This window comes from Macaca nemestrina, chromosome 5 (assembly GCF_043159975.1).
Source record: "Macaca nemestrina isolate mMacNem1 chromosome 5, mMacNem.hap1, whole genome shotgun sequence".
Classification (NCBI taxonomy): Eukaryota; Metazoa; Chordata; class Mammalia; order Primates; family Cercopithecidae; genus Macaca; species Macaca nemestrina.
The window spans coordinates 154,641,393-154,711,800 of NC_092129.1; the positions used below are offsets into that span (position 1 = coordinate 154,641,393).

At 46.2% G+C, this 70,408-nt stretch overlaps 2 protein-coding genes, 1 non-coding gene and 1 pseudogene across 4 annotated transcripts; 1 reads left to right on the plus strand and 3 right to left on the minus strand.

The window, feature by feature from the left end:
• Positions 1–19,589: 19,589 nt before the first annotated feature.
• LOC105491577 (gamma-aminobutyric acid type B receptor subunit 1) lies at positions 19,590–49,496 on the plus strand. 2 transcript variants are annotated; one of them, XM_011758086.3, is made up of 23 exons: positions 19,590–19,728; positions 20,192–20,282; positions 20,989–21,192; positions 21,945–22,130; positions 23,468–23,488; positions 24,937–25,097; positions 28,545–28,679; positions 29,084–29,254; positions 30,359–30,460; positions 30,749–30,814; positions 31,274–31,465; positions 38,249–38,491; positions 39,121–39,184; positions 40,749–40,826; positions 42,368–42,518; positions 43,014–43,146; positions 44,517–44,633; positions 44,731–44,838; positions 45,270–45,363; positions 46,048–46,175; positions 46,752–46,880; positions 47,101–47,244; positions 48,013–49,496. In XM_011758086.3, the coding sequence occupies exons 2-23, from the start codon at positions 20,192–20,194 to the stop codon at positions 48,184–48,186; spliced, it is 2,892 nt and encodes a 963-aa protein (XP_011756388.1). In that variant the 5' UTR covers positions 19,590–19,728; the 3' UTR covers positions 48,187–49,496. The 2 variants fall into 2 exon arrangements, with proteins under 2 accessions (XP_011756388.1, XP_024651735.1); XM_024795967.2 differs by lacking the exon at positions 21,945–22,130.
• A 12,590-nt stretch (positions 49,497–62,086) lies between these two features.
• On the minus strand, positions 62,087–63,328 carry LOC105491576 (olfactory receptor family 2 subfamily H member 2). Its single transcript, XM_011758085.3, has one exon. It carries the CDS (start codon positions 63,051–63,053, stop codon positions 62,115–62,117), a length of 939 nt encoding a protein of 312 aa, XP_011756387.2. The 5' UTR covers positions 63,054–63,328; the 3' UTR covers positions 62,087–62,114.
• Positions 63,329–68,290: 4,962 nt separating this feature from the next.
• Positions 68,291–68,714, minus strand: LOC139363466 (large ribosomal subunit protein uL13 pseudogene; annotated as a pseudogene).
• Positions 68,715–69,000: 286 nt separating this feature from the next.
• LOC112428347 (small nucleolar RNA Z195/SNORD33/SNORD32 family) lies at positions 69,001–69,087 on the minus strand. Its single transcript, XR_003020387.2, has one exon. It is a non-coding gene; the product is annotated as a small nucleolar RNA Z195/SNORD33/SNORD32 family (small nucleolar RNA).
• Between the last annotated feature and the right edge of the window lie 1,321 nt (positions 69,088–70,408).

The window sequence follows — 70,408 nt, forward strand, 5'->3', positions numbered from 1 at the left end:
GGGTTTCACTGTGTTAGCCAGGATGGTCTCGATCTCCTGACCTCATGATCCGCCGACCTCGGACTCCCAAAGTGCTGGGATTACAGGCGTGAGCCAACGCGCGTGGCCTTTTTTTTTTTTTCTTTTTTATTTAATGTCACACTCCTTCAAGCACAGGAGTACCTAGGGGGAAGTGCAGATCTTCACAAGTGCCTATCCATTTGGCAAGGGAGGTGTGTATGCCTGACCTCCCCCATCATTTCCGCTGTGCCCAGGCCCCTGCTGGGAGCGAGCCTACACAGAAGGTGGTGGAGCCGGCAGCTGAAAACCAGTGCTGGGGAGCTTGGGAGGCATGGGGAGCAGGACCTCGTTTGGGCTAAGGCTCCATGAGTCTCTAGCCCATGTTCTGCTTTCTCATCGGACCTCATTATAAGACACAAATTGAAAGATAAAATTATTAAGAATTTCAAGACAGGAACCACAGAGCTTTAGAACCCAAACACAGTATTCCCTTCTAAGTATGGGGCCCTTGTGTGACTGCCCTGGTCACTCACCCATGAAGTTTACTCTGCTTTATACACAGAATAGTTTGTTCAGAGAGCATATTTTTTGGCAATTTCAATAAATATTGATAAATTGCCCTACACGAAGTTGTACACTTCACTGTACCCTGGCTTTCTCCTTAGTGAGTGAGGGAATAATATCATCCACCTCACCAGGGTTATCATGAGAATTCCATGAATGAGTCCCTGTTAACTGTGAATAGTACACAGTAACCACTCAGTAAATGCAGTCATTAGCTCTTACATGCAGTGATTTTTTTCCCTGGAACTCCCTCTAGTGGCATAAATATAAAGAGGAATTCATTTTTTCTTTTCTACTTTTGTGGCGGTTATTTCCCATATTTGTGTGTTTAAATTGGTCTAGATATTCCACTGAGGCTCAATGACTGATAGACTATAAAATGTCTAATTTACATCCATTTAGCCAGATGCTTCCTAGGTAGGTCGGAGAAATGAGAACACTGATCCGAATCAATGTGAGGCAGCTCCCAGCAAGTAAGCGCTTGTAGCATGTGTGAGCACTGGTGCTGTGGTGAATGAAGCCAGGGGCTGCTCTTTCATACCGGTTTATTTCTTTCTCTTTTTTTTTCTTTTTCTTTTCTTTTCTTTTTATGAGACTGAGTTTCGCTCATGTTGCACAGGCTGGAGTGCAATGGCACCATCTTGGCTCACTGCAACCTCCGCCTCCCGGGTTCAAGGGATTCTCCTGCCTCACTCTCCTTAGTAGCTGGGACTACAGGCACCGGCCACCATGCCTAGCTAATTTTTTGTATTTTAGTAGAGATAGGGTTTCACCATATTGGTCAGGATGGTCTCGATCTCCTGATGTCGTGATCCACCTGCGTCGTCCTCACAAAATGCTGGGATTGCAGGCGTGAGCCACCGTGCTCGGCCATACTGGTTTATTTCTTTAAGTAACACATACAGTGTAGAAAAATTGGAAACGATATGGAAAAATGTAGACAACAAAAGACTAATGATGTTGGGCCAAAGGTTTAAATTTTATCTATCAACATTTTTTTCCATTTTTGTGTATTCCCTATTATTAATCTGAGATTCACCAATATTTTTATCTTTCAAAAGGGAAAACATTCAGCTTCTTATGAGTCAAGTGAGTCAGGCGCTGAGACTTGCCCCTCCCCCTCACCCCCCTCACTCCGTCACCAAATGGGAATGGGTTTGCGCTGATTTTAACCAAAATGCTATGGGTTGTCCTGTGGAAGAGGCTTTGGGCTGTTCTGTAGGTCCCCGTGGGGTAGAACAGTTGGATGCGAGACTCTGAAGGCAGATTTCAGCTCAAAAGAAAGAATTTTCCCTCCTTCAGAGCTGTCCAGCCGTGGTGGGAATGAGTGGGAGCTGCGGGAGTGAGCTTCCCATTCCTGGATTTTCCAGCCAACCAAGAACTGGAGGTTAGGCCACATTATCCCAATATTTTTGCCTAGCTGTAGGATGATACAAGAATATAAATTTTCCTTCCCCATCTTCTCCTGCTTTTCCTCGCCTCCTTGCCATTTCTTTGGCTCCTTCGCTTTTCGCCACCTAGCTGCGGGATATTGCGGGGTAAGGGTCAGGAAGCTCTCCCAATCTGACCCGCAACAGCTGACGTCACGGCTTCACCACCGAGAATTGGTTGCCAGGAGCCTTTGGGGGCGGAGAATAAGGCGCCGATTACAAATAGGTCAAAGAGAGGTGTATGCGAGCGGCCCAGTGACACCCGGTTCCTACGGGCAGAGCCTTTCTTGCCTTTCGCATCAGACACACTGCCCTTGGTTACGTGCTTTTTCTCCGCTGCCTGCTTCGTTTATCTGCTTTAACCCAGCCTGGGCTAGGTAGGCCTGAAGCCTATAATGTTGCTTGGCTGTTGCTCAGGAGAAGAAAGGCCCAGGTGGCCAGTTTGGCAACTGGCTCAGGCCCTGTGAGCACCCACCTGGTGATGGTCCTTCTGTCACTACGTAGTCGCTCCGACGCCAGGAAAGCGCGGTGGTGGCCATTTTGGAACTGGGCAACTTACTTCCCCAGTCATCGTGGGGTCTGGCCACCACAGTATTTTTTTTTTGTTCTGGCAGAGGACACTTTATGGAGGGATAATTATGTAGCCTAGAATTTCTAGAGTTGTTTCAGGACTCATAATATCCTCATTCCAGAATATGGGAATATAGAAACTTGGAATACTCAGATGCAAATCCCAGCGCCACCCTTTCCTAACTGATTGAGGAACACATCTGACTCCAGTCTGTGGTCCTGTGGAAAGACCTGTGACCCTGGGCAAAGACCTTAAAGAAATCTCTATTTAACTGTAAAATGATAATTCTGTCACTCACCTCATGGCGCTGATGTAAGGATTAAATGAGACAAGGTACATAAAGTGCTTAGGCCTGTGTCTGGCTCCCCCAAAAAACATAACACCTCTTGTGCAGCACTTGTGCGCAGAATGTTAGCCAGTGAGGGCAGGACTTTGTCTTATTTTCCCTGTGCCCTCCTGGGCATTGAATAGTGAGGGATACGTAATAGAATAAGTTTGCTGAAAGAATGAATGACAAAGAATCCCCGCCTGTATGTCTTCAGCCTTTGTAGTCTATTCTCTTTTAGGCTGTGGGCTCTCCCTCAGGCATCTTCTTGCCACTCTAACCCCTCTAGGCTGATAATTACATTTTTACTTGCTCTAGGTCACAGCAACCTGTTAACTAAGAGATTAGGATTTTGATTAGTATTTTTTACTTTTTTTTTTTTTTTTTGGAGACATGGTTTCACTCTTGGAGTGCAGTGGCCTGATCTTGGCTCACTGCAACCTCTACCTTCCAGGTTCAAGCGATTCTCCTGCCTCAGCCTCCTGAGTAGCTGGGATTACAGGCGCCCACCACCACACCTGGCTAATTTTTGTATTTTTAGTAGAGACGGCGTTTCTCCATGTTGGTCAGGCTGTTCTCGAACTCCTGGCCTCGTGATCTGCCCGCCTCAGCCTCCCAAAGTGCTCGGATTACAGGCGCGAGCCACGGCGACCGGCCTGGAAGATTTTTGTTTATTTGTTTTTTGTTTTGAGACGGAGTTTCGCTCTGTCTCCCAGGCTGGAGTGCAGTGGCGCGATCTCGGCTCACTGCAAGCTCCGCCTCCCGGGTTTACGCCATTCTCCTGCCTCAGCCTCCCGAGTAGCTGGGACTACAGACGCCTGCCAGCACGCCCGGCTGACTTTTTGTATTTTTAGTAGAGGCGTTGTTTCACCGTGTTAGCCAGTATGGTCTCGATCTCTTGACCTCGTGATCCACCCACCTCGGCCTCCCAAAGTGCTGGGATTACAGTCGTGAGCCACCGCGCCCGGCCGGAAGATTTTTAGTATGCTTCTTGAAACTGTCGGTTCAGTTACTGACTTACTAACACCACAAAAGCTGAACTAGCTCAGTTATTAGTCTGTTAATGCTATTCTCTCAGAGAAGGAGGAGGACTTGGTAAGGAGCTAGTAAACCATAAAGAGACTGGGTCCTTAAAATTTGTGAGTGGGCTTGAATGTGGATATGTGTGTGTCTGCGGGGGTGGGGGGTGGGGGGGGTAGACGTGGGTGTGGTGGTTTTGAGCTGGTTATGGTTAGCCTTCTGGGGTGGCCTTGAGACATGAAAGGGATTTCAACTAGCCCAGCACAGCTTTCTGCCTGACCAGAGTTAGCCAGGACCATACATTATTGCATTCAAATCAGGGCAAGGAAACTGCCTCAAGGTTTACCCAAAACGGATCATTTTTATTTTATTTATTTATTTATTTTTATTTTTTGAGACGGAGTCTAGCTCTGTCGCCCAGGCTGGAGTGCAGCGGCAGGATCTCGGCTCACTGAAACCTCCGCCTCCTGGGTTCCAGCAATTCTCCTGCCTCAGCCTCCCGAGTAGCTGGGATTACAGACGCCCGCCACCACGTCCAGCTAATTTTTGTATTTTTAGTAGAGACGGGGTTTCACTGTGTTGGCCAGGCTTGTCTCCAACTTCTGAACTCGTGATCTGCCCACCTTGGCCTCCCAATGTGCTGGCATTACAAGCGTGAGCCACCGCGCCCGGCCGATAATTTACTTTTTATTGCATACACCACCTGATATATTTTCACAGTGAGCATATGCCCTTTATAATAATGATTTTTTGTTGTTTAAGCTACAAACAAACCTGAAAAAATACTTGCTTTTTAGAAATGCTGTTTCTGAACCTAAATTTGCCTTGTAACTAGTACCATCTAGTGGTCAAACTGAGCTATTGCGCTGAGGTTGGACACAGGAAGCTAAGGGAAGACAGAGATGTGGAAAGTTCAACAGGGGTATGCTATGGAATAGGGTGATAGAATTTTGTGGATGACATACTAACATCACTTGCTGAAGTTGTGTAGAGTTTATTCTTACTGACACAGTAATCCAGAAATTAACTCACATCTAATGACTTGGTGGTATAGCATACCAACACTTTAATGCCAGTCACTGGAGAAAAAGTGTGTTCTATAGCATTTTCACATTCCAAAAACATCTGTCTATGATTGTATTTATTTCTCACAATAGTATGTGAGTTAAGGAGATCAAATAGTTTTATTCCTATTTTACAGATGATGAAATTGAGGCCAGACAGGTTGTGACAGGCTCAATCAAGGTCAGTCAGGTAACCGTTGTCAGGGCAAGACCAGACTGGCATTCTTTTTCAGGTGTTTCTGCTGCAGTTGGGGGCAGAGATATGCAGGCTTAACTTTTATAAATATAAAAGAGATGCTTTATTGGGAAACATGAAGTAGTGGTTCGCTGAGTTTTTTGTGCCATTTCTTAGCCTTTTTGTTTTATACAATTTTTTATTTGCCCCAACCTGAACTCTATGTTTGGAGAGGTGATATTCAGCAACTAAGCTAAATTTATGTATAATTTGTTCCTTTTTCTTTTATTAGTCAAACATGTTTTAACTTGTAACTTTTCTTCTAAAGTCAGTATCATGTGTATACATATGCAAATAATTCCACTTCAAGGTAAGGAAACTTTAAGGATATTTTAATTAGTGCTCACAACAAATATGTGTATCTCTTCTGATTTTTAAATAATAAAGATGGAGCATGACTATCTTATTCTGTTTCTGTATTCCAGTTTTAAAATCATTGGCTGGGGGCAGTGGCTCATGCCTGTAATCCCAGGACTCCGGGAGGCTGAGGCAGGCGGATCACTTGAGGCCAGGAGTTTGAGATCAGCCTGGCCAACATGGCAAAATTCTGTTTCTATCAAAAATACAAAAAAAGCTGGGCATGGTGACATGCACCTGTTGTTCCAGCTCCTTGGGAGGCTGAGATGGAAGGATTGCTTGAGCCTGCTTGACAGAGTGAGACCCCCCATCTCAAAAAAAGAAAGAAAGAAAGAAAAAAGAAAAAAAAATCACCATACCACACTGTAGGAGCTGCCCTATTCCATTGTAGCAGGACGAGCCACAGACAAAACTCCTCAGACACCGGATTAAAGAAGGAAGAGGTTTTTTATTCGGCTGGGAGCGTCCGCAGACTCGCGTCTTAAGAGCCGAGCTCTCTTGGCCGGGCGCGGTGGCTCAAGCCTGTAATCCCAGCACTTTGGGAGGCCGAGACGGGCGAATCACGAGGTCAGGAGATCGAGGCCATCCGGGTTAATACGGTGAAACCCCGTCTCTACTGAAAAGTACAAAAAACTAGCCGGGCGAGGTGGCGGGCGCCTGTAGTCCCAGCTACTTGGGAGGCTGAGGCAGGAGAATGGCGTGAACCCGGGAGGCGGAGCTTGCAGTGAGCTGAGATCTGGCCACTGCACTCTGGCCTGTGCGACAGAGTGAGACCCCGTCTCAAAAAAATAAAAACAAAAACAAAAACAAAAAAAAACAAAGAGCCGAGCTCTCCAAGAAAGAAATACTTGGCCGTTTTAAAGGCTTACAACTTTAATGGGTCCACGTGAAGGGGTCGTGATAAATCGAGCAAGCGTGGGAAACATGACTGGGGGCTACGTGCATCAGCTAACAGAACAAAAAGTTTTACAATGCTTTTTTCATACAGTGTCTGGAATTTACAGATAACACAAGTAGTTTAGGCCAGGGATTGATATTATTATTACTTTGTTTAACTCCTAGGACTGGGTGGTGGTGCCAAGGTTGTCTGGCTATTTATCTTACTTTTGTTTCTTTCTCACTTTCCTCCTGTCTTGAGAACTAGGCAAGGTGGGGGGAGGAGGGCAGCAGGAGTAGTAATGGTCTCCTTCCTTACCATAAATATTTATTGACTAAATGAGAAATCTTACAGCCAGATCAGTTTCTATTGCACACCTGTAATATTTTTAATGGTAGTTATGGAAGGTGATACTAAATAACAATAATATTTTCTGGACCAGGCATGGTGGCTCACCCCTGTAATCCCAGTATTTTAGGCGGGAGGGTCACTTGAGGTCCAGAGTTCAAAACCAGCCTTGCCAACATGGGGAAACCCCGTCTCTACTTCAAATACAAAAATTAGCCAGGCATGGTGGTGCACGCCTATAATCCTAGCTACTGGGAAGGCTGAGGCACAAGAATTGCTTGAACCCTGGAGGCAGATATTGCAGTGAGCTGAGATCGCACCAGTGCACTCCAACCTGGGTGATATATGTATATATATGTAAATATATATATTTATTTTTCTTATGAGCCCCTTAAGAATAATATCAATACACAGGGAGAAAAAAAGCATTCCAAGATTTTTGTTGTTGTTGTTTGTTTTGTTTTTGTTTTTGTTTTTGAGATGGAGTCTCGCTCTGTGGCCCAGGCTGGAGTGCAGTGGCGTGATCTCGACTCACTGCAAGCTCCGCCTCCTGGGTTCACGCCATTCTTCTGCCTCAGCCTTCCGAGTAACTGGGACTACAGACGCCCGCCACCACGCCCAGCTAATTTTTTTGTATTTTTAGTAGAAACGGAGTTTCACCATGTTAGCCAGGATGGTCTTGATCTCCTGACCTCGTGATCCACTCCCCTCGGCCTCCCAAAGTGATGGGATTACAGGTGTGAGCCACCACGCCCGGCCTCCAAGGTATTTTTTATTTTTTTGAGACGGAGTCTCACTCTGTCGCCCAGGCTGGAGTGCAGTGGCCGGATCTCAGCTCACTGCAAGCTCCGCCTCCCGGGTTTACGCCATTCTCCTACCTCACCCTACCGAGTAGCTGGGACTACAGGCGCCCGCCACCTCGCCCAGCTAATATTTTGTATTTTTTAGTAGAGACGGGGTTTCACTGTGTTAGCCAGGATGGTCTCGATCTCCTGACCTCGTGATCCGCCCGTCTCGGCCTCCCAAAGTGCTGGGATTACAGGCTTGAGCCACCGCGCCCGGACTCTTTTTTTTTTTTTCTCAAGATGGCGTCTTGCTCTGTCGCCTAGGCTGGAGAGCAATGGCTTGAACTAGGCTCACTGCAACCTCCAACTCTGTGGTTCAAGCGATTCTCCTGCCTCAGCCTCCTGAGTAGTTGGGATGACAGGTGTCCACTACCACACCTGGCTAATTTTGGTATTTTTAATAGAGATGGGGTTTCACTATATTGGTCAGGCTGGTCTCAAACTCCTGACTTGGTGATCTGCCCACCTTAGCCTCCCAAAGTGCTGGGATTACAGGTGTGAGTCACCGCACCCAGCCTTTTTTCTCTTCTCCTTCTCCTCCTCCCCTCCTCATCGTCCTCTTCTTCCTCCTCGTCCTCTTCTTCCTCCTCGTCCTCGTCGTCGTCCTCCTCCTTCTTTTTTAAAATAGAGACAGGTTTTTGCCATGTTGGCCTCAAACTCCTAGGCTCAAGCAATCTGCCTGCCTCAGCCTCCCAAAGTAGTGGGATTACAGGTGTCAGCCACTGAGCCAGGCCTAAAACTTTTTATTTTCTAAAGCTGAAATAACTTCAAGATAAAATTTAGAAATATCGTGACCCCTTGGGGCCCAGAGAAGAAAATCACTCAGGAGTTAAAATTAAGAGAAGGGTCAGGTACAGTTGTGAGTGCTGTAGTCCCAACTACTCAGGAGGCTGAGCAGGGAGAATTGGTTGAGGCCAGGATTTCAAGAGCAGCCTGGGCAATAGAGTGAGACCTGTCTTTTAAAAAAGTAAAAATAGGCCAGGCGTGGTGGCTCACACCTGTAAACCCAGTACTTTGGGAGTTTTGAGGTGGGCGGATCACCTGAGGTCAGGAGCTCGAGACCAACCTGGGCAACATGATGAATCCCCATCTCTACTAAAAATACAAAAAATTAGCCGTGTGTGGTGGTGCACGCCTGCAGTCCCAGCTACTCAGAAGGCTGAGGCAGGAGAATCACTTGAACCCAGGAGGTAGCGGTTGCAGACAGCTGAGGTCGCACCATTGCTGCCTGGGCAACAAGAGTGAAACTCTACCAAAAAAAAAAAAAAAAAAAAGTAAAAACAAAATCACGAGGAATGGTTGGAGGAGCCCAGCCCATTCTATTTGTGCCTCTATTTTGAGCCATTTCATCCTCTTCCCTGACCAGTTCATCCATCATCCCTCCTCCCCATTAACCACCAGCTTACCTTTTACTCTTCAGTCTTAGAACCCACATTACCTTCAATCTTCTTTGTAAAATGTTGGTAAGAAGTTAACAAATTCAGGCCGGGGGTGGTGGCTTATACCTGTAATCCCAGCACTTTGGGAGGCTGAGGTGGGAGGATCACTTGAGGTCAGGAGTTCTAGACCAGCCTGGCCAACATGGTGAAACCCCATCTCCACTAAAAGAACAAAATTAGCCAGGTGTGGTGGTGCACGCCTATAATCCCAACTACTCAGGTAGCCGAGGCACAAGAATTGCTTAAACCTTGGAGGCAGAAATTGCAGTGAGCCAAGCTTGCGCCACTACACTCCAGCCTGGGTGACAGAACAAGACTTTAAAAAAAAAAAAAAAAGTGAAACTCAAATTCAGGAATGCTTTCTTAATACATTTATCCTGCTGTTTTCCATTTTTCCCATAGTGGAAAATAGAAAATAGAATGGCATCACTTGAGTTCAGCATAGGGAAAGAAATTTCAAACAGGGCATAAGTTCTAGGATTTAGAACAGCTAATGCAGGAGTAGAATTAAAGAAGATACCCCATGTAGCCTAGCCCGCTAGCTGCTTGACAGTAACCAGGGATAACATGGGAACAGTTAAGGTTCTTCAGATCATGGTCCCTTTCTTTTTCTTCTCCCCTCCCCCTCCCTTCCTTCCTTCCTTCCTTCCTTCCTTCCTTCCTTCCTTCCTTCCTTCCTTCCTTCCTTCCTTCCTTCCTTCCTTCCTTCCCTCCCTCTCTCCCTCCCCTCTTCCCTTCCTTTCCCTTCCTTTCCCTTCCCTTCCCTCCCCTCCCCCTCCCCTCCCCCTCCCCTCTCCTTTCCTGTTCAGGCAGAATGAAAGTTTGCTGCAGGTACAAGTGAAAATTTTCCACCTGTATCCCTAGTTCATAGCAGGATCTTGAGATAAGACCAAGGAGAATGATCCTTGGAAAAGTACTTTCTTAAGAGCAGCGAATGGCCGAACATGGTGGCTCATGCTTATAATCCCAGCACTTTGAGAGGCCAAGGCATGTGGATCCATCTGAGGTCAGGAGTTTGAGACTAGCCCGACCAACAATGTGAAACCCCATCTCTACTAAAAATACAAAAACTAGCCGGGCGTGTTGGCAGGCGCCTGTAGTCCCAGCTACTCAGGAGACTGAGACAGGAGAATAGCTTGAACCTAGGAGGCGGAGGTTGCAGTGAGCTGAGACTGCACCACTACACTCCAGCCTGGGCAACGGAGCAAGACTCCATCAAAAAAAAAAAAAAAAAAAAGGCAGCGAGAAGAGAAGTAAGGCCCTCTTCCTGGTAACATCTTGCTCTACTCCTGTTCCCGATGTGGGCCACCATTAATGCCACTATGTGGAGCAGAATTTGTGCATGCACCAGAGATTATACTTGCAATGCTATCAAAATACTCATGGGTGGTGGGGGATGCACAGAGGTCCTGCCAGGTCTAATGCTGGTAAGGAAGCTTTAGTTTGCTAATGGTAAGGGCTACTGGGCAGTACAGTAAGGGTACTGAACATAGTAGCATCATGGACAGCAAAACGGCAGCACCTAAAAATAAGGCAAGTAAGTAAAGCTATTGCTAAAAGAAAATATTCAGATAAACACTGCTAAGTCTTTTTGGAGAGGGATTCTGCCTATGGCTCAGCCAAGGCCCCCTGCTCTATGGCAGGGTGAATCTTCTGAATCTTCTGCTAACAGAAATCTTACCCATGTAGTGATAACCCCAGTGGTTTAATCCATAGCAGCATTGCTGATATGCAGAGGACTCTCAGGGAGAGAGACCCCTGGGTGCCGTGAGGATGCTTTCCACATCTTGTCATTGGGCTGCACAGGGTCTTCGTGAGACACTGTGCAGATTATTAAACATGTCTGAGTTTCATTTTTCCCATTTTGCAAATGGGAAGAATAATATCTATATCAGAGAATGCTATAATGAGCAAGTGAGACAATCCAAGTAAAACACACAGCCCAAAACTGGTTATAGTAAAATAAATTCTATTATTATTATTATCCTGTAACTTATAGCGTGGCATGACTTAAATGTGTTTACAATGTGTCACTGTTATGGCCCATGGAACAAAGCATCCCATTTTACCAATACCTAGTAGGTCTTCAACAAACAACAAAGACCACTAGATTAATAGACTTGGAAACTGGTGTGATCATTCTGTACAATGGAATGAAACTCATCTCTGAGTCAGAAAATATGTAGCTCTTTTAGTGGGATAAAATGAGTCACATAGTCATAATCCCTGCCCTCCTGGAGTTTATGGTCTGGTCAGGAAGTCAAATGTAAATACACAATTCCATAGTTACCTTAATTACCACTGAGATAAGTTTTGTGTTTTTATTTTTATTTTGAGACAAGGTCTCTCTCTGTCACCCAGGCTGGAGTGCACTGGTGTGACCGTAGCTTACTGACCTTGACTTCCTAGCTGAAGTGATCCTCCTGCCTCAGCCTCCCAAGTAGCTGGGACTATAGGCTCATGCCACTACACTCGGCTAATATTCCCCATGTTACCCAGACTGAGATAAGTTCCTTTTCTTTCTTTCTTTCTTTCTTTCTTTCTTTCTTTCTTTCTTTCTTTCTTTCTTTCTTTCTTTCTTTCTTTCTTTCTTTCTTTCTTTTTCTTTCTTTCTTTCTCTCTCTTTCTCTCTCTCTTTCTTTCCTTCCTTCCTTCCTTCCTTCCTTCCTTCCTTCCTTCCTTCCTTCCTTCCTTCCTTCTTTCCTTCCCTCCTTCCCTCCCTTCCTCCCTCCCTCCCTCCCCTCTTCCCTTCCTCCCCTCCCCTCCCGTCCCCTCCCCTCCCCTCTTCTCGTCTCGTCTCGTCTCGTCTCTTCTCTTCTCTTCTTTTCTTTCTCAGGGTCTCCCTCTGTCGCCCAGGCTGGAATGCAGTGGCATGATCTCAGCTCACTGCAATCTCCACCTCCCGGGTTCAGGCGATTCTCCCGCCTCAGCCTCCTGAGTAGCTGAGATTACAGGCATGCACCACCATGCCCGGCTAATTTGTGTATTTTTAGTAGAGATGGGCTTTCACCATGTTGGTCAGGCTGGTCTGGAACTCCAGACTTCAGCTATCTCCCTGCCTCGGCCTCCCAAAGTGCTGGGATCACGGGTGGAGGGGCGTGAGCCACCACACCTGGCCTCTTTTCTTTTCTTCTTGTTTCTTTCAAAACAATGACTACCATATGCCATATATGAGAGTGGCTAGTGGGATTGGGGAAACAGGGTTCTAAGTCTGGGGAATTCAGGGGAGGCTTTACTGAGGAGGCACCATTTAAACTGTTAGTAGCATGAAAATGGTGTGGGGTGAGGAGGTTGAAGAGGGCACCACGCCCAGGCAGAGGGAGCTGGGTGTGTTTGGTTTCTGAGTTGAAAGTTAAGGAAGTTAAAAGAACAGCAATTAGACTACCATGGCTGGAGCACTGTGAGTGAGGGGGAGAAGGACCTGAGACTTGACTTTGAGGCCAACCTGTGGTATTTATTGGCTGTGTGATCTTACGAAGTTCATTCAAACTTTCTGAGCTTCGGTTTTCCTATCTGACAAATGGAGATATTATCTTATAGAAACAACTGAAAGAATTAGGAGAGCTAATGTGAGAATTCTTTGTAAATTATGCACCAGTAAGGTATTCAGTTTCTGTGCAGATCTAAGTGTAACAAATACTGAAAGCATCTGAAGGTGCGTATGAGTCATGTCTGCTTTTTAGGTCTTCAGAGTGATGGCTTAGAAAGACAGGCAAGGAAGAGTAAACTCAGCAGGTGTTTGTTTACTCTCAATTGCTAAAAGTCAAGCTTGCTTCACATCTGTTCCAGGCTTTCCCTCCACTGGGACTCAGTGGTTCCTATGGTTCTCTGGACTAGGGTAAGATTCATCTGACCTGCTGTAATAGGGTCATGGATGTGACATGATCAGGTTTTCATCCGTGGCCTTTATGGGGATCGTTACTGGCATTTAAAAAATTATTTTAGTTTATTTTATTTTGAGAGGGAGTCTTGCTCTGTCACCCAGGCTGGAATGCAGTGGTGGGATCTTGGCTCACTGCAACCTCTGCCTCCCAGGTTCAAGCAATTCTTCCTCAGCCTCCCCTGTAGCTGGGATTACAGGCACCTGCTACCACACCCAACTAATCTTTTGTATTTTTGGTAGAGACAGCGTTTTGCATTTTTGGTAGAGACGGGGTTTTGCCATGTTGCCCAGACTGGTCTCGGACTCCAGTTCAAGCGATCCACCCACCTCAGCCTCCCAAAGTGCTAGGATTATAGGCGTGAGCCACCACGCCCAGCCCTTTTCCTGGCATTTTTACCATATTTCCATGAATAGAATTTCTAGTCTGTTGCCTCAGATTTGGTCATTTGACTCCTAAAACATTTATCTGTAAATATCTTCTCATGTTTATAAACAGTTTCACATATCCTTTTCTGCAATTCCAAAATTCACAATACTCTGAAAACCCAAATTTTGTAAGTCATTTGGTGGCAAAGCCTGGCCTGACTTGCATTCATTCTGTGACAAAACGAGATGTGAAGCTATTTATAGTCTTTCTTTACCTCACCTAGCGTAAATAGCCATACATTTAACGTGAAAATATATTTGTGCTTAATATGGGCTTTAGATCTGCATACACATATTAAATGATAGATTTTTGAGTACTGTGTAGCTTCTAATAGAAAAATCTGGGTGATATATCCTTTTACTCTGAGTATTATTTGATTAGTATGCTTTGAATAAGCGAACAATCATTTTAGTATTTGAACAGAATATGACGAGAGAAAGAAATCTATTGCAGCAAAATGAACAAACAAAACCCCTAGCAACCAATTACATACACACATTATGATGCATATGTTTTTCAGATTAGTATGAATAATTAATTGTAGATATTCATACCAGTATATACTTAATTACACATGTTTAATTAAATATAATACTTATTTTGAGATCTTTAAAATGCTCACTAAATTTGTGTTTATGAGAATTGAGCCTTTCTTTTTTCTTTTTTTTTTGAGATACTTTTGCTTGTTGCAATGGCACAATCTCAGCTCACTGCAACCTCCAGCTCCTGGGTTCAAGCAATTCTCCTGCCTCAGCCTCCCAAGTAGCTGGGATTACAGGCATGCATCACCACGGCCGACTAATTTTGTATTTTTAGTAGAGATGTGGTTTCTCCATGTTGGTTAGGCTGGTCTTGAACTCCTGATCTCAGGTGATCCGCCCACCTAGGCCTCCCAAAGTGCTGGGATCACAGGCGTGAACAACGGCGCCTGGCTGGAGAACTGAACCTTTTCTAAGTCTGTTAACATGACCTCATAATCCTGTAGATGAATGGACAAAGAAGCTTTCTATTTTCCTTTTTGTTTCTTAAGTTAATCAGATTTAATTACATTGTGTTCATTCACTTATTATATAAAGGTATACTTATTGAGAAATTATTTCTAGAGGCAACTTCACAGTGTCAACGTTGTAATCTGGTTATGGGCTCTGGGCACTCCTGAGACAGGGGTAGGATCCCCACTACCTCAGGGCTTCTTGTGGGTGAGGGTGGTTAAGTGTTAACGCAGGTATTCATAATGTGGCTTTTTAATTTCACTGAAGTTTTATGACTCCCAAACTGGGCTCACCTGTACATGCCTGTAAAGACATGATAGAAATAGCTTCATGAGCTTCCTATGTCCTTTTATTGGCACGAAGAACCAAGGCCAGAAATGCCAAGAATGTACAACTGCTATGGTCTGAATGTTTGTGTTCCCCCAAAATTCATGTTCTGAAACCTAATCCCCAATGTGATGTGGTATTAAGTGGTGGGGACTTGTGTGAATGAGATTAGTGCCCTTCTACAAGAGGCCCCAGGGAGCTTGTTTGCCCTTTCTACCATGTGAAGACACAGCTAGATGGCAGATGGCAGATGGCAGTCTATGAGGAAGCCAGCCCTCACCAGACACTGAATCTGCCAGTAACTTAATCTTGGATTTCCCAGTCTCCAGAACTGTCAGAAATACATTTTTCTTGTTCATAAGTTACCCAGTATAAGAGATTTTGTTATAGCAGCCCAAATAGACGAAGACAGCAACCAAACTAGAATTGTGTGTGGGGAGCAATAGAGAGGGTTTATTAAAGAAAGATTTTCCCTTACTCTCTTTCTGGCTCAGTGATTCTGAGTGCCTGTGCCTATCAAGATGGGAAGAAAGAGAACATACAAATGGAAACTGAGGGGAAGGATCAGTTTCACAAAAATATCCTATTTTAGTGATATTAAATATGATGGAAAGAGTTCAAAACCTCATTAAAAAGCCAGAGTGAATCCCAGAGTTTAAATAACTTCACATTTGAATAATAAACCTTTGCTCTATACATTTTTCTAAACAGCAAGAGCTGTTACAGGACAGAAAACTCTCCCAGAAGACAGGTCTTTCATCCTAATCCAAGAGGACATGAACATCTTCCATTCACCCAGTGATCACCACTACTTCAGATGAGAGAACAGAACTGCAGTTGACCTTTGATAGAAAATGCCTTGGAGTGGGAGTTGGGTGAGAGAAGCGCCTCAAAACTAAGCCTCTCAATGCAATAGAAAGAATTTGGGAATAGTGCAGTGAACTTAAGTGCAAATTTTGGCTCTGTCAGCTTTATAGCTGTGTGACCTCTGATTTGCTTCTTACTTTCTTTAAATGGTAGTTTACTAGGCTCAGTATAGAACATGAATAACCACTCTGTGTGGTTAGGTGAGAATTTAATGAGATACCCACAAAATGCACCTAGCATCTACATGATCATCAGTAAATTGAACTACATTGGTTAATATGTTTTCAGGGCTCCCAGTGTGTTAAATTCTGGGCTATATGTTCTCAGGGATGGATGGAAGATGAGGCAGAAGAGAGGAAAGGAGGTAGAAAGAAAGTATGGGAGGCTGGGCCCAGTGGCTCACACCTGTAATCCCAGCACTTTGGGAGGCCAAGGCAGGCGGATCATGAGGTCAGGAGTTTGAGACCAGCCTGGCCAACATGGTGAAACCCCGTCTCCACTAAAAATACAAAAAATTAGCTGGGAGTGGTGGTGGGCGCCTGTAATCCCAGCTACTCAGGAGACTGAGGCAAGATAATTGCTTGAACCCAGAAGGCAGAGGCTGCAGTGAGTGAGCTCGCACCACTGCACTCCAGCCTGGATGACAGTGTGAGACTCTGTCTCAAATAAATAAATAAAATAAAAATAAAAATAATTTTTAAAAAGTATGGGAACTAAAATGAATAAGATTTGTCATTTTCCAGTAATCTGAGTAGGAACTCCACTGTCTCCATGAAAAACAGTCAACAACTGCAAAAGGAGATGACATTGCCAAAGGTACAAATTTTACAGAAGTGAGAGAACGATGGGATCAAGCCCGGGGAGCTTTCCAGAGGAAATAAGTTGTGTACTTGATGTAAAAGGAAAAGATGATGTAAAAGGAAAAGAAGGAAGTAGACTGTGGGGAGGATGAAATTAGGATGTTCAAGTAGTGGTTCTGGAAGGACCTTTATAAATACCCTGAAAAATATGGCCAGGAATCCTGGCAGTGACATGGGAGTATGAAAATATGTGAAAGGGGGAAGTTGCAGCTACTGGTGGAAAAAGGTAAGTGGTTTGTATAGTGAATATAATTGGAGCCCCTGTCTGTACCCTCAAATGCCTCTGCCTCCCAAACAAATAACAGATTTTAGCTATACTGATTCAACTTGCATAGGAAGGTTTTCTTTTAAACCTTTATAAATCAATTAGAAATGATTTATAGAGGAGACACTTGTAAAACATTTGAACAAAAGTTGAACAACAAATATGACAAAAGAAAAGTGTACAGGCCCTGTGCAGTGACTCACACCTGTAACCCCAGCACTTTGGGAGGCTGAGTCAGGTGGATCACCTGAGGTCAGGAGTTCGAGACCAGCCTGATCAATATTGTGAAACCCCATCTCTACTAAAAATACAAAATTTAGCCAGGCATGGTGGTGTGAACCTGTAGTCTCAGCTACTTGGGAGGCTGAGGCAGGAGAATCGCTTGAATGAGCCGAGATCACGCCATTGCACTCCAGTCTGGCTGACAAGAGTGAAACGCCATCTAAAAAAAAAAAAGTAAAAAAGAAAAGTATGCAAAAATTAATGGCCCAGAGGCAATTCTTGTTAACATTTTGATGCATCTTTTAGCTGTTTTTTTGTTTTGTTTTGTTTTTTGACTGAGTTTCACTCTTGTTGCCCAGGCTGGAGTGCAATGGCATGATCTTGGCTCATTGCAACCTCTGCCTCCTGGGTTCAAGTGATTCTTCTGCCTCAGCCTCCTGAGTAGCTGGGATTACAGGCATGCACCACCATGCCTGGCTAATTTTGTATTTTTAGTAGAGATTCTCCACATTGGTCAGGCTAGTCTTGAACTCCGGACCTCAGGTGATAAGGGAAAGGGCACTATTGACATTTATGGGTGGGGCAGAGGTGTAAGATATTCTTCAAAGCACTACCTACATGTTGAAGAATTGTTCCTCACCCAGATTCTCAAAAGTCCCCTAGGACATTCATGTAGTGAAAACCTGTGTTTAATTATCTGAGCCTAGAACTTAATACAGTTTAAAAAATTTTTTTTAAATATACAATGAACTTTCTAGGAATGCAATTATAGTTCGGTGTAAATTTAGGGAAAATTAACTTTGCTACCAAGAGTTGTTCAACATTTTGTTAAATCACTTCATTGATGGCAACATGCTGGAGGTAGTTGAGTCACCAACTCAGCACCCGGATCAGCCTGTGTTGGTAGCAGTTCCATCCCCGTGGTTCTGTGAATAGGTGGAAGCATCTGCTTACTCCATCAAGACTTCTAGGGTAGTTGGGCCTCGGCACTCACACATTAAAATACTGTTTATATTATTTTATTGCAAGTTACTTTTCTTTCATTTCCCCTTTACATTACAGAAAGGGAAGCATTTTGCTTTTGTGTGTGTGTGTGTGTGTGTGTGTATGTAGGTAGGTTATATCATCTATGACTTTCTCTCCCTCCCTCCCTTTCTTTCTCTTTTTTGAGATGGAGTCTCGCTCTGTCACCCAGATTGGAGTGCAATGGCGCGATCTTGGCTCACTGCAACCTCTGCTTCCTGGATTCAAGTGATTCTGGTGTCTCAGCTGGGATTACAGGCGCACACCACCACGCCAGACTAATTTTTCTATTTTTAGTAGAGATGGGATTTCGCCATGCTGGTCTCAAACTCCTGAGCTCAAGTGATTGGTCCGCCTTGGCCTCCCAAAGTCCTGGGATTACAGGCGTGAGCCTCATCTATGAATCTCAATTTAGGACAGTAAAAGTGTCATTACAAAATATTTATTGTAAAAAAGAGTTGAAGGTTGAGAGCCTCAATTCTAGTCAGTCTGTCAGTGTTTGGTTTCTTCCTACCATTTTTTCCCCCTAGGACCAGTCAGAAAGAAGCTTTTTTTTTTTTTTTTTTTTTTTTTTTTTGTCCCTCTGCAAGAAGGAGCCCACTGTTTCCTCTCCCAGCCCAAACTCAGGCCTACGAACAACAATACCACACCACACACACACCCCTCCACTTCAAGGTATAGCCAAGAGCTTCTGGAGCCGTCAGAAAGGTCTGTACCTGCTGTCTTCAGAGCTTCCAGTTTGCCCTTGGTCAAGAAATACTGTTTGCTAGGCCCTGCTGGAGTACATTAGATAATGTTGGCTTCTAACCACCTGGAGGTTCTTCTTTCTCTTGTCCTTTTACGCCCTTCGTACCTTAATTTCTCTCCTTGATGTCCCCCTCCCTTTTTTTTTTTTTTTTTTTTTTTTTTTTGCCTCCAACCCGTTCTGCGCGTTCCCTGCAGAGCAGGCGAGTAGCAATGCTGCTGGACCATGGAGCTGCTCTAGTCTCCCAGAAATCTTTTCTATACCCAACACTTCTCGCGCTTAAGTGGCCCTCAGCCCCCCTCCCCCACCTCCTTCTGACCCAGGTTTCTTCTTTCTTGCCCTCCGGTCGCAGTTCTCTCCTGGGCCTCTGCTTCTCTCCTGTCACCCGGATCCAGGGCTGCCTTCTCTTTGTGCAGCCGTCCTTCTCCACCTTCATCCCAGACTCCCTGTCTCAGCGCCAGCTCCTCTGCCTTTGGCTCGGGTTCCCTCATCCCGACCCCAGCTTCCAGTAGTCTTGCCCGCAGGTCCCCCGGTAGTGACCAGTGCCCGCCGGCGAGTGCGTGTGCACCAGCGCACCTCCCTCTCTCCCACCTCTCAGCCGCGCGCCTCTCCGCCGCCCGCCCCACCGCGCTGTGGGCGGTCCAGGGCGGGGCTGGGATCCGGGGCGGCTCCCGGGGCTCGGGTTGTGGGAGGCGCCCTCTCCCCGGTCTTCCCCTCTCTTCCCCCCGCCCTGCCTTCCCCTGCACCCTCCTTCTTCCCTCCGCCCGGGAGCTCTCACCGGTCCCCGGCGCCGCCTCCTTCCCTCCCGGCTCCCCGCTCCCGTGGCTGCCGCCGCCCCGGGGAAGAAGAGACAGGGGTGGGGTTTGGGGGAAGCGAGAGAGGAGGGGAGAGACCCTGGCCAGGCTGGAGCCTGGATTCGAGGGGAGGAGGGACGGGAGGAGGAGAAAGGTGGAGGAGAAAGGAGGGGGGGAGCGGGGAGGAGCGGCCGGGCCTGGGGCCTTGAGGCCCGGGGAGAGCCGGGGAACCGGGCCGGCGCGCCGAGGTAAGAGCCAGGGCCCCGGGTTAGCAGGACTCGGAGAGGGGCGCGCGGCGTGGTGGGGGAGGGGGCAGTGGGCGCAGGGCCCAGCTGGGGGAATCGGGGCTGGGGGAGAGGAGGAACCGCGGGGATGGAATCGGGGAGCGCTGAGGCGGCCGATCCCGGGAGCGTGGGTAAGCCAGGCTCCTGTGAGCCGCGGGGGCCGGGGGAGAGGAGGTGGTGAGAGGTGGAGTCCCGGGAGGGTTGGGGGCCGAGGGAGGCAGGAGGAGGGTGGGGACAGGCTTTCTCTCCTCCTCTCCCCCCACCCCGCGCGGGGCTCCGCCCCCGCCTCCTCCGCGGGGCGCTCTCTTGGTCCCTGGGCTGAGCCCAGTCGGAGCCTGCGAGGCAACCGGCAAGAGGTCGAGTAGTCTCCGAGTACGGGCCGCGCCGGCGGGGCTCGGTCCGGTCCTCATGGCCGCCTCTCACTTAGATGCTGCTGCTGCTGCTGCTGCTACTGGCGCCACTCTTCCTCCGCCCCCCGGGCGCAGGCGGGGCGCAGACCCCCAACGCCACCTCGGAAGGTGCATCCTTCTTCGACGACCTCGGGCCCTCCTTCGCCCCACTTCCCTTTCCCTGCATCTCCTCATTTCTGGTCCTCATCACGATCCCGTCAGTCTCACATATCATTCCGGTCTGGCAACCCCTTCTGCTCGGCTCCACTTTACTACTGCTGACCTCTTTCTGTCACCCCACGTTACTATCCAGCACCCCTTTTCTCTGCCCGCATTACTACACTATACCACCTTTTTATGCATTATTTTCTCCGCCTCAATCCCTTTCCCAGCCCCTCATTACTACCTCAACTACTCCCTTTTCTTGGTCCCACTTTGCTGTCCAGATGATCTTATAAGGCCCCCTTTATCCTCCCGTCCTAATTCAACTCAAATATCCTCATTTAGCCTTTATTTTTTTTTTTAAATAAAAGCTCCACCCACATATCATACCCTTCATGATTTCTTTACTTTTCTTCCTTACCTCCACCCAGCACCCTTCCCTCCCCACTTGTGGGTTCTCTCATCAGCTTTAACCCTGGCCCTTTACTCTCGGTCCTTTAGCCAGGGGATCTGTACCTGTCCCCACTCCCACCCTCTAGTGCCCCATCCCTCTTCCTCTGTCCCCAGCTTGCCCACAGACCACGCCCTACCCTCCCCTGCCTCCCATTGGGGAGCCTGCCTTTTCCACTTTCCCACCATTCCTCTCTGTATGCCTCCCCCACTCACCCCTTAGGTTGCCAGATCATACACCCGCCCTGGGAAGGGGGCATCAGGTACCGGGGCCTGACTCGGGACCAGGTGAAGGCTATCAACTTCCTGCCGGTGGACTATGAGATTGAGTATGTGTGCCGGGGGGAGCGCGAGGTGGTGGGGCCCAAGGTCCGCAAGTGCCTGGCCAACGGCTCCTGGACAGATATGGACACACCCAGCCGCTGTGGTGAGTAGCCTCGGAAGCCCCTCCCCTCTTCAAGACCATTCCTTTTCCTGCCGCAAACTTACCATTACTGCTTGCAAGTCAGCACTTTAAATCCAGTATACCAAAATTCACAAATACATTTATTGAAAGACTACTACATAAGAGCAGTTTTGCCTGTGCGGTTGGAGGTAGTAGAGCTAGCAGCCTGCACAGTTCATTTCATCCTCCCTTCATTAGGCCACTGATCATTGGCCTATAACATTGATAATTCATCTTGTGAATTATTCTCTTTGAGGATCATTAGTGGCAGATGATGACAAAAAAATTCTAAAATGATTTCATCACATTTTTGAATACCTCTGTCACCAACCCAGAGACCATATGCCCAAGAAACAAAAGCCAGTTTAATATTAATAGAAGCCAACTATAATAAGAAAATCTGATTGTGCATCCAAAGTTATATACATCTACATATTTCAAAGCCAGAGAACCGCCCACTGTAGCTGACTTTGAAGAGATCCCATTTTGTGTGCTTATAGCCCCATCTTGGGTTCCTACAATGATAATTTTTTTTTTTTTTTCCTTTCGGGAATGTGTGGATGCTTGCAGAGGTAAGGGAGGATTGGAAGATAGGTAGGCAAATCCTTTTCACATGCGATTTTCTTTAGAGCAGGATGCTTGTGGACCCAAACCCACACCTGAGTCCCCTGCTCTTTAAAGGGAAAAAGCCTTCTCCAACTCGCCTCTCTTCTTATTTTCCTGTCTCTCCACAGTCCGAATCTGCTCCAAGTCTTATTTGACCCTGGAAAATGGGAAGGTTTTCCTGACGGGTGGGGACCTCCCAGCTCTGGACGGAGCCCGGGTGGATTTCCGGTGTGACCCCGACTTCCATCTGGTGGGCAGCTCCCGGAGCATCTGTAGTCAGGGCCAGTGGAGCACCCCCAAGCCCCACTGCCAGGGTGAGGGGAACAGCTGCCTGCATGCAGCTGATGAGGACGCTTGTGTGAGGACGGGAGTGGGGTGGGAATGGATAATGGGAAAGAATGGGGAGCTATAAAAATGTGGGGGAGGACATTGGAAAGGGGGAGATGAAAGTCCCTTTTTCCTCCATCACTTGCCTCAAACTTCCTCTTGCAGTCCCGGGTATCCTCTGTAGGTTGTGGGCTTCCTTCTTTTACCTTTTAAAAAAATCTTCTTCCTGCTCCCAAGTCTTAAAGCCTCACGTTTTCTCTTTTCCTTTATGAATCTCACCTCTCTCACCTTAAGGTTTAAATACTCCAATTTTCCCTTTCTCTAAACTTAGAACTTTCCATTGCATCACCCTCTTCTAGAATTGATCCCTCACCATTCCTTATATAATTTATTTATTGTAAAGTCTCAGAAATAAATCAAACATTGTACTGAGAAAAATTGAGAAGGAGAGCTCTGGGGGTCAAAACATATTAGGGTAAAAGACTTAAAATTGGAGGCAGCACTATCAGAAGATGAAGAACAACTCAGGGATGGGGTGGGAAGAAGACAGTCCTTTCTATACCTCCCAGACAACCTCCATTATTCCCTAAGGGAATCAGTGTTGTGTCTGTCTACTTTTTTTTTTTTTGCCATGTAATTCTACAAACTCTCCCTTTTCTAGGCACCCGAACTCTCTGCCATCTTCTCTCCTGGGGTGCAGTCATCCCATTCCTATGCCTCATACTTCCTCTACCCTGGTAGATTCTTTCAAGATCCTTGGGCTTTACTTTCCTCACATAGCTCAGTTATTCTGCTTCTAGTTTACCATTTTATTCTGGAAATTGAGAGTCCCATCCGGGGGTGGACTTATGACACTACTGAAACTTAGGCTTCAAGGTTTCTCACCTACAGGGCCCTCTTCCTGTGCTGTAATAATATAGAGGGCTCGATGGATATGTGTTCATATGGTAATAGGCTTTTGTAAAAATTGCAGAAATAAGATTTTAACAGCAATTGCTTAAAGCCAATTGTATGTGTAATTTTTTTCTTAAAGATTCCCAATTTTGTAATATTCAGGCACCACAGAACCAAGATCTGCCCCAAACTTAGCTATTGGCATTCCTGTCTCAAATTCTGTTGTCCTATAAAAACTCGAAGAAGAAAATAAGTCCTGATCCCCAGACCCACCTTGCTCTTATCCCCAGGCACCCTCCCCTCAGAAACGCAGGCTTCTGCCCTCCCCGGTCTTCAGCATGGACAGGTGTGGGAGGGGGCTGGGGATCAGGCCAGGGAAGCTGGGCGCCAGTGGTAACTCTTCTCTGATCCCCGTCTTTCCTGCTGCCAGTGAATCGAACGCCACACTCAGGTGAGATGAGAAACCCTTACCGCGTGCACTGCAATGCCCTCCCCTTCACTCTGCACCCTCCACCCCCTGAAATTCTGCCCTTGAGGCTACGGGGCGTCCTCCGTTGTCACCTTCCCCAACCCACCCCAGTTTGCGGCCACCCCCTTCCCTTCCTACCTGTTTCCTGCCTCCAGTCCCGGTTTTCCACGGGGCTGCGGTCCCTCCGTGTCCCTGCTTGGCTACACTTCCCTGGGCTCCACCTCCTCCCAGACTGCCTCGCCGGTGTCAGGCAGAGCCCAGCAGAGGGCGGCAGGGTGCTGGGAGACCCTGAGCTTCCACCACGTCTTCCCGGTGGGGTTTCTTGCGACCTTCTCTGGAACCTTTTCCAGCCTGCTGCCTCCTAGGATTTTACCTAATGGACTTCCTCAGCCCGTCCCACCCATCCCAACCCTGGCCAGGCCTCTCCCGCTCTTCCCCACATCCTTTCCTTCTGTGGACCCCTTCCCTTGTCTTTTCTCAATTCCATGTCCCGTCTCCCTTTCTCAGGTTTCTGTCTACCCAGCCCCAGGCTCCCTTCCACGACCCCACCACTCCCTCAAACCAGTCTCCCTTCCGCACCCAACTCGTTCCCTCCAAAACCGTTTCCTCTCCCCCCACACCCTCAGTGCTTCACTGTATCGACTCATACTCCCACTTCAGACCTCAGGCGCCAGCCCCGTTTCTCTCCCGTCCCACTCGCATCCTTCCCTTCCTACCTCTGGTTCCTCCGTGCTTCAGCCTCCCGCGGCTCCCTCCGCCCACCCCGCCCGCCTGGCACGCCCCGTCCCCATTTCTCCTCCCCTCGGGTCCCCTTAAGTGAGATCCCTCCCTTCTTCTTTCGTTCCTTTCCTCCTCGAGGTTGCATCCCCCCTCCTCTCCCCTCCCCTCCCCGCCCCTCCGACTGTCGCTCCCACCAAGGCGCTCGCTTCCCTCCCCGCCCCCTTCTTGCCTCCCCAGCTCCCGCCCGCCCCCCACCCCCCGCTGCCGCGCGCCGTCCGTGACGTCAGAGCCCCCTCCCAGCCCCACATCTCCCTCCTCCTCCTCCTCCTCCCCTCCGTCGGTCAGTCAGTCCGCGAGGAGAGTCCGCGGTGGCGGCGACGGTGGCGAGAGCCGCGGGGGCTGTAGGAAGCCAACCTTCCCTGCTTCTCCGGGGCCCTCGCCCCCTCCTCCCCACAAAACCAGGGATGGAGGCGCCTCCCCGGCACCCTCTCAGCAGCCCTCCCCGGGAAAAGTGTCCCCCCTGAGCTCCTTCCGCTCCCCAACAGCTACCCCTGCCCCCCACGCCATGGGGCCAGGGGCCCCTTTTCCGCGGGTGGGGTGGCCACTGCCGCTTCTGGTTGTGATGGCGGCAGGGGTGGCTCCGGTGTGGGCCTCCCACTCCCCCCATCTTCCGCGGCCTCACCCACGGGTCCCCCCGCACCCCTCCTCAGAACGGCGCGCAGTGTACATCGGGGCACTGTTTCCCATGAGTGGGGGCTGGCCAGGGGGCCAGGCCTGCCAGCCCGCGGTGGAGATGGCGCTGGAGGACGTGAATAGCCGCAGGGACATCCTGCCGGACTATGAGCTCAAGCTCATCCACCACGACAGCAAGGTAGCCCTGGACATGGGGGTGGGTGGGAGGTGGGGGCTTGCGGGGCAGGGGGCCAGCCAGCTGCACGCGCCTCCATCTGTCTGAGTCGCCTCTGGGATTGCGAGGCAGACCCCTCCCTTGTGTGACTGGCAGGAGATGGGCTGGAGGTGCAGGAGCTCGGGGAGAGTCGCAGGGGCTGGAGGTCCAAGATGAGGGTCTAGGGGTTCAAGATGGTTAAGCATGCTGCAAGGCAGACCCTTCTGCCCTGCTGCGGGAGTCTCGCAGAAGTGTAGGGGTTTCGGGAAACTGGTGGTGGATTTAAGGTATTGGGAGACACTGATCCTCTGAGGGAGTAAACTAACCCTGGAATGGGTTGGGGGTGGAGGGAATGTCAGAGGTGGGGAGCTGGATTGGGGGTTTACATTTACCATGGTAACAAGGTAAAATCTTGGCGTAGGTTGGAGCTGAAAGGAATAGAGACAGAATGAGGAAAATTTTGAGAGACTTGAGAGCTCTAGTTTATTTATCATAACAAACAGCAAGGTAGTGGTGAGCCCTACCTGACTCCTTCTCATCTCTCTATTTCCAACCCTGTTGAGCATTCCCAGACTGTGGGATAGATGGCATATGGAGATTGGGGAAGGCTAATGATCAAGAGGTGGGCAAAAGCACTGGGAAAATGATTTGGATTGGGGATCCACATGGGAGCCCCCACAGTAGCATGGGGATGGAGAAGAGTCAGCATATAGGGAGAAGAGAACAGAAAAGAATGGCAGTGGGGAAGAGGGGCAAGGAGGTAGGGTAGGGATAATGAGAGATCTTGGGGCACCCTATGGAACTTGGGTCCTGACCTTAATCTTCCCTTATAGCATTGTGGCCTCTACGATGTGAGAAGGGAAATGGGATTTAGGGAATAGGGAGGTGAGTTGAGGGAGAGAGAAGGTAAGCAAATTTGTGTCCAGGGGTATTAGGGGATAGCTTATAGTGAGGTTCCTTTCCCACCCCTCTCTCCTACATGAATAATTGGGGGTGCGGGAAAGGATGTGACACAGGGAAGGAGATTTAAGACCTCAAATTTATCTTTACTGACATGGGGCCCCAGAGACTTAAGGAATTGGGTTAGGGTGAAAGAGAGTACAGAAGGTGAGAATTTGGTGATCTTACCAAAGATCAACCTTGGGGTGGTCCAAGGGTTTATATTCATTCTTTAGAATGTCACTATACACCTAGAAATAGGTGTGTGTGTGATAGGTGTGTGAGGGGACAGAAGTGAGGTTGAAAGTAGGGTACTTGAGAAGAGAGCACAAGAATTGTCAGGAGCTTGGAGAACTTCAAATCCCCTTTGACTGTTACTTTCTCATGGTTCTCAACCTTCAGTGTACATAAGAATCACCAGAGGAGTTTGTTAAAAATACAAATTTTAGCTCCTTGGTCAGGGATGAATCCCAAGTATTTATCTGTATTTTTACCAATAGACATCCTGTCTTGGTGAATTCCTGAGCTGTAAGCTAACCCCAGAATGCCTGTAGGAAGAGCAGGAGGGTACAGGAAAATAATTAGGTATTAGGGGACGGGAGGCAGGAAGAGAAATAGAGGATCAGATCTGGTAGAGGGTCAGACTCGGTCAGAGAGATCACTGGCTATGGGGAGTGGAGTGTGAAGAAAATTACTGGGAGAGATGGGTGCAGGCTTTATGATAGGGGATCACAGGAGATAGGGGAGGCCTGGCTGTGAGCTCAAACTCATCCACCATGACAGGTGATTCCTTGGAGGTGGTGGGGAGCAGACGCGGGAACTGGGAGAAGGGAACTGGAGGAGAACATAACAGAGGCAGCAAGCCGGGTTGGATGGGAAGGCAGAGGAACCGGAATGTGTCAACTGGAATGAGTCGGTTTCCTGCCTGCAAATCCAGATCATTGCAAGAGCAAAGAGAGGGAGGAGAACTAAGGAAGTCTATTGGGGAGGGGGAGAGAATCACGTGGTGGAGAGAATGTGCAGTGATGAACAGTGTGTGGAAGAGGGAAAGGGTTGCAAGAAAAGGTAGATAAGAAATCAGGAAACAAAATGGGGGGCATGCATTGCCCTGTTGATATGTATCTTACATGTTCTTGTATGTCCTCATTATTCCTATTAACCCTGTCTTTAGAGGAGAAGTGGAGGGGCACCGAGGGGCTGTGGGAGAAGCTGGGAGCAGGATCTGGAGTAATAGATGTGGGGAGAGTGCAGGAAGGTGGGTCCTGAGAATGGTAAAGATTCACAAAGTTGCCTTAGTGGGAGGCATAAAGAGAAAACCTTCTAATGTTGTTGAACACTGCCCTTGGCCAGGGTGAGGGTAGGGTGGGCAACAGAGTTCTCAGTGAGTGCTGGTTCTTCAGATTCCAACAGCTTCCCCTGTTTCCCCCTTCTCCAACTTCCCACCGTGTCCCAAATGTCAGGCCTCAGTGGGAGGTAAGCAGGCTCCAGAGTGCTTTCTTTATTTCCTTTCTACTTATCCTCTCCTCCCCGCAACATTTCACCCTCCTCAGTCCCCTGAGCCCCCTGTCTGTGTCCCCTCTGCCCTGGCTCCCCACTGGCTGCCATTTTGTCTTCACAGGCACTGAGGTTCCAGCAGCTTCTGAAATGTCATATATCAGCAGGAGGGGAACAGGCAGTGGGAGACCCAAGGCTGGCTCTTCCTCCCCCATTTCCCCTCCTCCCAGGCTTCCTTTCTTCTCCAGCTTTCTGCTTGTTTACTTTCCCTAGCTCCAAGCCTCTCTTTAAGGCACCTCTCAAATTGTCTGGTTTCTTGAGAGTTCCATTCTATTCATTCTCTCTGTTCTTTCCTCATCCTACATTCTTCCCCACTTCCACCCCCCAGTGTCTTTGTTTCTAATGGACCTGTCAAATGTCAGGGCCCAGCAGGAGGGATGGATCACTGAGCAGGACCCCCTACTGGTCTTGTTCCTGTTCTCTTTACTTATCCCTAGCTCTGAAAAGAGAAGAGGGAGGAAACAAATGGAAGGTGGGGAGAAGGGGTTTGCAGAGGTGAGGAAGGAATTTTCATAATATGGCTTTGAGCAAGCTGCCTGGGGACACGGAAAGAGTTTACCATATTCCTACTGACTCTTTTCTACCCACTGGTGTTTGGAGCATAGAAACATGGGGTAAAGGGCCTGGTGACAAAGGGAAGGGTCTGAGGGTGAGCTGAAAGGAGGTAAGGTAGTATATTCATTAATACCAAAGGAGGGGTGTGCAGGAGAGGTGATGGGTAAGGCTCCAAATGGAAGACAGAGAAGGAAGTTTAATGAAAGAGGAGAAAAAAGACTCTTGACAGGAAGAGATGCCAGAAAGGAGAAGAAAATGGTAATTAATGATGAAAGTGAGTAATTGAGAAAGGAACTAATTTGTTCGAGAAAGGTAAGAGTAGGAATTGTAGACAGGGGAGGGGCCCCAGGAGAGCTTGCCCTCATCTCTTCTCTTGTCTTTCAGTGTGATCCAGGCCAAGCCACCAAGTACCTGTATGAGCTGCTCTACAACGACCCTATCAAGATCATCCTTATGCCTGGCTGCAGCTCTGTCTCCACGCTGGTGGCTGAGGCTGCTAGGATGTGGAACCTCATTGTGGTAAGCAGGGCTATGGGGGTCAAAAGATGGGGTCATTCCCTTTTGAGCTCTACTAAAGGGATTGCAGGTTTGTATTGAAAAGATTGTGGGGGACCTGCTTCTAAGATTCAGAGTCCTCTGCAGACCTGAGCTAGGCAGCCTCCTAGCAACAGTGGCCTGACAGTACTGCAGCTGACCTCCTTCTTCAGAAGGAATTGAAATTAGATCAGTGAAAGAGCATCCTGATTATGAGGGGTGCGTGGGCCTTTGAGAATCACTTTTCCTTAGGCAGACCAGAGGTGGGGAGGTTTGGAGAGAGTAAGGTAGAGAAACTGAAAGACAGGAAGAGGGTTAAAGGAACTCTTAGCCACTCTTGGTGTCCTCAGTCAACAGACCCTGTTGCACTCACTCTCCCTGCCCCACAGCTTTCCTATGGCTCCAGCTCACCAGCCCTGTCAAACCGGCAGCGTTTCCCCACTTTCTTCCGAACGCACCCATCAGCCACACTCCACAACCCTACCCGCGTGAAACTCTTTGAAAAGTGGGGCTGGAAGAAGATTGCTACCATCCAGCAGACCACTGAGGTCTTCACTTCGGTGAGGAGGGGTTGGGCAAGGGCTAAAGGGACATAAGCTCACATTCCAACCCAGGGAGATGTGATGCGAGATTCACTTTTAGAGGCGAGAGCTTGATTCTTCATTAAAAGAGAATGCATTTCATGTGGATTAAGTGCATGTTCTTTCTGTAGCCAGGGGAAAGAATGAGTTGAGTTTTTGGGATCCTCTTTGTCTTTATGATTTTATGATTTTTTTTCCCCTGTTTAATGCCCTGTTCCCGACAGACAGACCCCGAATGACTCAGTTCTGTTAAAGTAGGTTCAATCCAAAGTGGAGGCAAGAGATGGGAGGGAAGATGAGATAGGAATCCAGGAAGGCAGCAGATTCCAGAGGCTCTCAAGGGGGGTGGTGGGTGGGTGCGAATGGGAACAGGGGATGGAGCCAGTGGATTACAGGGGAGAGAGGGAGAGGAGAGAGAGAGAGAGAGAGAGAGAGAGAAGAGAGAAGAGAATGGGGGAGAGGAGAGAGAGGGGCAGACGGACAGCTGCATCGGTCTGGTAGTTGGCACTAAGAGAGAGAAGCCAACAGACAAGGAAAGGTTGAGTGGGGAGAGGGAGATTTGGGGAGGTAGAGAGGAAATACAGGCTCTACATCTGAAGAAGGCAGTCTGCTCCCTTCCTTTTATTCTATTCTTTGGGTCTTCTATCCACTGTGTTCAGTGGCCCTTTAATCCTCCCCCACTTTCACTCTGATTCAGACCATTCTTTGTCTGTCTGCCCACTTGCCTCTTGAGGTTGACATCATGCTGTCTGTCCTAGTCCTCGCCTTGTCTTTTCCTGGTTCCTCTATGTTTCCTTCCCCCATCTTTGCCTTCAGTGGTAGGAGTGGGTGAATGGAGTGGCTTCCCCCACACAGAGCCTCAGCAGGGGCTCATCATTCACCTTCCCACTTGGAAGTCATATCCTAAGACCAGAGGCCTTCCTGAACTCCTCACTCCAGGGACAGAAGCTGTTGAAGGAAGGTTCAGAATGGCTGTTTCTTTGCTCTGTCTGAGTATTGCTCTGAAATCCCCAGTTAACCTCTCTAGTCTTTATTCCCTCATGCACCTGTGTTTTTCCAACTTGTTTGTCATTCCCACCCAAGACTCTGGACGACCTGGAGGAACGAGTGAAGGAGGCTGGAATTGAGATTACTTTCCGCCAGAGTTTCTTCTCAGATCCGGCTGTGCCTGTCAAAAACCTGAAGGTCAGATGGCCGGAAGTGGTGGGCTCTGTTTACAGAGGGACCAAGCTGGGGGACAGTGGCTGGTTGGAGAGGAAAGCCAGGCGGGGGCAGGTTTTGATTCTCTGAGGCAATAGCATCTCCTGGGGAAGTTTAGCTCCATCTTCCAATTGACGTTTATCCACTATGCATTGAGCATTACCCTGCACTAAGCACTTTGGGATGGGAAATCAAAGCTGCGAAGATGCCTGGCTTAGCCCCTCAGGCATTCCCAGACATCCCTCAGGAGCTGTTTCTCTCTCTGTTCTGTAGCGCCAGGATGCCCGAATCATCGTGGGACTTTTCTATGAGACTGAAGCCCGGAAAGTTTTTTGTGAGGTGGAGTTGGATCTGAAGAGGGAGGGGCACTGGGTGGGAATTCCCCTTGGTTTTCTTGTGGGGCCTCCTTTCGGCATCTGTGCCTGAGTTGATAGCATATGATCTGAGGTGACGATTCATAGGATGTCTCTGTCTGTTGGCTCTGACTGCATCCCTTGTCTGCACACACATGATACTTTCTTCAGATCTCGTTTTTTTACTGCTTTGTGTTTCCCGAGAAGCCTATGAATTCCATCTGTCCTGACTGACTGGAAAAGGCCACTCAGAAATACAGGGACTGGGGAGTAACTTAGAAGGAGGAATTGTCAGCCTTTCCTACCATCCCCAATACTTGCAGATTTCTCTTTGTAGTTCTGCTGCTCTTCCCTGATTCCCAAGAGGCTAAATAGTGTCAAGTGAGATAAGACAAAAACAAACAAACGAGCAAACAAAAACCCAGCCATCCTCCTCTGTATTCAGGTGTACAAGGAGCGTCTCTTTGGGAAGAAGTACGTCTGGTTCCTCATTGGGTGGTATGCTGACAATTGGTTCAAGATCTACGACCCTTCTATCAACTGCACAGTAGATGAGATGACTGAGGCCGTGGAGGGCCACATCACCACTGAGATTGTCATGCTGAATCCTGCCAACACCCGCAGCATTTCCAACATGGTGAGAGTGTGGGGACTTGCAGGCTGGCATCTGGGAGGGTGGAGGGGACTGAGGGAGGCTTGCAGGGGAGAGGGTGCCAGGGAGAGGGTGTGGAATTTGGATATAAAGGAGAAGAGGGCACTGTGCCCACCCTGGACTTGTCTGCATTATGTTTCCTGTGGATCCTACCTTTGCTCTGACTTCCTTGGGTAGGAGAAAGAAAAAAAAAAAAACGATAGAGTTGTATGTTCAGTAGGTTCCTAATGAGTGGAAGGGCTGTTACCATGGAGACGAGGAGCAGTTGGTGAGAAGTCAGAGGAGGAACCGGCGTTAAGATAATATGGATGCTGTATACGCAAGCACACCTTTACAGGAGCGCTGTGTCTGGGCAGGATTGCATTTTATTTTCTTGGTGATTTACGTTAGTACTTTAGAGTTGCTTAATATTCACTCATGATTGATATGCAATTAGCTTGGATCCTGTTGCTTTTTTTAATGATTCTTTTTTTAGAATTTTATATGGAGAAGGGGCTTTTGAAATCATTTAGCCCCAGACAGCTGGTTAATGACAGACTTGGAGCGAGCAGGCGCATTCTCTGATTTGGGAGGGCTGGGGCAGTCCTGCAGCTGAGGGGCAGAAGTGAGTGTGGGCGTGGGCGTAGGGGAAGAGGCTTCTTTGCCGCTCAGCACTACATTGTGAAGAGTACAGGAATTTGGGATAAGCTCGATATGTCCACCTATGTGTCTACTTATTATACCAAGTGTGTACCTGCTTTGGAGAACATGCTGGGGTGAGTTAATGGTTGTAAAGCCCCCAAATAGCTTAATTTAAAAAGTTTTACTAACAGTGGCATTTATGTGGAGCTTAGATTCATGATTTCAGGGATCCTAACAGCAATACTCTGATATGGACTTATTATTTACATTTTGTAGACCAGGAAAATGAGACTCAGAGTGGTTTAATAACTTGTCTCAGGTCATGCAGCTACTCAGCAGTCCAGCTGGAGTTGAATCCTAGTTAAATCTGACTCCAAACTGCTCTGCCTCATCACTTCACATGGAAAACTATAAAGCCTGACTAAAAAGTTTGTACTTTTATCTACTAACACTTTTTAGCTACTGGCAGTTTCTGAGCAAAGGAGAAATAAGATTTAGGAAGTTGACTCTGGTGGTGCGTTGTGATGAAAGATCTGCTGCCACATGGACTCTGGTCATACACACTGTTTTGGGACATTCTAAGTGGACTCTATGTTTTAAGGTATGTTAGTTGAAAAATACAATGAAAAAGTTTTGGAAGATCACTTTCCTGTAGAATACCCAAGAGGTGAGTCATCCCTAAAACCTGGGAAAGTATTGGAACTGGCTACCAAAGCCAGAAAGGCTTGTTGGTGCCCTGAGCCCAGGACCCGCCGATCATTGATTCTGTCTTATAGCAGGGAGCTAGAGGAGGCTGACAGAAAACAGGGATTTGGCTGGGTCTGGTGGCTCACACCTGTAATCCCAGCACCTTGGGAAGCCAAGGCAGAAAGATCACTGGAGCCCAGGAGTTCAAGACCAGCCTGGGCGATATAGTGAGACCCCCAGCTCTAAACAAAAAGAGAGAGAACAGAGAGTTGGTTAGGAACACAGAGGGACACCTGAGCGTTGGGGCAGGAAGACTTGGAAGGTCCCTTTCTGGCTTTTTGTCTCTAGAGAAAGATAGAGTCCGTAGGGCTTCCAGTAGGACCAGCCTAAAATGCCAGTGGGGAAGCCAATATTTTCTGAAGAGGAGAGAAGCAGTCTTGACAACAGGTTAGGGGCAGGAGAGATTATAGATGAATCAAACAGCACCAACAGAAGTGGATCAAAGCAAGGGTTGGACTTAGGGGGCCGGAGCCATGGAGACTTAGAAAAGAAGCAGAGTTGCTTTTATTCCCTAAGGATGGCCTTACGTTTAGATCAGCAGTTCTCAAACTTTAACGTCCGTCGGAACCATCTGGAAAGGTAGTATACAGGTTACCAGGCCCTTCCCCTGGAAATTCTGATTCAGTAGATCTGGGCTAGGGCCTGAGAACTGATATTTCTAGCAAGTTCCTGGGGATGCTGATGCTACTGGTCTGGGGATCACACCTTGAGAACTATTAGTTGGGGTAGTGGTTTTCAACCAGAGGCTACACTATCTGGAGGCATTTTTGGTTGTTACAGTTGAGGGTAGGGGATGGGGAGGGATACATGCTCCTGATATCTAATGTGTTGAAGCCAAAGATGATTCTAAACATCCTACAAAGCACAGCCCCTGACAACAAAGAATTATCTTGCTCAAAATGTTAATAAATAGTGCAGAGAGTGAGAAACCCTAGTTTAGAGAAAACATCTTTAGGGGCCATATGTGGAATTGGAGAGTAGGTTAGGGTGGTTTTAGAGAAATGTAACTGTGGGATAGACGGGAATGTGGGAGGTGGCATCCTGGAGATAAGATTGTGAGGAAATCCTATTGGGGTAGAGATCCCATCAGACCTAGGACCAATACAAACTAAAAAGCTACCTCAAGATACACATTCTAGCCCACTGTCAAGCATTCATTCTTGAGAGCCAGACGAGGATTTGCACTTGGCTGGTTAACTAATTGCTATGGGTTGAGGGGTCTTTATTGTTCAGATTTCCTTAAGCTGCAGAGTAGAGTTTCTGTTTGACAATCTATAACTGTATCTTTACTGACTCAAGGGGGAAGCATTCTAACTGTATCTTTACTGACTCAAGGGGGAAGCATTCTACTCTTCTCTACTCTTGGGGTGGCAGGAGCAACGGTGCCCCCAGTGGTTAGGTGTGTTTGTGGTAGTGACCTGGCGTGAGTACAGAGTATAACGACCTGGGCAGGGGACCGCATCATGCTGAGCAGATGAATCCCTTTCCATCTGGGTGATTTTTTTTTTATGCCGTATTTACGTTGAACTGAAGATTGAATAGACCAATCTTTCAATTTGAAACTAAGGACTGCTCAAAGTATTAGCCTAGCCGCTATTTGTGCAGGTGCTCTTGGAGAGAGGCAGTCTCACGTACAGAGACTGTGTAGTGTGGCTGGTAAAAGTATGGATTAGCTCTGCTACTCACTAGGAGTATAATTTTTTTCAGGCAAGTTATGTAACTCTTCTCTGCCTCAGTTTTCTTATCTCTAAAATGGGGATAATAACACCTCATTGGATTGTTTGAAGATTAAATAAGGTGATATAGGTTCCCTAGGAAAATGCTTGATACATACTAAGCACCGTAAATGTTAGCCATCGTCATCATCATCATCATCGTCATCATCATCACCATCACCATCATCATCCTGTGTAAGGAGGGTTCAATATCAATGAAGCATTTCAACAAAAGAGTTAAGAGGACTCAGTGATTTGAAAGGGTCTATTGTGATTCCAAGGCTTCAGTCTCGTTTACTGGGAACTGTTTGGGAGTAAGGAAAAATGGCTTCATCTTGGATATTTTGATTTTGAGATTATTCATCATACATTTATAAATGCCTCAGAGTCAGTTAGAAATATGGACTTGAGGCCAGGCGCAGTGGCTCACGCCTGTAATCCCAGTACTTTGGGAGGCCGACGCAGGCGGATCACAAGGTCAGGAGTTCAAGACCAGCCTGGCTAACATGGTGAAACCCTGTATCTGCTAAAAATACACAAATCAGCTGGGTGTGGTGTTGCGTGCCTGTAATCCCAGCTACTTGGGAGGCTAAGGCACAAGAATCTCTTGAAACTAAGAGGTTGCAGTGAGCCAAGATCGCACCACTGCACTCCAGCCTGGCAACAGAGCAAGACTCCATCTCAAAAAAAAAAAAAAAAGAAAAAAGAAAGAAGAAAAAAAAGAAAAGAAATATGGACTTGAAATATTGAAATATTTGGCTGAAATTATAGAACTGAGTATCAGTAACAAAGATGAGGTTGAGAGTCAAGGAAATTCACATTGAAAAAATGCAACTTATTTTATACCCAGCATTTTTATACATGTTCTAATTTCATTTCACACTATTTTAGATAGTATTATTCTCATTTTAAAGCTGAATTACCAACTAGTGAGGTTTAATAACTTGTTTGAGATTTCATAGCAGGTAAAATGATTAGAATATGAATTCATCCCTTTATCTATCCAACAGACTTTTATTTTTATTTTTTTTGAGATAGAGTATCCCTCTGTTGCCCAGGCAGGAGTGCAGTGGTGCAATCACTGCAGTCTTGACCTCCTGGGCTCAAGCCATCCATCCACCTCAGCCCCTCCTAAGTAAGCTGGGATCACTGGTATATGCCACCAAGTCTGGCTAATTTTTTTTTTTTTTTTTTCTTGAGATGGAGTCTTGCTCTGTTGCCTAGGCTGGAGTGCAGTGGTGCAATCTCAGCTCACTGCAACCTCTGCCTCCTGGGTTCAAGCGATTCCCCTGCCTCAGCCTTCTGAATAGCTGCGATTATAGGCGCATACCACCATGCCCAGCTAATTTTTTTTGTATTTTTGGTAAAGATGGGGTTTCACCATGTTGGTCAGGTTGGTCTTGAACACCTAACCTCGTGATTCTCTCCTCGGCCTCCTGAAGTGCTGGGATTACAGGCATGAGCCACTGCACCTAGCCAAGTCCGGCTAATTTTTTTTTTTTTTTGAGATGGAGTCTCACTCTGTTGCCCAGGCTGGAGTGCAATTGGCATGATCTCCGCTCACTGCAACCTCTGCTTTTTGGGTTCAAACGATTCTCCTACCTCAGCCTCCCAAGTAGCTGGGATTACGGGAGCCCACCAACACACCCAGCTAATTTTTGTATTTTTAGTAGAGATGAGGTTTCACCAGGTTGGCCAGGCTCTCTGGAATTCCTGACCTCAGGTGATCCACCTGCCTTAGCTGCCCAAAGTGCTGGGATTACAAGCATGAGCCACCGAGCCACTGTGCCCAGCCTGACTTGTTTTTTATAAAGCCTTTTAAAAAGAAAAAATTTTTTTTTTTTTTTTTTTTTTAAAGACAGAGCCTTGCTCTGTTGCCCGGGCTGGAGTGCAGTGGCATCATCTCAGCCCACTGTAACCTCCGCCTCCCGAATTGGAAGTGATTCTCTCTCCTCAGCCCTCAGCCTACTGAGTAGTTGGGACTACAAGTGCACACCACCATACCCAGCTAATTTTTTGTATTTTGGTAGAGATGGGGTTTCATCATGTTGCCCAGCTGGTCTTGAACTGCTGAGCTCAGGCAGTCTGCCCACCTCAGCCTCCCAAAGTGCTAGGATTACAGGCATGAGCCACTGTGCCTGGCATTTTTTTTTTTTTTTTTAAAGAGCAGTTTTAGTTTCACAGCAGAATTGAGATGAAGGTACAGAGACTTCCCATATACTCCTCACATACTCAGCCTTCCACATTATCAACATCCTCCACTAGAGTGGTACATTTGTTACAACTGATGAATCGACATTGATACATCATAATCACCCAAAGTCCATAGTTTACGTTAGAGTTCACCCTTGGTGTTATATATTCTGTGGGTTTGGACAAATGTATAATGATGTGTATATGTACCGTTAAATACTTTACAGAGTATTTTCACTGGCCTTATCCAATGGACATTTATTGTTACTTCATTATGGTTGGGCACAGTGCTAGATGCTGATGATTAAGAAAGGGATGGGATTTGATCTTGTCCTCAAGGGTAGAACCCAGGCCCCTTCTACCCAAGGGTAGAACCCAGGCATCTTCAAAGCCCAGGCTGCTTCAAATCCCAATGTAGTAGCCACTGCTCTACACTGCCTGTGCCCTTTGCATATCTCACTTCTCCATCTCTCTAGAAAGTTGGAGAAAAAGTGAGCAAGTCATGAGGAACAAAGTTATTTATTTGTTCTTCATTCATCTATTTATTCTTTCATTAGTGTATGTGTTAATACGTTCCAAACCCAAACAATTATTTGTATGGTCCCCTGTGTGTTACTTGTGGTTTGCCAAGAAGTAGTTGCTAAGCTTTTCCTTGTATGGTTTCTGGTAAGGAAGGAATGATGTGATTTTTTCCAGTATGTAGAATGTAGTTCCAAGAGGTTAAATAATTTACCTACAGTTATTTAGCCAAACAAGGTTACTGCAAGGTATATGAAGTCTGGTCTCTTGACCCAGTTCATGAGAGAGTTAAAGGAACTATAATTCTTTTTAGCTTTCTTGGAAAAAGAAGGTTGAGTGTTAGGAGGGGTGTGGGTAGGATTGAGTAATGGACTTCAAAAATGTGAAGGATATTTCTGTAGTTTTCAGTCTTTCGAAAGCCCTCTAAGAGGAAGTGAACTGAAAGCACACAAGAATGGCAAGAAGTTAGCACGCTGAAGAAAATTCCTCCTGGTTGGCAAGCAGAGTGAGAAGACTGTGCTATCACCTTTTCTAGAATCTTTCAGAACTGTAGGAGCTGTTAGATCCTCGGTTAACTCTATGAAGAAAGTCAGAAGGATCAGAGAACATCAATGTCACAACTCTTCATTGGAATATCCATGTCTCCCCCTTTACTCTAGCTCTACCTTCCATCCTTTGCCACTCATTATCCAGAGTGTTTATTTGTCAAACTTCTCTGTTTGCAGTTCTGAGCTAGCAACTATACACACTAAGACCATCGGACACAGCTAATCCCTGCTCTAGTCTAGTAGCTTCCGATCTAAGGCAGACACATGGGTATAGTTAAAGATTTTGAATGTACATATGCCCAATCTGACAACAGTAACACAAACCATCCATTCAAGTAGAAGTGTTTGAGCCAGAATTGGATTGCACCCCTTCCCCCACACCCACACACATTTCAGTTCTTTCCTCATGATTTTTTCCTCCTAAGACATCCCAGGAATTTGTGGAGAAACTAACCAAGCGACTGAAAAGACACCCTGAGGAGACAGGAGGTTTCCAGGAGGCACCGCTGGCCTATGATGCCATCTGGGCCTTGGCATTGGCCCTGAACAAGACATCTGGAGGAGGCGGCCGTTCAGGCGTGCGCCTGGAGGACTTCAACTACAACAACCAGACCATTACCGACCAAATCTACCGGGCAATGAACTCCTCGTCCTTTGAGGGTGTCTCTGTGAGTTACAACTTCCTTCATACTCCCTTGTCTTCCCAATCTCAAGAGAGACTCCCTAGAAGCACCTTCTACAAACATGCATTCTCTGTTTCTCTTAGTTACTTCTTTGAAATAATCAGTCTCCGACCAGAGAAGTAGGGATCTTCAAATTCGAAAAACCCATCAAAGACTAGAGGGAAAAAAAGGATGTATTCCATTTTTTTAAACCCCTCCCCTTATTTCTTTTCAAACTAGTCCGAGTATTCATGAGTCAGATGAGAATTGTAGGATTTTGAAAGACAAAACAGTCTGAAAGGTCATCTTGTTATTCCTTTTAAAATGAAAAGATTAGTTTCCAGAGAGATTTGCTGACTTGCTTAGGCCACACAACCAGAAACCTGCTGGTGTTCTGTCTGGGGATTTTTTCCCATTCAAATCTCATGAGTGAAGCTCCTTCTCCAAAGAATAATGTTTCTAAAATCTAGGGTATGGGCATCTGGGGTATGTCCTATATGCAGGCAAATGCCATAAATAGCATTCATTCAGAGGCTCAATTACATCAAAAACAGAAGGATTTAAAGAGTCCCTGATGTTCTCTTTCACTCCTGCTTTTATCCCCTTTGCCTTCCTCCACATGTTCCTTCCCTCAGGGCCATGTGGTGTTTGATGCCAGTGGCTCTCGGATGGCATGGACGCTTATCGAGCAGCTGCAGGGTGAGTACTGGGGCAGGAGGGGACTGGACATGGGGGCCCAGCTGGGGCTGGGCTGGGATGCCACCTGGGGAAGAATATCACAGACATCACAAGATTGCCCTGGCACCTCCCCACTTCTGCCCTTCTCTTTTAACCCTGTTCATCAAGCTTGTAAATAATAATAATAAAAAGCTTAGCTACAAGTAGATTGATGTCTTTGAATTGCACTGGTTTTGCTCTCGAAAAGAGGTGTGTAGGCTGGGTGTGGTGGCTCACCCCTGTAATCCCAGCACTTTTGGGAGGCCAAGGCGGGCAGATCATGAGGTCAGGAGTTTGAGACCAACCTGACCAGCATGGTGAAACCCTGTCTCTACCAAAAATACAAAAAAAAAAAAAAAAAATTAGCTGGGTGTGGTGGCAGGCGCCTGTAGTCCCAGCTACTTGGAAGACTGAGGCAGGAGAATCATTTGAACCCAGGAGGCAGAGGTTGTAGTGAGCCGAGATCATGTCACTGCACTCCGGCCTGGGTGATAGAGTGAGACTCTGTCTCAAAGAAAAAAGAAAAGAAAAGAGGCATGTAAATTAAAAACAGCTACTCTCTTTCCCAGTGGCTTCCATTCATTTCACAAATTTCCCCTTGAGTGGCTTGGGTTGAGAGGTTGATGACTTGTCAGTTAGACTCAAGAAAGCTGAATCTAGGAGAACTGCTACTTTTTTTTAAGGGAATACGCCAAATTTCCTTGCTGTGTAAACTATCATTTCTAATTTATCTTCAGTGTGTATAACTTGGCTTTTGTAGATTGTATTTTCTTGAAACTTAGCACACTTAGGTATTTGCAGAACTTCTAGGAGTTAATTTTTCTGCTCCACCCAGCTCTCAGTCTTTTACGGCATGGCCAAGAGAGCTATTTCTTGGCCTCCTGTGAAAAGTTTCTTTCTTCCTTTCTCCCCACCTCCACATCCTCTCAGCTCCTCTTTGTATCCAGGACAAGAGGAAGTGGACTTCAGCCATGGTGAAAGGAGTGTGAGTTGGCTTTTGAAGGAAAAGTTATGGTAACGGAAACAGTTCTAGAACAGAAATCTTAGAAGTGACCAAATTTTACTCAATGGCGCTTTAAGAGGCAGATATAACTTATCCAAGGAATTAAAACCTAAGCCAACGGAAGAGAATGTTCTAAAATTAAAATGAAAGCCACTGGGAAAATAGAGCCTGCCCATCATGAGAGGAAGAATAAGCAGAAATATGTGTAAAGCTTTAGAAGCCAAAATCAAAGTGAGAGACATCTCGCCGAGAGAGGTGTGAGGAATGGAATAGGTGGCAGACATGTTGTGGAGCCTCCTCACTGAAGACTTTTAAACACAGATATTCTTATTTATTTGAGTTGCCTTGGGAACCACCTTATATTGCTTTTAAGTCATGTTGCTGATTCAAGCGACTCGTAGGTCCTTCCAAGCATCCTTTAGGGCCTCAGGTGAAAATAAAATCAGATACAGCCATGCAAAGCTAGGGAAGTGGGAAGTTGAAAATGCCTAGGATCAGCTCTTTGGCTCCCTGTGGTCACTCCTTTTATTGTCGTCTGCCCAGGTGGCAGCTACAAGAAGATTGGCTACTATGACAGCACGAAGGATGATCTTTCCTGGTCCAAAACAGATAAGTGGATTGGTGAGTGGATCTTGTTTGTATTTTCCTTCAGCCCCTCTGGACAATCAAGGGAAAAAGTCATGCCTTTGAGTGAGGATGGAATGGTGGAGATTATTAGGTTGGTATGTGGCTGGCAGCTGGGCTAGGAGAAAGGGTTAAGTGAGAGTGAATACAACCCCTAAGGCGTGGGTAGGGGAGACTGGTGTATTTGGAGAGGGAATAGGCGGTGGTTATACTATTTTTAATAGTACATTGCTGGGGTAACTGGGGATTAGAGGCAGGGGGTGGGCAGAGGGCGGGAAATGGAAACTCCATTTGGGTTTCCCAGATGTCCTGGTGTCTTGATATATTTGAACCAGCTACTTCAAGCCCAGAGCTGTCTCTTTGTCTGTCTCTTTAGTTTAACGGTTGCTTAAACTATGGAGGAGGAGGGAAAACCTCATGTAATTGTCATCTGCCAAAATGTGCTTGTTATTTTTATATGCATTTTTAAAAATTTTCCTATTTTTATATAATTTTAGAGGTACACATGCAGTTGTGTTACATGAATATATTGCATAGTGGTGAAGTCTGGGCGTTTAGTGCGCCTGTCACCCAAATTGTGTACATTGTACCTAATAGGTAGTACTTCATCCCGCAAAATATACTTTTTAAAGAGGGAAAGTAAGCAGTTATTCTTTGTGTACTTGGCCTTAATGATAGGACATGGGAGAGAAACTGAAGGGGGACAAAAGGAGGGACCTACTGATAAAAGAAAGGCTCCTTGAGAATGAAGGGGAGGCCCAGCCATTGAAGACGGCTGCCATCTGCCCTGCCCAGTGGAAATCTAGTCATTCCCAGCACTGCTGGAGTTTTGCCCTTTTTTTTTTTTTACAATTTGAATTTAGGACAGTGTTCTGGGTTGCTATAAATGCTGCATGGCCTAAATTATTCTTAAAAAAAAAAAAAAAACTAAGCAAATTGCAATTAGTTTTTTTTTGTGAACTCTGACAAATTTGAACCCGTAATAATAACTGGAAAACATCTTTGGGAATATCACCCTGCCAGGATTAAAATTTCAGATTAGTTTTCCTTCTTTTTTTTTTTTGTCTTAAGATTAGGTGTCCACCCTAGATACTTCAAGGCCTTTTTAGCTTTATGATTCAATAATTGTTGTTCGAAACTTTGATTTGGGTTATAAGAGACCTTATAACATTTTTTAGTTATCCCCTTCTTTCTCTTCCCATTTTCCTTTGCTGTAAGAAAGACAGAAAAACTTAAAGAACAAACAAAAACAAAGACTACAACTTTGGTGACATGCCTCAGCATTTCCCAACCTATGGATAGACCATTCACTCCATCTTCTCATCTCGTTTCTGGTTGCTTCCTAACGGCCCCAGTGGCACTGAGCATTCTGCCTGCGGTATCCTCTGTTCAGTGCAGTTAGGGCCTCATGTCCCCAGCCAATGACTGAAGCCTGTCAGCAATCTAGTTCTTTGCCCTTTTCTCCTATCCCATCTTCATTCCTTTGTCCTCCTTCCCTTCTCTTTTCCCTTCCCCTCCTCCTCCCCTGTGCCATGCAGGAGGGTCCCCCCCAGCTGACCAGACCCTGGTCATCAAGACATTCCGCTTCCTGTCACAGAAACTCTTTATCTCCGTCTCGGTTCTCTCCAGCCTGGGCATTGTCCTAGCTGTTGTCTGTCTGTCCTTTAACATCTACAACTCACATGTCCGGTAAGTTTCTCTTCTGACGTTTTCCTTGTCTGCCTCTCTGAGATACTGATCATGTTCCTGGACAGGATGAGAATGAAACCTGTGTAACTCGCATAGCCATGTATCATGGAGTTTTTCATTCTGACTTGTTAAGAATGAAAACAGGGAAACCAGATATAACCCCCACTCCTACTCCAAAGTAGCTAACCGGAAGAAAAAAGAAAAGAAGAGAAAAAAACAACCTTTGGGGCCAGGTCTCACAGTCTTGGACTCTACATAGATAGCCTGTATTCTAGTGGGAGCCTGTGCTTGAGAAGCCCTCTGCAACTCCATCTTCAGCCCCATGACTGCATTGCTTTGCCTCTCAAGGCTCCACTGTCTTCTCCAATCCTGTCTTCCTTTAGCCCCTGGCCCTGAAATTAGGGTCATGCCATTGCATGGTATTTGGAGAGCTCAGCCTCCCTGGAGAAGAGGGGTAATTATCTCTCCCTGTCACCCTCTCCACCTCTGCCCTAGTTATATCCAGAACTCACAGCCCAACCTGAACAACCTGACTGCTGTGGGCTGCTCACTGGCATTAGCTGCTGTCTTCCCCCTGGGGCTGGATGGTTACCACATTGGGAGGAACCAGTTCCCTTTCGTCTGCCAGGTGAGGAGGTGGTGGGCAAATTCCTCACAGAATGTGGCTCTCCCACCCGTCTCAGGAGCGCCTTCCATGATTTATGGTTCTCTGCCTTTCCTCCTCAGCTTTCCCTGACTCTTGTCCCTGTTCTTTCCTTCTAGCATCACCCCTCTGGTCTCTGTTTGGCTCTGTCCCTTCTTTCTGTGCCTGCAGGCCATTTTCATTCTGTAGTTCACTTGTCAGTTCCAAGGTTGCCATGGCAGGCCTTGCAGAGAAGAGGGAGCCATTGAAGGCAAAGGAAGGGGATTTGCTCAAAGGTCTCCTGAACAATGGTTGCTTGTCTGTGGTGTGGGGGCTGAGAATCAGAACTGTGGACCTCCCTTGGGAGCCTCTGTTGGGTTTGGAAGGATGGAAGCAGAGATCAAAACAGACAGCAGAGAGAGTTAGGGGGAAGGGACCACTGCCACACAGGGAGGAGGGGCTCTGGGACTATTGGTACATGGAAGGTTCTAGTGCTGTGGGGAGAGGCCAGCTTCAACAGTGGTAGTTGATTGGTTCTCTTTTGCACTGGTGGAAACACCCACTCTTTTCTCCTGATCTGCCTGCCTGTCCTTGCTCTCTCTTTTTCCTCTGCTCTGTGCTGTCCTGATCATACATCTGTGCACATGGCATTTCCATGCACATGCACATGCAGTTCATCAGGAATCCTCTGTTCCCAGTGAGGCCAGAGTGCAGCTGGAGAAGCAGACAATTAGCTGCAGTGCAGTAGGAGAGGTTCCAGAGTAGAGATCTGCACAGAGTGCTTTGGGGGCAAAGAAGGGAATGCAGCTCACTGTTGGTGTGATTGGGTGGACCTCCGTGAGGAGGTGCATTTGAATACTGAAGGACAAATAGGATTTTATCAGCTAGAGAAATAGGGGAAGGCTACTTCAGGGGCATAGGGAGCATTGTGTGGCTAGAAAATACTTGAAAGAGAGTAGATGAAGAGAAAGTGGGTAGTTCAGCATGGCTGGAGCGTGGGGTAGATGCAGGGCTGGGAGATGAGCCTAGCTGGACAGGTTGGTGGGAGCATGTTGTGAAGGGTCTGTGTCACATCCAGAAGTGTTCAGGCTGTAACTTATAGATACTGGGGAGTGGTTGGAGGTTTTTGGCCACTAAAGCCAGGAGGTTTTAGTAAGATCACCTTGGTGGTGTGGAAGTAGAGGGTGGATGGGAGGAACTGTTCAAGGTGGGGAGACTGCCCTCTCCCTGCCGCTCCCTGTCCTGTTAACATTTTCCCATCCTCCCTGTGTCACCATGTGCTCCCTGCCCACACTCCCTTAGGGTTCTGCCCATCCTTACTGAAGTCCCTGCTACTAGCCTACCCTATTCTGCCTGTGCCCTCTCTTCTTTTCTAGGCCCGCCTCTGGCTCCTGGGCCTGGGCTTTAGTCTGGGCTATGGCTCCATGTTCACCAAGATTTGGTGGGTCCACACGGTCTTCACAAAGAAGGAAGAAAAGAAGGAGTGGAGAAAGGTGAGTTGCTGCCCAATACTTAGCCCCCAGATCCTTGGCTCCTGGGGCACAGAGCATTTTTGCCTGATGTGCCTGTTCTCCCCACATATTTATCCAGACTCTGGAACCCTGGAAGCTGTATGCCACAGTGGGCCTGCTGGTGGGCATGGATGTCCTCACTCTTGCCATCTGGCAGATTGTGGACCCTTTGCATCGAACCATTGAGGTACCGCTGGAGAGGAGGTGCTGTGGTCAGGAGAATGAGCAGGACTCAGTGGCCATCAGGGCCCGGGGTTGTGTGTGGTCTTGAGGGATGAAGCTACTTGGTGAGAGTGCCTTCCTCATATCGGAAGCTCTTCCTTTCCTTCCTAGAAGGAGCCCCTCATAGGCCTCCAGATTCTGAAGAAAGAAAGATTCCTCCAGATAACTGAAGAAAGGAAGGGGTGGGGATCTGGGAAGGGTGTGTAGAACTTCAAGGCATCAGGGCAAGTGGGGAACAAGCACCTGCAAGGGTTCAGGAAAACATTCTCAGGCCTGGAGTGAGATTTAGCATCAGCATTGAGGGTCTCATAGGAGAACAGCTGGAAGCCAGAGAAGCATTGAGGAGAGGAGGGGAGGCTGGCAGCCATCTTTCTTGTGACCTTGTTTCTCCCCTAGACATTTGCCAAGGAAGAACCAAAGGAAGATATCGACGTCTCTATTCTGCCCCAGCTGGAGCATTGCAGCTCCAGGAAGATGAATACATGGCTTGGTGTGTGGGATGTGGGCAAAGGAGGGCAGGGATGCACAAAGGCAGGAGGGAAGGCAAGGGCAGAGGGCTTGGAGGGAGAGGGGTCTTTGGAAGAGGAGGTAGAGAGCGTCTCAACCCAGTTTGAACACCCTACTCTTTATTATTACACTAATCTTTTCTGAGAATAGGGGAGAGTTGCTCTTTTGCTATGAGGAGCTTAGGGCCCAAAGCACAGATGAAGAACTTGTGTTCAGCAGAGGGACAAGTGAGGGTAATCCACCGCCAGACCCGACATTATCTTCTAGATCCCCCTTGGCCTTATTAACATTGTTCGATTCATGGTCACAAATGGCAAACCTACCCTCTGCCTGGAAAACCACCTTCCCCACTGGAGGGTAAGGGTGAGGCATGTGTGGCCCAGACGGGCCTATTTCTAGATATTCAGCAAGCTCTTGCCTGACTGACAGCAGCTCGCCACCATTGCCTTCCTGTGTGAATCCCAGGAAAAAGTGATGAGGTCTGGGCAAGTTGGGTGGACATAGCGGGTAGGGGATACAGGGTGAGGTTTGCTAGGTCAGAGGGGCTGGATTGGAGAGGAGGGCCCCCTTTCCATTGCAGAGTAGGTGAAGGGCAGAGAGGGGACGGGGATTGAGTGAGGAGCGTTGTGGTCCTTGTTGCTCAAGTGACTCTCTCCTGCCATTCTAGGCATTTTCTATGGTTACAAGGGACTGCTGCTGCTGCTGGGAATCTTCCTTGCTTATGAGACCAAGAGTGTGTCCACTGAGAAGATCAATGACCACCGGGCTGTAGGCATGGCTATCTACAATGTGGCCGTGAGCATTGACCCCCTGGCATTGACCCTGTGGGTTGACCACCACAGCCCAGATGTGATGGACTAGGAAGAATCAATGCTAGATCTGGGATCGGTTGCTTAGGAGTCTTAAAAAGTTTGTTAATTCTTCAGGTTTACAAAGCACTTTACAGTTTACTAAGCTCACTGTAGACATTGTATCATTAATCTTACAGCTACCCAATGAAGTAGATATTAGTATCCCTACTTTATAGGTGAGAAAACAAAAACACAGAGAAGTTAAATTGCTTGTCTGTGGTTGATGGACTGGACTCTGTTGACATTTCCTACCAGGGACCGACTCTGGAGGACCTGGAATGTGTGCATAGAGATCCTGGGAGTTCCTGCCTTGAGGGGAATGGTCAACCAAGAGTGAAAACTGGTTTGGGACCGTTTGAGATTTTTCTCAATCTGTATTTCAGGATGATCCTGAATTTGGATCCTTTTCAAAGGGAAAGTTCACCAGGAAACTGCATAGGCTCCCTCCCATGGGAAGTAAACTCTGGATCTTGTCTGAGCCTGCAGACCTGAGACTCCCTCAATGTGTCTTTCCCTCTAGGTCCTGTGCCTCATCACCGCTCCTGTCACCATGATTCTGTCCAGCCAGCAGGATGCAGCCTTTGCCTTTGCCTCTCTTGCCATAGTTTTCTCCTCTTATATTACTCTTGTTGTGCTATTTGTGCCCAAGGTGAGGTTCTATTTTTTCTCTCACCCTCTTTAGTCCCATGTTCCCTCCCTCCCTCCTTCCTACAGTACTGAGTTCCTCTGCCCTTCCATTCACCCTCCTTTCACTCCTCCCCTTGTTTGGGCCCAACTCTCTTAGCATTCTTTCCACCTCCAACTTTCCATCAGCCATTCACTAGTACAGTCACTGCTGGGCCACCCCACACCCAAACATTTGCCCCCAGATGCGCAGGCTGATCACCCGAGGGGAATGGCAGTCGGAGGCGCAGGACACCATGAAGACAGGGTCATCGACCAACAACAACGAGGAGGAGAAGTCCCGGCTGTTGGAGAAGGAGAACCGCGAACTGGAAAAGATCATTGCTGAGGTGCGGGGGTGGGTGTCAGGGTGGGGTGTTGGAGTGGTGGGGTCCAGGAGGCTTGTGTCTTAGCTTGGGTTGTCTGAAGCCAAGCCTGAGGTACAGGGTCAGATGTTCTTGGTTCATGGAGGGGAGGGTCCTAGGAGAACAACCTGTAAGGAGTGAGTGGAGCAGGATAGGGGAGGGGAAAGGGCTGAGCAAGATTCTGTCTCAGGCAAAATCCAGTGTTGGCCTGACAGGTGGAGGGGCTCTGGAGTGGGAGCTATGTGGTTGACTCAGCCTCCTTAAGGCAAGAGGATGGCTGTTGGCTGTGGGTGGCAACTGAAGAGAGGCAGCAGTGAGCCTCTAGTAGTCAACACTCACAGCAGCTGGGTGTCGCATGCAGCCCCAGCATAAAGGACCTGGGCAGGCGTTCACTGTGCCCTAGGCTGTCATTAGGGGCTGGTGCAATGCCAAAGAGAAGGATGTTCCAACTGGGTTGACACAAATCTCCCTGATTTATTGGAAGCTCTGTGCACTGACTTTTCTCTCCTTCTGCACTTTTTCCTTTTGTTTTTAAATTCTCTCTTATTTTCCTGATCTCATTTTTTTATTGGTATCCCCATTATGTTCTCTGGCTTTTCTTGTTCTATTTTGATTTCTCCTTTTAATTTCTTCTGTCCACTTACCCTGTGTCCTCCCCCCTACATTTTTCTATGCCCTTCCTCTCTTTCCCTCCTCCCCACCCCTTCATTACTTCCTCTTCCCCTACTCTCCCAATTGTGCTTCTTCCTCCAGAAAGAGGAGCGTGTCTCTGAACTGCGCCATCAACTCCAGTCTCGGCAGCAGCTCCGCTCCCGGCGCCACCCGCCGACACCCCCAGACCCCTCTGGGGGCCTGCCCAGGGGACCCCCTGAGCCCCCCGACCGGCTTAGCTGTGATGGGAGTCGAGTGCATTTGCTTTATAAGTGAGGGCAGGGTGAGGGAGGACAGGCCAGTAGGGGGCGGGAAAGGGAGACGGGGAAGGGCAGGGGACTCAGGAAGCAGGGGGTCCCCATCCCCAGCTGGGAAGAACATGCTATCCAATCTCATCTCTTGTAAATACATGTCCCCCTGTGAGTCCTGGGCTGATTTGGGTCTCTCATACCTCTGGGAAACAGACCTTTTTCTCTCTTACTGCTTCATGTAATTTTGTATCACCTCTTCACAATTTAGTTCGTACCTGGCTTGAAGCTGCTCACTGCTCACGCGCTGCCTCCTCAGCAGCCTCACTGCATCTTTCTCTTCCCATGCAACACCCTCTTCTAGTTACCACGGCAACCCCTGCAGCTCCTCTGCCTTTGTGCTCTGTTCCTGTCCAGCAGAGGTCTCCCCACAAGTGCTCTTTCCACCCCAAAGGGGCCTCTCCTTTTCTCCACTGTCATAATCTCTTTCTATCTTACTTGCCCTTCCACACTTTCTCACATTTGTCTCCCCCTGAATTTTGCTTCCTTTGGGGGCTCATTCTTTTCACCAAGGCTCACATGCTCCTTGCCTCTGCTCTTTGTGCACTCATGCTCAGCACACATGCATCCTCCCCTCTCCTGCGTGTGCCCACTGAACATGCTCGTGTGCACCGCGTTTTTCCCATGTGCTTTCTTCATGTTCAGTCACATGTGCTCTCAGGCGCCCTGCATTCACAGCTACGTGTGCCCCACTCACGGTTATGGGTCTGCCCTCGAGCGTGTTTGGGTAGGCATGTGCAATTTGTCTAGCATGCTGAGTCGTGTCTTTCCTGTTTGCACACATCCGTGTACTTTCCCTGTGTACCCTCCATGTACCTTGTGTACCTTCTTCCCTTAAATCATGGTATTCTTCTAACAGAGCCATATGCACCCTACCCTGCACATTGTTATGCACTTTTCCCCAATTCATGTCTGGTGGGGCCATCCACACCCTCTCCTCATCGCAGAATCTCCATTTCTGCTCAGACTCCCCCCATCTCCATTGCATTCATGTACCACCCTCAGTCTACACTCACAGTCATCTTCTCCCAAGACTGCTCCCTTTTGTTTTGTGTTTTTTTTTTTTGAGGGGAATTAAGGAAAAATCAGTGGGGGCAGGTTTGGAGGGCTGCTTCCAGTGGATAGTTGATGAGAATCCTGACTAAAGGAAGGCACCCTTGACTGTTGGGATAGACAGATGGACCTACGGGGCAGGAGGTGGCGTCCCTTTCACACTGTGGTGTCTCTTGGGGAAGGATCTCCCCGAATCTCAATAAACCAGTGAACAGTGTGACTCGGCACCTTGCGCTCTTCCTGTGAACAGAATGGGCTTCAATCCAAGAAGGAAGGCTCAGAGGACTCCAAGTTCATGAAAAGGCATTGAAGCAGAGGGTGAAAAGAGGTGTTTTATTGATCCATTGAGGGCTTAGCAGAATAAAGCAGGACATGATTAAGTCTGAGATTAGTGAGTGAGGACACTACTGGTTAAAAGTGTGGGATCTGGAGTCAGACTGCCAGGGCATCAGATCCAACCACATGCAAACATTTTCTTAGTCTCTATTCCCCATGTCCTCATCTATAAAAGTGAGAATAACAATAATAATACATTCCTCCGTATGTTGGGTACAAAGACTATATAAATTGTGCATTCAGGTGCCTAGGATAGCCCTTGGGCCATGGTATATGTTGCGTGAATGTTAGCCTCTGTCCCTGCTGTTTAATGAGTACCTCGACAGTAGTGGGCATGAATTGGGAGCCTGGAGCAAGTGCCTAAGCGTCCCCTCTAGGGACGCTCCTTCCCAGGAACTAAGAACAGTAAAAGAATGATGACTGCTGGAAGGTAATGGATGAGATGGCCACTGAGTGCTTCCAACCTTAAACATCTTTGTCTAGGAACTCTGAGCATTTTGGAAATAATTTGCTATCAAAATGAAAAAAATTTTGAATGGACAAGGGCCGAAACACTTGCCTGAGACTTTAAACATTTTTTTGTGTCGTCTTGGAGAGTGCTTTTTTGAAGCTCAACTTTTCTTTTACTTTGGCACTGATTTTTAAAATGATTCTCAGATTTTTGTAAGAGAGCTGCAAGGGTTGGATGGGCCCTGTCATTCATTGACCTGTTAAGTGCCAATTTCTGAACTTCCACTAAAGCATGAGGTGGTGAATCTTAGACCAGTACTTGAAAAACGTTCCACAGTGATTATCCACCTGGGACCAGTTGGACTTAATTTGAGTCTCTCTTCTTCCCACAGTGGAATATCCTCTAGGAAAAGAGAAGAAGCCAATGGAGTAGATAAGCCTGCAGTGTGGAAAATGAATAGTTGGCATCAGAACAGCAGCAGGAGGCTGGGCGCAGTGGCTCACGCCTGTAATCCCAGCACTTTGGGAGGCTGAGATGGGTGGATCACGAGGTCAGGAGTTCAAGACCAGCCTGGCCGAGATGGTGAAACCCTGTCTCTACTAAAAATACAGGAATTAGCTGGGCATGATGGTGGGCGCCTGTAATCCCAGCTGCTCCGGAGGCTGAGGCAGATAATTGCTTGAACCCAGGAGACAGAGGTTGCAGTGAGTTTGTGCCATTGTACTCCAGCCTGGGCGACAGAGTGAAACTCCATCTCAAAAAAAAAAAAAAAAAAAAAAGAAAGAAAAGAAACAGTAGCAGAACCTATAGAATAGCCATGGGTAGAACCTAAAAGACCCAAATTATCATCTCAAACTTGCATTGCACTTAGGTGGGCTATAAATTATAAACAAAGGGTGAACAGTTCTACTGGGGTCAAAGGTGAGCCAGACACTGCTAGCAGGAGTGCAGGAGTCTCAAGCCAGATGGTGGGACTAGCAGAGTGCCCAGTGCAAAGGGATGGGAAGGAGTGAGATTGAGGATATTATAAAGGTACTTAGAAGAGAACTTGTAAGATTTTTACTGGCCAAATTTAAAACATGACTGAGCACTGTTTTTCATACAGGCCTCCTACTAATAAGAAAAACAATTTTGAGATAACTGCTTGTTTGAGTTCACAGTTAATGTTCCTGATGATTAAGATCAGTTGCAAATGTACATCTGTCAATGCTCATCTACAATCAGACTTCATGTATCCATTTTTGAAAGTGTCTTTTCAGGGAGAAAGGTGCTATTGATTAGCACTAATACTAATTATTAAGGTATTAATTATATATAATTACAATGAGATATATACACACACACACATATACACACACACACACACTCAAAGATATTTAATTAATGTATAATTGTACCCCAAGAGGCGCAAAGGAGATGTGTTGCCAGGTGGAGAGGCTACCACTTGGCAGTTCTGGGAGGACTTGCTCCCTGGGCTCTGTGAGGCACGCTTTGCGTTTCCAACCCTGCCTTAGGGTAGGGTTCAGATCACTTTCTGACTTTGGAATGTCCTGGAATGTAGACTTCCTGCAGGCTTCCATGTCCCCTGCTTTTCCCTGACTTAGCCTGTTGCCTACCTGCCCTGCTGTTGGTTGTCTACCAGTGGAGAGCATTTTGTGTGCACTTGGTTGCTACATTAGTTGGGTTATCTTCAACAAGTGTTGATGGTGAGTTGCTGTGGCAGGTGCTTTGCTTGGCACTGAGGCAAAATGGGGAGTAAGATGGCTTTCAAGGGTTGTACCTTCTTGACATGTAAATAAATAAATGAGATCACTTAAGAGAGCAACCAGGAGTGTTAGGCATCTCACAACCATTAGCTCTGGTGTGAAGGACAACTCTAAAAGCGAGGGAATTGTGTGTCATTTTCTGGGGTCACAGAGCTACTAAGGAGCAAAGCAAGCATTCAAACTGCATATATTATCTATTGCCACAAAACCTGTTACCCTAAATGGCTTCAGACAACAATAATCATTTATTATCGTGGTTTTTGTGGGCTAGAAATTCAGATAGGGTACGGTGGGGAGGGTTCACCCTGCTCCATAGCATCTGGAAGGTCAGAAATCTGGGGGCTGTTGTTGTCCAAAGGGTCCTTCACTCAGCGTCTAATGGGGGTGTTGGCTGTTGGCAGAGACCTCAGCGAGGGCTGTCAGCTGAAACCCCTACACATGGCCTTTCCATGTGGCCTCGTATTCCTCATGACCTAATGACAGTTCCAAAGGCAAGTAGAGGCAGTTGTAGAGAGCCAGCCAGGTTTAAGCTGTATTTATTTATTTATTTTTCCTCACAAAGCCTTGAAAGTCACATAGCATCACTTCTGAGATATTCCACTGGTCCAGGCAGTCGCAAGGCCATGCCTAGGTTCAGGAGAGGAAACACTTCACCTCTTAGTGGGATGAGCGTAAGTCACACTGTAAAGAGAACATGTGGAATTGGACAAATGTGTGTTGCAGGCTTCTTTGGTAAAAGCAATCTGCTGCATCTGGTCTGCCTGCTACAAAGCCAGTGTTCACTTCATCTTACCACGTTCTTTGTCCGCCCTCTGAGCTGAACACCCTAGCCTTGTAGATTTGCTGTCATGCAGCCTCTTACTAGGCCCTAGATTCCTCTGGATGCTTTGGGGCCAGCTGTGATCTCACCCCAGCAGAAAATGGGAAGTGTTGAAGATGGTCCTGCCAATTGCTTCTCCCACAGTCCTTGGTAACTATAGGATACCCTGGATAGGCAACATTTTGTTTATCCACTCAGGCTTTTGAAGCAGGTAATTCTGTGACTTTGCCCTTGAGGGAATCTATCACTTGACATGAAGCTACCGTAAGGTAGGCAAAAGTTATGTGCAGATTTTCGTGTGTGTGTGGGGTTGGCAACCCTAAGCCCCAAGTTGTTCAAGGGGCAACTGTATGAGCTCCAAATTCCCTTTTTTTTTTTTCGTTTTTTGAGTCAGAGTCTCGTTTTGTCACCCAGGCTGGAGTACAACGGCGCAATCTTTGCTCACTGCAACCTCTGCCTCCCGGATTCAAGCAATTCTCCTGCCTCCACAACCGGCTAATTTTTGTATTTTTAGTAGAGATGAGGTTTCACCATGTTGCCCAGGCTGGTCTAAAACTCCTGACCTCAAGTGATCCCCTGCTTTGGCCTCCCAAAGTGCTGGCATTACAGGCATGTGCCACCACGCCCAGCCATGAGCCCTTAACCACTTGGCAGTTCTGGGAGGACTTGAAAGTCTAATAGCTTACTGTTGACTGAAAGTCTTACCAGTAACATAAACAGTTGATCAACACTTATTTTGTATGCTATACGTCTTATATATGTATTCTTACAATAAAGTAAGCTAGAGAAAAGGAAATGTTATCAAGAAAATCATAAGGAAAATACATATAGGGCACTATACTGTGTTTATTGATACCTTAAGTTTACATCATTTACAGGATGAATTGTCTGTCTGAAATGGCAGCAACCCCAGCTAATGGACCTCAGTGGACCTCAATCTATGGTGTATATCAAGCAATTCAACTTTTTATAGAGTCATGACTCTTCTCTGCTTCTTGGGAGAACTTCCAGCATCACTGTTGACACTTCATTTGGGTCCTATGGTGTTATTTAAGGTTTATGGTATTGCTCTAGACATGATGAAATATATGCAAGAATCTTGAGTGATCACTCTTTACTGCTATACACAATTTACTGGACAGATGAGCTGCTCATGCAGAGATGATTAGTGTCACATGGCATTTTAGGCAGATACTTGCAACAATTGAGCTCATTGCAATAGTAAGAGGAAGTGGCTATCAAATTACAGTAGAACAGTATACATTACAGTTAATTTTTTGCCATTATGATTTAATTCTGCATCTTTTGTTAAGCTTTCTCTTGACTTCGAATGGCTCATGTGTGGTCTGTAAGTGTGTGCATAAGTTTTGATAAATTCTATTTATTTTTTGAGACAAGGTCTCACTCTGTTCCCCATGCTAGAGTGCAGTGGCATGATCTTGGCTCACTTCAGCCTCAACCTCCCAGGCTCAGGTGATCCTCCTACCTCAGCCTCCTGGGTAGCTGGGACTGTAGGTACATGCCACCATGCCCAGCAAATTTTTAGTATTTTTAGTAGAGATGGGGTTTTACTATGTTGCTCAGATTGGTCATGGATCCTGGATTCAAGCAATCTGCCCACCTCAGCCTCCCAAAGTGCCTGGCCAAATTTTTGTTTTTTATAGTAGATTTGTGTATATTTTTTGGTAGTATCTACATATATTTTATACACTTATGTGTTGATGAAAAAAGCCAAATATGTAAAATATTTGAAGAGGTTTATTCTGAGCCATTTATGGGTGACCATGGCCTGTGACACAGCCTGAGGAGATCCTGAGAAGAGGTTCCCAAGATGGTTGGGTTACAGCTTGGTTTCGTACATTTTAGGGAGCCGTAAGTTGCTGACAAAGACATAAATCAATACATGTAAGGTATACATTGGTTCAGCTCAGAAAGGCGGGACATCTCAAAGCAAGGGAGCTCATAGGTCATAGGGGTTATTCAGATTTTCTGACTGCCAATTGGTTGAGAAAGTTAAGCTCTACCTAAAGAGTTGAGGTCAGCAGAAAGAAATGCTTGAGTTAAGATAAGGGGGCATGTAGGTGGCGTTGGGGGAGATGTTTGTGGACGCAAAGATTCTTGTTATGTAGTTGAAGCTTCCAGGCCTCAGAAATAATAGATGATAAATGTTTCTTATCGCACCTTAAAAGATGTCAGACTCTTATTAGTGAAATCTCTCCGGATCAGAAAAATACCTGGAAGGGGAAGGGGATTCTCTGCAAAATGCAAATCCCCACGACAAGAGATGGCTTTGCAGAGTCATTTCAAAATATGTCAAATATATTTTGGGGTAAATACTTTGATTTTCTTCAGGGCCTGCTATCTGTGATGTGATGCTATACCAGAGTCAGGTTGGAGTTGACTATTTTATTGCCACAGAGAATCTTTTGTCAGTCTTATGATCTCTATTTTAATGTTATGCTGGTCAGTTGTCCCTAAACTCCAAAGGAAGGAGGGTATCACTGGCATGTCTTACCTCTCTTCCTGTCAGATGGGGAGCTGAGAATTTTATTTTTGGTTTATACATGACATACTTTTCTCTTATTTATTTATTTATTTATTTAAATTGAGGCTGGAGTGAGGTGGCACAATCACGGCTTACTGCAGCCTCAACCACCTGGGCTCCAGAGAGCCTCCCACCTCAGCCTTCCTAGTAGCTGGGACTACAGGTGCGTGCCACCATGTCCAGTTAATTTTTTTTTTTTTTTGTAGAGATGAGGTTTTCCCATGTTACCCAGGCTGGTCTCCAACTCCTGAGCTCAAGCAATGCATCCATCTTGGCCTCCCAAAGTTCTGGGATTACAGGAGTGTGCCACAGCACCTGGCCTGTTAATTTTTCCAATGTGTCTAGGCTATGGGGTTTGTCTGTTTTTTCAAATTGTCACAAATCTCCAAAAACTTTTTCAATATACTTACTGAAAAAAATCATATGTGAGTGAATCCATGGAGTTCAAACTCATGTTGTTCTTAGCAACTGTATACCATCTTGGCTAGGTAAAGGAAAAGGAGTTTGGGGCTTCTGGGTGAGTGATAGATGGGGAGGCAAGTTATGGGAAAGTGACCAGGAAAATATGGAACAAAGTGGTTTAGTAAGGTTTGTTATGCAGATTTAAACTGATGTCTTCTCCATTGGTAAGAGTTGTACCTTTACAGATAGAAAAGGTTTGTTATGCATATTTAAACTGATGTCTTCTCCATTAGTAAGAGTTGTACCTTTACAGATGTAAATTTATTTTCAAAAGGAAAACTTGTACCCTGTTGTACAGCATTCCCTAGTCTGATAATTTTCAATTGTTAGCTCAAAATAATCCATATGCTAAAGATAGTTTGAGGTGACATATCCTGGTACCCTTCAAGGGTGAGCGATTAATTCTGCATAGGAGGAGCTAGAAGGTTTCCCCTTCCCTGGGAGAAAGAGGGATAAGACAGGGTTGGGCCCTACAGGTAAGTATCTATTCATGATTCAGTGAGCCCTTCAGACGTTTGAGTTTTTTTTTTTTTTTTTTTTTTTTTTTTGAGATGGAGTTTCACTCTGTCTCCCAGGCTAGAATGCAGTGGCATGATCTCAGTTCACTGAAACCTCTACCTCCTGGGTTCAAGTGGTTCTCCTACCTCAGCCTCCCAAGTAAGGGGATACAGGCACCTGCCACCAGCCCTGGCTATTATTATTATTATTTGTATTTTTAGTAGAGGTTTTAAAAATTTTTATTAGAGACTTCATATTTTTAGTAGACATGAGGTTCTTGAATAATGTTCCTTTAAGGTTTCCAACTCACATGTCATGTTGGAATGAATAGTTAAGTGCCTGCCCTCAGGAGACTTAAATCATGTAGGTTTGAAACGTCTGTAAGGGATCTTTTTTTTTTTTTTTCTAGTTGTGTTCAATTCAGTAGTTTCTGTATCTTTCTGAAATAATCTCTGCCTTCCTCCTTAATCATTTTGCTCCCTGGTGTAACTTCTTCCCCTACATCTCCCTATCTTAATGCACAACATGCTTATTTCTGTCTTTAGCCTTTTCTGTTATAGAACCAAGCTGGGGTCTGCTTGCCTGGTGCAATAAAACCAGATACCTACACCAAGGATTGCGCCAACAGAAAGAAAGGCATTGATTGCAGGACACCACGCAGGGAGGACCAGGCAGCTAAATGCTCAAATCCTGGCCTCCCTGATGTCTTGCAGGCACGGGTGTTAGTGGCAGAATGTATCAGACTTACATGGCATAAAAAGTATGTTAGCAGCTGGGAATCTGTATGGGTCTGCAGCAACCTCAGTTTTTGCCTCCTCAGAAGAAAGAATCTGACTGAGGGGCATAAGGCAGAGTAAGAGACGGAGGCAAATTTTAGAACAGGAGTAAAAGTTTATTAAAAAGCTTTACAGCAGGAACAAAAGGAAGTAAAGCCCACTTGGAAGGGGGCGAAGCGAGCATCTTGGGAGATCAAGTGCATGGCTTGACCTTGACTTAGGGTTTTATATGTTGACATGCTTCCAGGGTCCCTTCTCCCTGATTCTTCCCTTGGGGTGGGCTGTCTGCATGGACAGTGGCCTGCTAGTGCTTGGGAGGGGCCACATGCATGGTATGTTTACTGGAGTTGTAGGCATGCTCCCTTGAGGCATTCTTCCCTTACCAGGGAGTCTTATTATAAGGTTATAAACCAGTTGACGCTGCCATTTCCCCTCTTAGTCTCCATGCATGAGCCCACTTGCCCAACTCCTGAGATCTTATCAGTTTCAGGTTTTTCTATTTATTGGGAGGCTGTTTTTTCCTGGCACGGGCTGTGACCAATTATTATTTTAGAGACAGCTTAACAACCGCCTATCACCTGATGGTTGCCTGTCATTCCTGGTGGGGAAGGAGGCCCTTTCCTGCCCTGCTCATGTCTGACTAACTACTGTAGCACAGGTTTTTAACGGCAGGGGTAAGGCAGTGTGCAGTGGCTCACACCTGTAATCCCAGCACTTTGAGAGGCTGAGGCAGGAAGATCACTTGAACCCAGGAGTTCAAGAACAGCCTGGGCAACAAAGTGAGACTGCAACTCTACAAGAAATCAAAAAATTAGCCAAACATGGTGGCACATGCCTGTACTCCCAGCCACTCAGAAGGCTGAGGTGAGAGGATCCCTTGGGCCCAGGAGGTCGAGGCTGCACTGAGCCATGATTGTGCCACTGCACTCCAACCTGGACAACATGGCAAGACCCTGTCTCAAAAAACAGAAAACAAAACAAAACAAAACAAAAGGCAGGGGTAAACTTCAGAAAAGCAGAAGCTACAAGGAACATTGTAAATCAATGCATGGAGGTTCCACATTTTTTTTTTTTTTGAGATGGAGTCTCACTCTGTCACCCAGGTTGGAGTGCAGTGGTGCGATCTTGGCTCACTGCAAGCTCTGCCTCCCAGGATCAGGCCATTCTCCTGCCTCAGCCTCCCGAGTAGCTGGGACTACAGGTTCCCGCCACCAGGCCCTGTTAATTGTTTTTTTTTTTGTATTTTTAGTAGAGACAGGATTTCACTGTGTTAGCCAGGATAGTCTTGATCTCCTGACCTCATTATCTGCCCACATCGACCTCCCAAAGTGCTGGGATTACAGGCGTGAGCCACCGCGCCCAGCTTCCACATTGGTTTTGATCTAAAGGGTGGGATATCTTGAATCGGGCTTACAGGTTATAGATAGATTCAGAGGTTTTTCCGGTCAGGTATGGTGGGTCATGCCTGTAATCCCAGTGCTTTGGGAGGCCAAGGAGAGAGGATCCCTTAAGACCAAGAGTTTGAGACCAGCCTGGGAAACATAACAAGACCCTGTATCTACACATACAAAATTTTTTTAAATTAGAGGCTGAGGCAGGAGAACTGCTTGAGCCTGGGAGGTTGAGCTGCAGTGAGCTACGATTGCAACTGCATTCCGGCTTGGGTAACGGAGCAAAAGCCTGTCTCAAAAAAGCAAAAACAAAGAAAGTCCCAAAATTTGCAGCTGGTTAAGGAAGAGAAGCTTTGTTTAAAAATTTGGGGTCCAGTAGAAAAATGTTAACTGGCTAGGAGGTGTTACTTTCTCCAAGCCCCTCAGGAAGAAACTTAGAACAAGGAATGACGGTTAGAGTTCAGTCGTCATTTTCCTGTCCTCTGAGGTCTATGCCATCAGATCCATTTGGTGGGGTTCCGGGTTTCTGAGACAACTCAGAGACGTATGTGAAGATGTTATCTTTAGTTTCTATGAGGAAATCAAACCTATTCCGAATGCTTAACTTCCTTGGCTATTGTCTTAGGCTGCTATTACCTTCTTGCTTATCAAGTTGCTACTTATTTCTCAGAGCTAGCTAGGTGCCTGGAATTTTCCTTGAAGAAACTCAGGATTTTGCTTTATGCTTGGGGGTTCACAGGCCCCTAAAAAGGGGGTCTCTGCATCTCATTTCCACACAGTCAGCAAATATTTTTTATTAATTTTGTTTACTCTTCTGTGGTTCAAACCTCTAAGAAGATGTCTATGATCACTGCCGCTCCAAGCACTCACACACTTTTTTCTTCAATTCTGTATTCCTGTAGACTCTTATTTGCTCCAGTTCAGTTGTGTAACTGTCATGCATGCTGGAACTATGTGTCTGACCATCCCTATTTTCGTTGGACATTGTGGGGGTTGTGACTGAGTAACCTTATATTGGATTTTCTCACAGAGTATCCAATAGATGACTATTACATGGAAATTGAATGAATTTGGGATAAGAGATGTTAGTCTTAAGGCCTATGTCAAACCATTTATTCAACAAAGCAGATTCTTTTAGACTGCTTTATTTAATTCTCTGTTGCACTTTCCGTAGAGTCTAGAAATGATTTTACTATACACAAACATTATAGCCTCTGGCTGTAGGGAACTGATAAACAGGAGAAAAGTATAGACATTTCTAGGTGCCAGTAAGAGAAAGAAGATAGAGGGGGTCATAAAAAAAGGTCTTACTACAGTGATTTGAAAAGTGGAATTAAGGTTAGCCTTACCTATTGGGCTGAGATTATGATTATGATTATTTGAGACGGAGTCTCGCTGTGTCGCCCAGGCTGGAGTTCAGTGGCATGATCTCGGCTCACTGCAACCTCCACCTCCCAGGTTCTCCTGCCTCAGCCTCCTAAGTAGCTGGGATTACAGGCGTGCGCCACCACGCCCAGCTAGGTTATTTTGTTTTTGTTTTTGTTTTTTGTATTTTCAGTAGAGACGGGGTTTCACCATGTTGGTCAGGCTGGTCCCGAACTCCAGACCTTGTGATCGCCCGCCTTGGCCTCCCAAAGTTTATAGGATTATAGGCGTGAGCCACCGTGCCTGGCTGATTAGGATTATTAAATATAAAATGGGGGCTCTACATTAAGATTAGGATATGCTCTAATGAGGTCAAGGAGACAATAAGATTAACACAAGGATGGCTAGGATAAAGATTAGGATTATAAAAGAATTAATATTGTTGTTCTGTGCCAATGCCAGGCTAAATGTTGAATCAAAATCATTTTATGTTGGAACTAGAAATAAAACTAAGATTTTCCTTTTTCTTATTTTATCAGTGTGTACTCAAAGGGAATTTGGTATTGCTGCCCTTGCCAGGGAAAAGCTGGGAGACAGCATCTGTGGGATTGGAACCCCAGAACCTTTTAGATATTCTCTTTGGAGAGTAGGATTCATTCATTCATTCATTCATTCATACATTTATAAAACTGGGTGCCAGTTTTATGCAAAATTCTGGTCCTTGCCTTCTGAGAGCCTGAAATCTAGTGGGTGAACTAAGCCAGAAACACATACACAATGAACTGTAACACAACTTTTTCCAAAAGTTTTATTGTTCTATTGTTTCTTATGCTTTGAAGTATTTGAAAATCTCTTATTTTAAGGAAGCAAAACCCCTTCGGCTGGGGGATCATTTAGATATAGTTTTAGATTAAAATGATTTCCTCAAAGCTTGATGAGAAGTTGAAGCTTTTCACCTGGGCTCGGGAGGCATTATTTGTACCAAAAGGCAAGGTTAAGAGCATGGAGTCTGGAGCCAGTTTTCCTGGGTTCAAATCCTGGCTTGCACATTTTCAATTGGTAACATAAATTCTGTGTTTTAGTTTTTACCTCTGAAAAAGAATAATAATATTATCTGTTTCATAGTGTTGTTATAAGGATTAAATGAGTCAATATGTGTAAATTACAGGCGGTTCCTGACTTTGACCATTTTTTGACTTTATGATGATGCAAAAGAAGTACATTCAGTGGAAACCGTGCTTTGAGTACCAATATAACCATTCTGTTTTTCACTTTCAGTACAGTATTCAGCAAATTACATGAGCTATTCAAAACTTTATTATAAAATAGACTTTGTGTTGAGGATTTTGCTGAACTGCAGGCTAATGTAAGTGTTCTGAGTATGTTTAAGGTAGGCGAGGCTAAGCTATGATGTTGATAGGTTAGGTGTATGAAATGCATATTCAACTTACAATATTTTCAGTATATGATAGGTTTATCGGGAGGTAACATCATCATAAGTCAAGGAGCATCTGTTCTTTAAGTGTTACTTGGGTTATCATAACGATTACATAAATGCTTTGTAGTATCATAACAATACCTATGTCTTTGAGCAAAGTACAGTTCGGATGACCCTGGAGCAGAAGTCTGGGATGTCACATGCAATACCATATTTGGCCGGTAGATGACACCAAGGTCCACAATGTCGAAATTATGCCAGCCGAAACATTAAGATATTTTTGTGTCTTTCTAGCTGATCCTTTACCTGCGATTTGTGGGCATTGTAAGGGAAGAAATAGGACTAAAGAAGCTAATTTACATTATTAAAGCTAATCTACAAATTTCCTTTGTAAGGCTCAAGTCTGAAATACTGAGATATTTGATTATGGTGTGAAAGCAACAGTGTGTATTTGAGAGTTGCCTGACTGAAAATTATGGGGCCTGGATTTTAGTTCTGATGCTGTGGACGCTGTGTGTTCCTGGGTGAGTTTCTGAACTTAACTGGGTTTCAGCTTCCCCTTCTCTTTTGCTGTTATTTGAGGAATAAAATAGAATGAGAATGCAAAACAGACATATAATGAAGTGGAAAAACATGAGGGAGAAGCAAAGAAGATGTGGTAGGAATTAGAATTGGAGGTGAAGGAATAGTGGGCATACGGCAAGGGAGGGGAATTAAAAATGGAAATGATAAAGGTAGGAACATGACTATGGAGGCGAAGACAAAATAGAAAAATATAAAATATTATACTTAATGCCTATAATTTGTCACATAAAGATACCTGCCTTTACTACATTTCAGATGCTGTGTCTTGCACGCATACACACAGACATGTGGCTTTCATCCATTCTCGCAATGTAATGGGTGTGAGGAAGGCAGAGGGGCAGGGAACTCAAACTTTCTGATAAAAGCACATGGAATCTCCTCTCTTTTAAAGCACATTAAGCAGCTCTCCCTCAGCTTTGTGTGAGCCCCATTTCCTTCCCCAGCAATCTCCTGAATGCCCTGGTTACCTCCTTGTTCCTCAGGGTGTATATGAGAGGGTTCAGTGAAGGAGTGCCCACTGCATAGACGAGAGCAAAGAACTTGCCCCTCTCTTGGGCATAGGGATTTTTGGGCTGGAGGTAAACAGCAATGACTGAGCTGTAGAAGAGGGTGACCACAGTGAGATGGGAGGAGCAGGTCCCAAAAGCTTTCCTCCGCCCTTTTGCAGAGTTAATCCTCAGCACTGCCCGGGTAATGGCTCCATAAGAGACAAGGATGAGGCTGAGAGGCACAACCAAGATGAAGACACTGGCAACAGCCATCTGGATCTCATTGTAGGAGGTGTCCCCACAGGACAGTCGAATTAGCACTGGGACCTCACAGACAAAATCATCCACTTGCCGATGGGGGCAGAAGGGCAGGCGCAGGGTGGATGGTGTCTGGACCACTGACTCCACCAGCCCAATGACCCAGGCCACAGATGCCAGCTGCCAGCACAGGCGGGGGTGGATGATGGTGGCATAATGGAGAGGCTGGCAGACAGCCACGTAGCGATCAAAAGCCATCACTGTCAAGAGGATGCACTCAGTGGTCCCCAGGGACAGGAAGATGAAGAGCTGGACAGAGCAGCCCAGGAAGCTGATGGTCTTCTTTGGGCCCCAGAGGTTAACCAGCATCTGGGGGACACAAGTCGTGGTGAAGCAGAGGTCCAAGAAGGAGAGGTTGGAGAGGAAAAAGTACATTGGAGAGTGGAGCCTGGGGTCCAGCACAGACAGCAGGATGATGAGTGTGTTGCCCACCAGGGTTAGGAGGTAGGAAGTGAAGACAACCACAAAGAGAGTCCTTTCCAGTGCTGGGTGTTCAGAGAAGCCCAGAAGGAGGAAGCCCGTGGGGGAGCTTTGGTTAACCATGGCCTGTTCTTGTTTGTACCTGGAAGGATGAGGCTGTCGCCCCAGTGTGATTCAACTTGTCTTATCAAAACTCAGCCTGGGTGTTTGTGAGGTCACAGCAGGTGGGTGTTTCTCTTCTGTCTCTGCTCACCCAGTCTCCATTTCCCAGGCTCATCACCATCCAGCAGCTCCTTCTCGTTCCCTGTTCTTTCTGGTCAAACATTGCCTAGTGAGAATGAGGAAACCATGAATGTACTGGACAGCGGATGGAGACTCATACTGGTGCCTCTGACTTCCTGGGTGAGGGCAGAGGAGGCTGATTTAAAATATGCATTAATTAATTCATTCATTCAAGGGAAACTTACTGAGTGCCACTATGTTCTGAATGCTGTTCTAGAGTTGTCTCTTATTTATTGGATGATCTTGTAATGTATATTGAATGAATTTTCTGATAAGTGATCTCTGTAGGCTCAATTATTGCTCTATTGGTTGAATGAATTTTATAGAACTCTGTATATTCCATTTGTTTTGTATTTTTTCATTTGCAAGTGAGCTTATCAGAGACAGTGTTTTATCTAAGAGAGATTTTGTTTTGTTTTAAGATGTCCCCACTTGCAGAGAGACCAGGTTGGTTGCCCCGGCCTTTTTAGCAACCTAAGTTGCTGAACCAACTGACCTGAAGGGAGGGGTGGAAATTGGTCCACGTGCTTCGTCCTTGCCATGAGTAGCTTACAAGTAGGAGGCGAGAGTGACCACAAGCATGTTAAAATCACCAGGAGTTCACAGGAACATTATCGAAAGACTCCAAGAGTCACTCTCCTTAAATCCTGTAGTCTTTCAGACACCACCAAAAAAAGAATCCAAATTTTAAAGGCCAGTAACAGCAATGTACTGGGTGAATGAGAGTAAAGGTTCTGTAGGATGACTGACCTATTTGGTCAGATATGTCAGGGAAAGCTTCCTAGAGGAGGTGGCTGGGTTTTTTCCTTAAAATAGAGATGTATTGGGGCATAGAAGGTCAGCTGAGAGCTGGAGGTGGGAGACTGAAGCCACTCTGGCAGGTCAGAGACAAGGACTCAGGGTCTTACAGGACCTTAGGAAGGCCGTGAGGGGAGCAGAGGAGATGGTGGGCCACCCACAAACGTGCCGTGGAGCTCAGAGGATGGCAGGAGTGTCTTCCTCTTACAGGGTCTCCACCTTGTATTAAGTTCTATCACATCTCCCTTTTTGCCAGGACTCACTGCCATTGTCTCTTCTTCCTCTTTCTCCCATTATTCTTTTCTTGCTTAAAAAATATTTTTAATTTTTAAAATATTGTTACATATTTAAACATAAGTATGAGTAAGGCAAATTGCAGTTTAAAGAATAATAATGTTAGGGCCGGGCGCGGTGGCTCACGCCTGTAATCCCAGCACTTTGGGAGGCCGAGGCGGGTGGATCACGAGGTCAACAGTTCAAGACCAGCCTGACCAACATAGTGAAACCCTGTCTCTACTGAAAATACAAAAAAATTAGCTGGGCATGGTGGAGGGTGCCTGTAATCCCAGCTACTTGGGAGGCTGAGGCAAGAGAATCTCTTGAAACTGGAAGGCGGAGGTTGCAGTGAGCCGAGATTGCGCCACTGCACTCTAGCCTGGGCAGCGAGAGCAAAGTTCTGTCTAAAAAAAAAAAAAAAAAAAAAGAAGAATAACGTCAACCCCTGGTATGCCCATCAAGCAGATTAAGGAACTGAGCAAATGTTTCAAGTATTTTAGAAGCTCCTGTGTGCCCCTCCCTGCTATCTCAATTCCTCACCCCTCAAGACGTCACCACTATTCTGTTCTTTTTTTTAGATGGAGTCACATTCTGTAGCCCAGGCTGGAGTGCAATGGTGTGATCTCTGCTCACTGCAACCTCCACCTCCAGGGCTCAAGCTATTCTCCTGCCTCAGCCTCGCAAGTAGCAGGGATTACAGGCACTTATGACCATGCTCAGCTAATTTTTGTATTTTTAGTAGAGATGGGTTTTTGCCGTGTTGGTCAGGCTGGTCTCAGACTCCTGACCTCAGGTGATCTGTCCGCATCAGCTGCCCAAAGTGCTGGGATTACAGACATGAGCCACCGTGCCTGGCCTCTAAAATTTTAATTATGCCTTCACTTTCATTTTTTAAGGTGTATTTCACATACCATAAAATTTGCCCTTTTGAAGTGTGTAATTTAGTGGTTTAAAGTATATTCACAAGTTGTGCAACCAACATCATTTACTTCCAGAACATTTCATCACCCCCAAAAGAAACCTCATGCTCATTAGCTGCCACCCCCCTCCTTTGTTTCCTTTGTAATATAAAATTCTTTGCATGTAACCTTAAACAATAGCCAACTGTTTCTTATTCATCCATTATGTGTCATCCTAATTAATTTTCTACATTTCTAACTTTGTCATTATCTTGGCATTTTACTCCTTTCCTTTCTCTGCTATATTGCTGAATCTCTTTAGATTACACCTTTCTTAGTGACTCTTTGTTTCCCTTTCCCTCTTTGATCTCTGTCTTTTCCACTCTCATTATTTTTCTCCTACTCCTTTTCCTTCTGATATATTCATGCATTGGTCTGTGCATTTATTCATTTATCAAACTCCAAAGTGCCAGCATTGTGTTAGGAGCTGGGGAAGGAGTTGGGAGGTCCCTTGAAAGGGGTTTATGATAGGCTAGTGACCATGACCTACCCTTGCTGTTAGTAAGGTGCTTCCTGTGTGCCAAGCATGGTGATAAACAGCTCCCTGAACATCTGGTTCTCACAGTGACCCTACAAAGACATATAATTATTCCAATTTTACCAAAAAGTGAACAGTCACAGACAAGATAAGAGACTTGTGTAAGGTTACCTAGCCAATAAGTGCTAGAACTAGGATTTTAGAGTACATTTAACTCCAAATCTGGTGCTCCAGTGTTGAGGATAGGTGGAAACTGATATCTCAGAGCCAAAGAGCAAAGGTTCTACTTACCTTCAATCAAATAAAAATCTCTTCTGCTACCAGCAATACCCATAACAGAGCTCTTAATTAGCACCCAGCCTCCACTTGTACATCAGGAAGAAACAAAAAAAAAAAAATAAAAATAAAGAGGAATGGGCATCCTTGAATGGGCAACTGCATCTCTGGTCACAATAGGGATTGCTAATGTTGGCCATCTGGCACTTTTCTAAGCACACATGTGTGTGATGAGCTGGAGCTGGCTGAGACTATCTCTTGATTAGTAAAATTTAGGAATTTTGTGAGACAGTTATTAAACCATCAGTGGCTTGAGACAGCCATGGCAGGAATATTTACACTATGAAAATTGGCAAACACTACAAATTAGGGCTCTCCCCATCTGCCACCAACCAAGATATTTATTAAACATTTAGCCTACACTGCTGATTGTCCTTCACAACTCTACATATTATTCTCTTCCTTCCAATATGAAGAAGTTGAAACAAAGAAATGTAAATAACTTTCCCAAGGCAGTAAGTAAGCACCAGAGCTGATGGTTGAACCCAAATCTGCTAACTGTAGAGGGTGTGCATCAACCAAAGCCCACCAAATCTCTGCGGGGAGGATGAGGCCAAGGTCAGAACTTTGCCATTGAGTTCTTTGACATCGAGTTCTTTGCCAACAATTTTTCCGCTCCGTCTAAGGAGAGGTGTGCCCGTGTTTTAGTGGCATTGGAGGTAGAAATGTTGACATGGTATGGTGGTAGAGAGAGGGATCCCACAGAGGGAAAGAGCTCATTAATTCTGCTGAGACCCTAGGGTCCATAGCCCATAGACAATTCATTAGCCACTAATTATGGTAAAGGGGGCAGGGGAATATCTATAGGAAATATGCCAACAATAGTCATCACTGTGGTAGGTAAAAGAGGTCCCTCACTGCTTCTTTCTGTCAATAGGAAGAAAAGGGACAGTGTCTCTCTTCCCCACCACATCCAGTGAGTCCCGGGCATCCTGATAGTCCTCTCAAGCTTATGATTCATCCATTCAGAACCTCAGTTTTTTAAGTTCTCAGCTTCCTCCTTTTCTATTTAATTCTTCTGCGATGGATCACATTGTAGTAACAGAATTATAAAGCTCTGGATTTGGAGAGTACTTAGGACATTTAGCCAGTCTTCATATAACTGAATTGTTATGCTTCTCTTCCATTAGAAAGGAAGCCTACGGGGTCAGATAATAAATGGCATGTACTACGTCCATGGATCTACTCAGTAGTCATTTCTGTGGCCTTTAAATCTGTAACTGGAATGCACATGCTTGGCAGTTGGCAGAATCCCCACATAGTTCTTCAATCTGTGGAGTAAGAACTACAGATTCAAGTGGAAGACCTGAATCTACACCTCTTACCACAAAGACAGTAAATCAAGAACAATATCACAATTCAAGGGAAATGGCTGATTGATGCCACCTTTAATGGATGTGAGGGTTCATTCCTATCAGATTTCACATTTAATTCACCTGTCTGGTCACTACGAAAATCAGAGGCATCTTGAAAGGTGACCAGACTAGCACAAACCCAACCAGGAAATAGCTGTAATTGCAGCTGTTGTGCCTGATTAACACGGTTTCAGGTCCATGTTTTATAGCTATTAATCTGTTGAATAGTGTGTTCTTTTCTTTTCTTTTTGAGATGGAATCTCACTTTGTTGTCCAGGCTGGAGTGCAATGGCGCGATCTTGGCTCTCTGCAACCTCTGCCTCCCAAGTTCAAGCGATCCTCCTGCCTCAGCCTCCTGAGTAGCTGGGACTGCAGGCGAACGCCACCACGCCCGGCTAATTTTTGCATTTTTAGTAGAGGGTTTCACCATATTGTCCAGCTGGTCTAACTCCTGACCTTGTGATCTGCCTGCCTCAGCCTCCCAAAGTGCTGGGATTACAGACGTGAGCCACTGCGCCTGGATGAATGTGTTCTTTTCAAATACTATCAGGAAGAAAGACCAAAGGCAGTTTAAATTTACAGGGTATGAATATAAGTGTACATTTACATTTACATTTTTGCTTCAGTACCATGTTAAAACTCTCCCATTATAATAGGGTCCATATAATAGGGACATGGATGTGCTGCAACTCCGGCAAAAAAGCCTTGATTTCTATAGTGTAAATATTCTCACCATGGCCAATTTTAAACTGTCAATGTGAGATTACTGAAAATGCAGAGTTGTAGAGAAATGTATGGTAACACACCATTACGCAGAAGAATTTATAATACAGAGGGTTTTTTTTTTTTTGAATAAACAAACAGTCTTTATTAGGCTCAGACCAGAAGTCCATGGGTCTTGAGGAGACCTGTGTGTATTTGTCAGTTTTCTTTTTCATGTTCTTTTCCGCCTATTTCTGCAGCCTCATAAGCTGTGTCTTCTTCTGGTAGTGGATCTTGGCCTTCTCCTTCCTCTTCTCCAGGGTGGCTGTCACTGCCTGGTACTTCCAGCTAACTTCATGAGCCGGGTGTCTAGGCAGACAAACTTTCTCGTAGGCTTCAGACACACAGCCCTGAGGGCAGCAGGAACCACTATCGCTTTTTCTTGTCATAGGGCGGCGGAATGCCATCAGACACCTTGAGGTGGTTCAGGGTGGCCTGGCCTCGCTGGGTCTTTTGGGGCAGCCGGCCTTGCACCATCCACCAGAAGATGCCTCTGGGGCCGAGAAATAGCAGGGCCTCGAGAAGGGTTGATGTTCATCTGCTTGCGGAGAAAGGCCTGCGGAAAGGCCAGGTACTTCAACTTGTTTCTGTAGAAATTGCGAGAAATGTTGATGCTCTCGCAGTGCACGACCACCACCTTCTGGCCTAGAAGGAGGGAAAGGGTTGGGAAGTGCTGAGGGTGCCACCTGAAGGCTCTCCCTCTACCTGTGACTGCACCCAGACAGTGATGGGCAGAGCGGAGTTCATGTTTAAATGAAAAGACAGGCTAATGGAAAATCACTTCTGAGCCAGGAGGACCGCACTCAAGGAATGGGAGTGGCTGGTGGGTCTCAGAGCAGCAGTGCATGGGGTTGGTCTCATGGCCATGAAACTCACACGAAAGATGGTGATTGGTGCTCATCACCGATCCAGAATATTTTTATTATACAGACAACATTATTTAGTATTTTTATTATACAGACATAACAGATATAAATAACCAGAATAGTATAGAAAATATGGTAAGATAAATACCTAGAAAATGAAGAGCTTAGGGATTTGTTACCTATGTCTTAAAATAACTTCTTAAAATAATAGTCATGTTTAACAACTGATTTACACAATTTCTGAAAATTTAACTGTTGGCTCTATGAGGCAGTATGAACTAGCTGCAACACACCACTGAACTTGGACCTTCTGGACATTCAGCAAAACATCACATTGTTCCACTGTATCAACAATATCTTATTAATTGAACAGAATGAGCCATGAGGGCAAGCATATTGGCGACACTGGTAAGACAAATGCACTCCAGAGAGTGGGAGATATACCCTGTGAAGATCCAGCATCCTCCACATCTTCGAAGTTTTTAAACTTCGTGCCAGGATATCCCTCTAAAGTAAGAACACATTATTGCATTTCACACGTAACACCACTAATGCAGAACTGGAAAGAGATACACAGTAACACACCATTACACAGAATAATTTATAATACAGGAGTGTTTTTTGTTTGTGTGTGTTTTGGAATAAACAGTCTTTATTAGGCTCAGACCAGGAATCCATAGGTCTTGGGGAGACCTGTGTGTATTTGTCAATTTTCTTCTCCACGTTCTTTTCCACCTGCTTCTGTAGCCTCATGAGCCGTTTCTTCTTCCACTAGTGAATCTTGGTCTTCTTCCTCTTCTCCAGGGTAGAGAATGCTTGGTTGTCCTATTTAGTTTCTAGAGGGAGCATATTCCACACTCATGGGAATACCACATGGAACAGTTTACTAGCGACTGACTGAAGCCCAGAGCAGACATGGGGTCTGCAGTTGTTCTAGGCTGTCATATCAGCCATGTGGTACTGCTTTGGCCATGTGACTTAATAGACCTAATAAGCACTAAAGGTATCAGTGGTGGGAAAAGATACAGTGTGGCATTTTGGGCAAGCCTCAAAAGGAAAATCACAACATAGATCCCCGGGGTTCTTGATCAAAGCTCTACTGTCTGTTGCAGGAAAGTGAACTCCATTAGGAAACAAGTCCTAGCCTGCTCTTGGGCCTTAATAGAGACAGAGCTCCTGATCATGAGACATCAAATGGCCATGAGGCTAGGACTGTCCATCATGAGCTGGGTCCTGTCAAATCAATCAAATGATGAGGTCTGGTGGTTACAACATCATCAATTGGAAGAGAGAAGTAGTATATCCTGGATCAATCGTGGGCAGAACTGGAGGGCAAATGCAAGGTGCTGAAGTGGGGGACCAGGTT

Coding starts and splice junctions, on each gene's coding strand:
- LOC105491576 (XM_011758085.3), bottom strand. CDS start 63,053: ATGGTTAACCAAAGCTCCCCCACGGGCTTCCTCCTTCTGGGCTTCTCT.
- LOC105491577 (XM_011758086.3), top strand. CDS start 20,192: ATGCTGCTGCTGCTGCTGCTGCTACTGGCGCCACTCTTCCTCCGCCCC. Junction 39,185..40,748: donor GCTTATCGAGCAGCTGCAGG/GTGAGTACTGGG, acceptor TCGTCTGCCCAG/GTGGCAGCTACAAGAAGATT. Junction 45,364..46,047: donor GAAGATGAATACATGGCTTG/GTGTGTGGGATG, acceptor CTGCCATTCTAG/GCATTTTCTATGGTTACAAG.